The following is a 72,089-nucleotide window of genomic DNA, read 5'->3' on the forward strand; positions in this document are numbered from 1 at the left end:
GATACATTTAAATTAAATTGTAATAATTGTAAATATATAAGGAACTCTCGAGCTCTTATCCTTCTGTTTGTTTTTTTTAATCTGATGTAGTAGTTTTTGTTTTGTCTTACATTTTGTTTTGTTAGTATGCCTTAGAAACCACAATCAGGATATATTATGTCAGAAATATCTATTTTCCATAAGAGGAAAAAGTAAAAAAAGAATGTGCCTAAATAATAAAAAATTGAAGTCAGTAGGTTATTTAACAGCAACAACAACAATAACAGAAAGGGACATGTGTTGAGGCAGTTCTAGTCAAGAAGGTGTTAAAAGGAGAAAATGGGGGTGAATATGATCATATTTCATTATATACATGTATGAAAGTAAAAATAAATTGAAAAATAACAAAGGGGAGAATTCAAATTTGTTGGGCAAAAATTTATCTTAGTTCAATTGAAATCCTGAAATCATAAATGAAACAACGTAGTAAATAAAAACATTAATCATTGTAACACATACGATAAGCATGAAGAACTTCTTGTGCTCATTCACTGATGTCTTTCATGTGTTTTTCCAGGCAACTCCAGCTCAATCTGATTCTTCAATTTCTGTTGTATCACTAGAGATAGAGTCATTCATTATTCATGGTCTTAGGTGACCATGCTGGAACTTGGTCTTGGCCCTTTGTGCCATATCACCTGAAAACACAATTGATGTTGCAAATGTCATCTGTGTGTTTTACTTACTTTGAGGTTGCTTCCTGATCCATTTTTTGGCACCTGATAATTGCTCACCAAGGTCTCTCTATTTTGTATTTTACCATCAAGAGTTTATAGTTGGGGACTAAGGGATTAGCATTCCCTCTCTTGAGATCTCAGGTTCCAGGGACTGGGATACAATTGGGAAAAACAATACTCACTGGTTATTTTATGCTTACAAAAATGTTAGCTTTCTACAGGAGAAAGATTATTTCATTGGGGACTTCAATTTTTAAACCAGTGCTTTGTTAGATAACAGACATCCCACCTGCCTTGTTATGAACAAGACTGTAAATATTTTCATGTCCCCAAATCTGTGTTTGTGTCTCCTTCATGCTTATGCTTGTCACCATATCACCAATAAGCACAGCTCTCTTTTAAAAAATCCATGTTTCACCTAAGTTTATTAATGTATAATTTCTGGTGGGAAATTTAAGATCCTACTGGTTTACTTATTTTACATTGTCACAGTGACTATCTTAGCTGTTCTCTTAAAGAAGAAAACTTTTGACATTATTCTTCCATCTTCCTGAAAGAATTATGTATTTTAAAAATTATCTCCCAGAAAGACATCCTTTATTCCAGTTGCCCTTCAAAGTAACAGAGTCTTTAGGTAAAATTTGTGATTTAGAGACTTGAAATTATGCTTATCTAGAAATTTACTAACATTGAAACTTTAATGAATCCAGAAGAGTGTGCATTAGTTAACTCTCTGCTGCTGTGATAAAATACTTTGACAAAGACACTAAAGGAAACGGAGGCTTACTGCATGTAGTACGAGATGCAGCTTTTCAAGCTTCGCTACTCAGTTCCTATTTCTATGACCACAGAGTACTTGCCACTGCCACTTCTTCAGGTCCAATCACTTCTCTGCACTAGAAACCACTGTGCTGGACTAGAGATTATTGTTCCTACTCTTATGAGAGGGCTCGTCTAGATTCCCGATCCTTTATTTGTTTTCGTTTGTCCATTTATTTATTCAACACAGGTCTGCTCAGACAGGGTCCAGCATGCTGGGATCCTCAAGGCCCCAGCAGGTGAGAAGAAAGCCAGCCTGGCGCATGGCATGTGAGCCCCATCATTTTAAGGAGCTATGAGGCAGAGAAATGGGAGAGATAGAGAAGTGGAGTGGCCCCAGGATACCCCAGAGGAACTCTGGCGAGGATCCAGTGAGGAGGGTGTAATAAAACCAGAGGCCTTGATCCAGTCAAGCTGATGGGACAAAGGAGTATGCTGTATGATATCCAATGCCACCAGGACGGATGGAGAGGCGGGAGAGAAGAAGCAGAGATTTTTTTTGTTCTTGGTGTGATTTTTTGGTTTATTGGGGACTTTTGTTCTTGTTTTCGATTGCTTGCTTATCTTGTTTTGTTTTATTTTGTGGGGAAGCACAGCATGGATTGGGGGAGGGATATGTGGCACTGGGAGGCGAACAGAATTGGGATGCAGGATGTGAAACCCCCCAAGGTTCAGTAAAGAAGTTAAAAAAAAGAATGTGCAAAATGTTTTCCTTGCCTTTCTATGTGTGTGTTCGTGGGAATGTCCATGTCTCCTGGTGATAATGATGAATCACACCATCATTAAGGAGTCAGTAAAGGAGGAAATTGACCATTAACTAGAGAGGATGTTACAGCATTTGCTGTATAATTAGGCATCTTCTCAGCGATGTATCCACCTCTTTATGTAGGGTGTGTCCCTTCTATGCTTGATGTGGTGAAGTCAGAGGCACAGATTGAAACAGTGTTTTCCTGTGAGCACTTTTTTTCTGTTGCAGGACTTGTTCCTCCTGTGGTTTCTGTATTCTAAGACATTACCAATTGAATGAGGAATTAATTGGTTTGAGGGGCAAACATGTACCTTATTTTAGAAACATTAAATTTTGGTAGAACAAATGTACTGGATGCTTTGGCATATTGAATTGTATGTAACTCCTTGGTCCAATCTAGAAGAGCTTTTACTCTGCCATCTTTATTTTTTTATTTACCCCCTTGTTTCTCAAGTTATGGATGAAGGCATTCAATATAGCAATGAAAATGTAATAATATTAGCCCAATTGTCATCAGAAAGGCATTGTCTAGCAACTGATAGGAGTAGATGCTGAGACCGATAGCCAAACACTAGGTAAAGCCAGAGGAACCCCCAAGAAGAGGGAGAAGAAGAATTCTAAGAAGGGTCAAGGATACTATGAGAACATGACACACAGAATCAACTAAATAGGGCTCACAGGGACTCATAGAGACTGAAGCGACAAACATGACCCAAGTATAAGTCTGAGCTATGTCCTTTACAGTATGTTATGGCTATGTAGGTTGGTGTTTTTGTGGGACGCCTAGCAGGCAGAGTTGCTGGTATCTTTGACTCTTTTGCCTGTACCTTTTCCTCCTAATGGGTCACCTTGTCCACTCTTGATATGAAGGTTTGTGCCTACTCTTATTGTACCTTGTTATGCTATGTCCGATTGATATCTCTAGGAGTCTCTAAGAGGGCTGCTATTTTTCTTTTTTCTTTTTTTGAAGGGAGAGGGGCACTGGGAGGAATGGAGGTAGGGGAAACTACAATCAGGATGCAATGTATGTAAAGAATTAAAAAAAGATGCAAATAATAAATGGAGATGACATCATACTTTCTTCAGAATGGTCAGAATGAAGCTGTATGTACACATAAGCAATTGTTCCATGAAAAATGGTGGCTGCTGTCAGGAGGCACATGTGGAGAAATTTTCTTCTTCCTGATGGTAGAGAACATCCTTTGGATGTTAGCCATGATGTAGGAGAAAATAATCGCAAGCATCAGTGAACAGCAGGTTAAACACCACAAATATAATTAATGTCAACATTGGAACAAGGTAAGGTGAGAACTGGGAGAAAATTACAGTAGAAATGATTGAAAATGTTGTACTTATTGTTAGGGCCCATAAAATGGCTCTGCTTCATCTTTGTTTAAGGTCAGAGAGTTCAAAACTATCCTTTCTTCAAGATTAAAGTCATAAAACCTAAAGATCTAAGGCATGGCTAGTGTAGGATGTTTGGTCTTGGTTGTGGATATCTTATCTAAATAACAAAAGTCTTGGTCTGAGGTGTGGTTACTCTTTTTTTCTCAATATATGTTTTTATTTAAATTAGAAACCTGAATGTTTCACATGTCAGTCCCAGCTCCTTCTCCCATCCCTCCTCCCGTGTCCCTCCACCAGCCCTCCAGCCCCCCCCACCCAATTCCCACATCATTCCCCAGGAAGGGTGAGGCCCTCCTTGGGGGGGACCTCTAAAGTCTGTCATTTCATCCTGGGCAGGACCTAGGCCCTTCCCCATGTGTCCAGGCTGAGAGAGCATCTCTCTATTTGGAATGGGCTCCAAAAGCTCATTCATAAATCATAGTAAACACTGATCTACTACCCAAGGCCCCAGTGATTTCTATGGCCTCCTCCCTGGCACTAGATTCATGGAGTCTGGATCAGTCCCCTGTTGGCCTTTCAGTCATCAGTCTGGGATTCAAGAGCTCCCCCTTATCTGGTCAGCTGTCTTTGTGGTTTCATCATCATGGTCTTGACATCTTTGCTCATCACTCCTCCATCTCTGTCACTAGGTTCCAGGAGTTCAGTTGTGGCTATCTGTCTCTGCTTCCATCAGTCCCTGGATGGATGAAGGTTCTAGGATGGCATATAGGGTAGTCATCAACCCTATCATCAAGGAGGGGCTATTAGTGTAGTCTCTCCACTATTGTTTAGTTTGTCAGTTGGTGTTATCCTTGTAGATCTCTGGAGATCTCACACCCTCAAGGACAGATAGAGATTTAGTCTAAGGCGTGGTTACCAAATGTTTGGAAAATCAAGAAAGAAAGTCTTTCTTCCTTGTTTCATGATAAAGAAGTCTTTTGCCATTTCCCCCTTTTTGGTTGCAGTATATAAGAATGTTGAAGAATAAACTTGGCACATTCAGTATTTACTGGATTGCCCTCATGATTCTACCCCATGTATCTGTCTTTTCCTTGGCATCTTTACCTGCCATTTCTCAATCCAGTCCCTCTCTCAGGCAAGTTAGCTGGATCCAACTGAAGCCCCACAAAGATGGGTTACTACAACTTATAGAAGTAATGGAAATGTGTGGTGTCTGTAAATAGAAGGGTTTATTGATCACACAAAATATGAACCAGGTACTAAATTGATGCATATTGTCATGTTATGATTGTAAAGTGTTGGCAAGGCTTATGGATGCCACCTAACAATCCACTGTCATAGCTGCCATGGAGAAACAATCATTGGTTTCTAATGTTGCAAAAACCAAGAGTTTCATCATACATCATTCAAATGATAATGAATTTTCTGCTACTGTGAAGTTCCACAGCATCTTGGGAGTGATGGCAGATATGTAACATCTCAACAGAAGCCAGATGTTGTAAAAAAATGCACAGGAGTCTGAAGTCTGGAATCTGTGTCGATGAGGATGATCATCCCAGTGTTAACTACCATGGACATCACCTAGAAGACAAGAAGCAACATGAAGAGGATGCCTGAGTATCAGCCTGGGCATCAAATCCCAAGGAAAGGAATCAGTGACTTCAGCTGTATTTTATTCAGCCATGACTACCAAGTGACTAGAGAGGATCAGAAAAGCACCCAAAAGGGAAGTTTTAATGACCTTATATATTACCTGAAAAATCTCCCCTTTCTTTCTAAAACTATGGCAATCTTTCTGGTATACTGTTATTTAATACATAAGCTGCATTTGTTATACACAACATAAAGTGTTCTAAAAAGCAGAAATACATTAGCATATGCATACATCATATGTGTGCATGCACAATCCCACTGCCAGAGAGTCTGGGAAACAGGAAGGACCCTAAGAGAGGTATGCATGGTACCCCAGAGAAGGTGGAATGAGGCAAGATCTTCTGTGCAGATTGGGAGCATGGGGGGGGGGAAAGGGAGAGGGAGCCAGGAAAAAGAGAGGTTGATAAGAGGAGGAGAGAGGAAGACATAGGGGAGCAGGAAGTTTGAGTTGGGGGAAGAAGAGAGCAGGAGAGGGTGGCTTCTGTGTTCTACAGTACTGGTTCCCATGTTAAACTCCCTTATCTACATCCTAAGAAATCACGATGTAATAGAAGCCCAGAGGCACATAGGAAGCAAATGTGTCTCATGGAAAACTTGATCTCAATGTCAACATTACTCAACAGGCAAGACGATAGGACTCTGTCCTTGGTCAGCATGGGGAGATGCGAGCAATGTTCTTATAAACACAAAGGAATTCCTTGATTATCAACAGCATCTGAAAGAGTAGAAAAAGTCATTAAACTGTTAAATAAATAAGCTTACTTTCTCAGTGCTGAGAACTAAACCCAAGATCTCTTACATTCTAATTAGGTAGCCCACCAATCCCAATAAATAAAATTCTAATTTATATATTTCTGAAAGAGAATCAATCTGGATAGCTTGTATTTCTTTTGTACATGTTTGAGCCTCTGAAAATATGTGTAATAAAAATCAGTCTTAAGGAAAATGGTAATGCTTTGTCAGTACCTTAAACTATGAAGCTTCCCTGGTAGAGTTTTTCGGGTCACTTATGTAAACTATCATGTCATCTGCAAATAGTGAAAGTTTGACCTCTTCCTTTCCAATTTGTATCCCCTTGATCACTTTTTGTTGTCTTATTGCTCTGGCTAGAACTGCAAGTACAATATTAAAGAGGTACGGAGAAAGTAGACAGCTTTGTCTTGTTCCTGATTTTAGAGGAATTGCTTTGAGTTTCCCTCCATTTAGTTTGATGTTGGCTGGGTCTAACTTGGTGAATCCTGTTGAAGAGAGTGGTTTCTTTCTCTCTACAGTATAGGACATCTTTAGAATGGTGTCCATGGTGTATATTTAGAGAAGGTAATGACTAACACAGTGAATTTCATGTCAGCTTTCAAAGAAAACAAAAAAACCTGAGGTTGGTATTAAAGCTGGAACATAAAAATGCACCAAATGGAGGAAGTTCACAGAGAGAAACTAGTGGCAGACTTACAGCATGATTGAAAAATGTAAGGATTTGTGTGCACAGAGGAATTCGTTTATCCATTGAAGTAGGAAGCAGCTACTATCTGGATATAGACTTTTTAGGGACATGACTGTGGGTTGTTAAAGTGGATTGTAGATGGTTACATAATGGACTACTGCCAGAGCTTCCAGGAGGTAACAGTCACTTTTTGCAAATGTGCTATATGCCAACAAATACATTGCAATACTTTATATGATATGTATCCATCTTCTACCACAAACTTTTACAACATTGTGGGAGTGATGTCAATGTATAATAGATATCAACAAAGGCCAGATGTTGTAAGAAGATGTTGGAATCTGAAGTCTATAATTTGTGTTGATGAAAAGGATCATTCCATTCTGACCCACCATGGAAGACATGTACATAACAAAAAACACAATGAAGAAGATACAGCAAATATCACATTGGACCCTAAATCCCGTAAGATAAAGTCAGTGACTCAGTGACATTTCCCAAAGTCATACCCCCTAGATAGAACTAGATAAGTAGTGATACAAGAAAGAAATCTTTGTGATGACTTTTGATATAAGATGGTCTTAACTTTCACAATATTTTGGAACTTAAAGTTTTCTGACAAGCATCTTCTAGGAGGTTTTATGTTTTCTAAAGAGATTTTAAATATTTTTCATGGGACATGATCATATAAACAGTGCACTTGAAATGAATCCATTTGAAAATGAAGGACTCTTTATAGATGAATATTAATGTTTAATGAATGTTTCAAAAACAGATTCATATTATTTTCTAATATATTAAGTGTGTGGTTATATTTACATAGGATAATATTTAAATATGATTTTAAACAGCCTCCAGCATTTTTAGTCATTTATTATTTTTATGTTTTATTCCTGGATTTGAGAAAGGTAGTGAACACTATCTTGTTATTATTTCCACTAACTGTCCCTTACCATTTAATTGACTAATTGACTGATATGTGGAAAAAGAATCACAAAAATGGGCTTTCCCTTTTTGTATATATTGTCTGTTCTCCAGATTGGTGGGATTAAAGGTGTTTACCATCATTCTAGATTCTTATAGAAGGTTTAAAAAATTTAATTACAAAATTGATAATATCATATTTGTATACAATGCATATGATTCCATTAACCAATAAGATGGGGGAGAAATACCATAATTTAATTTTTTTATTAGTACTATTTCAAAAGAGGCTTATAAAACATACAAAGCAATATCAATACTTTATTCAGATACCTGGATGATCCTCACTAGTAGAGTACTTAACTGGAATGCGAGATTTACTTCTCAGCACTAAAGCAACAAGTTTACATGTTTGATAGTTAGTTTTTTATAGTCATTTAGATGTCATTGACAATCAAGGAATGTCTCCATGTGACATGAACATTTGCCACATCTCCCCATGCTGATCAAGGACAGAGTCCGGTTGCCTTGCCTGTTGAGCCATGTTGACATAGAGACCAGGTTTTCTACTAGAAACATTTATTTCCTATGTGCCTCAGGGCTTCTATTACATCCTGGTTTCTTAGGCTGTAGATGAGAGGGTTTAACATGGGAATCATAATACCATAGAACACAGAAGCCACCTTCTCCTGTTCTTGAGATTTGTTGGTCCCATGAAGTACATACATGTATGAGAGTGTTCCATAGAATATGGTGACAGCAGTCATATGGGATGCACATGTGGAGAAGGCTTTTCTTCTCCCTGAAGCAGAAGACATCCTTAGAATGGCAGCCAAGATAAATGTATAGGAAAAAATGACAACAGACACAGTGAATGTCAAGTTAAATCCCACAAAGATTGTCAATACCATGATGTTGAGGTCAATACTGGAGCAAGAAAGGGCAAGGATTGGTGGTACATCACAGAAAAAGTGATTAATGGCATTGGATTTGCAAAAGTTTGATAAGAAAGTAAAAATTGTATTTACAGAGGCATTCAGGCAGCCCATAGTGTATGAACCAAGAAGCAGTAGAATGCATAATCTCTGGGACATGATGACAGGATAGCGTAGTGGGTTACAGATAGCTACATAGCGGTCCACAGCCATAGCAGCCAGGATGAAGCAGTCACTAGTTACAAAGGTACCATAGACCAGTAATTGAACTATACATCCAGTAAAGGAGATGGATGGTTTTGTGCTCACAAAATTCTGCAGTGTCTTGGGAGTAATGGCAGAGGAATAACAGAGGTCAACAAAAGCCAAGTGCTGCAGGAAAAAGTACATGGGAGTGTGCAGGGAAGAATGAAGTTTGATGAGCAGGATCATGCCAATGTTGCCCACTAAGGTGGCTGCATAAATCACTAGGAATACCACGAAGAGGATGTACCAAAACTCGTTTTGCTTAGCAAATCCCAGGAGAATAAATTCAGTCACTTTTGTGTCATTACTCTGTTCCATGGTTATTAGAAATTCACTGATAGTGTCAGCTGAAAATCAGAAAAGGAAAAAATAGAGAAAATAAGCCCATTTTGATTTGTCTTTAGAAATGTTAAAATGTTTGGTTTTGTAATGATTTCAAAGAATGGTTTCCTTTATGTGTGATGTATGTGTATTGGGCAATGGGTGTATAGGTGCATTTACATACAAGTGTATATGTTTATTTGAAGGCCAAAGGTCAATGCTGGGTGACATTCACCAGGTATGTACATCTTGGTTTTATAAAAGAGTATCTCACTCTTTTTGGAACTGGATGTCTCAGTTGAATTGGCTAGCACTGAATATCAGCGACCTTGTCTCTTTCCCCCTAGTACTAGGTTTACAATTTACGCCATCATGACTGAACTTTGTTTTACGTGATTTCTGGTGATTAAGTCCATGCTTGTATATGAGTACTTTACTGGCTATAACGTTTTCTTTGCCCCTCAAAGGATATATTTTCTATGACATATTGATGGTATTTAAAGATTGAACCTCTGTATTTAGACTACTTTCATCCATATTTTTCAGAAGCTGCTTTTGAACAATCTGTATTCTCAGCTACTGATTGTTATTTTATTAATGTATCATATACCAAAATGAAAAATATGTTTGTTTCATTTCTAATTGTTCCTTATGCTCTGTATTTTAATGCAAATACCTTCATTAATAATTGTGCCTGAAAATTTCAGCTAACCTTATAGTTGTATATAATCTTTCTCCAAGTTAATCCCATGTCTCATTTTGACCTTCTCCTCTTCTTACCACTCTAGTTTACCCATAATGGACCTCTAGCATGTAGAGTTCAGTAGCTATTTTCATCATAGTATGTGGAAATATTACTTTCTTTGTAAAATTTCAAAATTTTATGAAAACAAAGAAAACATGTCTGCTTTGTCAAAAGTTTTAAGTAATATTCAGTAATCAAGGTTACTTCTTGCACCTTCCTCATTACAGATGGTTTTGGCTGCATGTGACAGTCCAATGTCTGTGCCTCATACTGCTCACCACTCACCGTTCACCTGTGTCCTTGGCTACGGTCATGTAGACTGGCTATAGCTCCCCTCTGCTACAAATAGTTCTTTGTGACAATTTCTCCATGAGACATTTCTAGGAACAAAATTACTGAATTTGAGTATAAGCAGTGAACTTTACGTGATGGGTGCACTAGTGTTTAGTGCTATTGATATATATTCATGTTCCCATACCACCCATTTTATTATTATTGTATTATCCATATTGTTTCCTACTTACTCATGAAATTGGTGTTGCCTTGCATGTTTGGTTTAGGAAAATGTTTCTAATTTTGATTTTTTAACAGAAAAATTAATGTTCTTATATCTTGACATATGCCTTTTCAGTAAATTGGTTGCCTTTGGCACCACCACTGTCTCTTTCTCTTGAGTTGATTTGTGGATGATTTTTGGTTTCTCCAATTTTTTTAAATTTTATTCAGTTGCCAATCAAGAGTTTTTCATATTCTGTCCTCTGTTAACTTTGTCTATTTTGTCTTTTTTGGAGCATAAATAATCAAATCTAAAATAAGAATTATTTTTTTTACCTTATGTCCTTATGAAAAGCTTAATACTTGATCATTCTGTGCTCATATTGTGTTCTGTTGAAGAAAGTTATTGTAGCCCACTACATTCTCAAGCTTCTTTTTTGGCAGAGCCAAATGCTGAAATAAAATGACTTTCTCTTTACCTCGCCATACAGTGGGTAATGTACGTTGAATCATGCTACTTTGTATTATGTTTTTATTTTTTCTATAACTATAACTATTTTTATGCAGTATTGACTAAGTTGACTAAGCAACTGTATGCAAATGTGCGCAAATGTATGTATGGGCATTTTTATGTGTTCTTTAGAAAGATTAAAATATTTTAAAGCTTTAATTAATTTTTATCTAATATTTTATAATAAAACACTTGATTCACTTATACCACATGTAAAATATAGCATGCATTTATGGAGAAACTAACTTTAATTTTAGTGAATATTGGTTTTCATTCTTTGAGAACTTCATACATGTGTTTAATGATAATTGACTATATTTATCTCATTTTTCTTCAGAACTCACCCTATATTCTCCTAACATATTCTCCTCCCAACTTCATGTCCACTTCCTTAAAAAAACAAACAAACCAAAATTGAGTCCAGTTAGTCTCACTGATATGTTCATAGGAGTTGTGCCACCTGTGGGGAAACAGAATCCAACCATTATACACACTTTCTAAAGGAATTAGTTTCTCTCCATGTGGGAGGCCAGGGCAGTCTATGGGACCCCTAACTGTGGAGCCAGTGTTTATCTTTAGAGCATAAATGGACTTTCGGAGCCCATTCCCTATACAGATATGGGAAGGAGGGTCTGGGCCCTCCCCCAAATGATGTGACAGACTTTGATGGTCCCCCATGAAGGGAGGATAGGAGGGTGAGGGAATTAGGGGATTGATATGTAAATAAGAGTGCTTCTAAAATAAAAAAAATTTAAAAAGCAGGTATCAATTGATAATCGTTCCTCAGCAAGGGGTGGTTCTTATGAGAATTCCCCCCTTATTAAAGGATTATTAAAAAGAATATTACCAACTCATTTCATGAGTCTAAGATAACATAAATACCAGAACAAGTTCAATATGAGGAAAGCAATGAAAAACTTCACTAATTTGGAACTACAGATGCAAACATCTTAAATCCAGCCATGATTATGGAGATCAAAGATCAAAGCAGATATTAATAAATGTCTATTCCTATCCTTTCTAGTTTTTCACTTAACTGATAAATTAAAAACAAAATGTTATGGGCAAAATACTATCACTTGTAGACACTGGAGGAAGACCTAAAACAAGTAGATTGGCTTATAGATCCAATAAGTTTTGGCAACAGATGGAGGTCATGTTTGAGGTACTGTAGGAGGGTGGATCATGGGTTTCAATAGGTTAGGTGTTCCTTAGATGCCAGGATGTTTTCAGATTCACAAACCAAATGTGCTATTTCTCTTGTCTAAGGATATTGTAAATAAAATGAAGAGAAGGAAGCCTCCCATAAGTTGTATTTGCAAGAAAAATCATCAAGGGAAAAAATCAATTTTTGTCTAAGCAACCAATACCAAGTTACATTGATCCAAGGGATGATAGCATATTTTACACTAGAAAGTTAGTTGCTACAATTTTCTTCATCTATATAGGAAGGACAGAAACCATATCATTTTAGAAGACACCAAGAATTATTTGAGAACGGTTGATAATTTTGAGAAACATTAGGGAACATGAATGGGGAAGAATGATGTTACCCTGGTAAGTGGTTTCACAAAATTTCTGTAGTGAGCATCATCATTACCAAAGAGTCATGAGAAGCAGTGCCTATAAATGAAAGAATAATACAAGATTCCTAAAGTGATCATATATAATATATATATATATATACATATATGCATATATGCACACATATATGTATATTTAGACACATGTATTTGTATGTATTATATGTTATAATATATTCAATGATTTTGAGGTCCAAGTTAGGGAAATGATATGAAAAGAAATTAAACATAATATAAGAGAAGGACCATAATGATTACTATTTTTAGGTAATCTAATTATCCTGAGGGAGTAATCTAATAAATTATTAGTGGGGCTAGTAAAGTCATTTAATGTTAGGCTAATATATAAAAGTCTATTTCCTCAAAAAGAAAGAATGTTAAAAAGAGATCTGCACTATAAATCAACTCTGGACTCTGTGTGCTATAATATCAACTTGTTAGTCAAACTATGTCTACTGGCTAAATAGTGGCATGACTGTTCCAGAGGAAACCAACAACTTCGTGGTTGGATTTGAGCCTGCATTAAGGAAGCGAATACATATGTGTTACTGTAAATCAGGTCAAAAGCCTATGGCTAGGAGAGTTATTATCCTTATAGAATAATCTACTACTGACATTTTACTAAATAAACATCTAGTCAAACTGTATTAGAAATGCTTATGTTTATACCCACAGACTTCTGTAGCACTGAGCCTTGGTTAGGAAAGCCCCTTTTAGCAGTGGGTGGTGGTCAAAGCAGAGGCTCTTTACTCATTAAAGTGCTGAAAGTAATGGACTTTCTGGTGCTCATCTCTAAATGGGACATCTATATTTTCTCATTCTGAGCCCCAGGGAACATTGTGTAAGAGTGAGTGGAAAGACTGTAAGAGCCAGAGGATGGGAAGGAGTACTACAAAATGCTGTTTTCTGGATGTAATGAGGCTGTTGCAACTATGAACACACAATAGTTATGACCACTTGCAGAAGACCCTTGTTGTACACAAAATACAGGGAGGCAAGAGGATGATAAGATGGGAAAAAGAATTTCAGCAGGAGTGGGAGGGATTGACAGAAGGTAATGAAGGGAAGGTATGATCACAATATTTTATGCATTAGAAACTATAAACCCCCAGAAACAGCTGACCTGACAAAGGTTAACTCTTGAATCCCAGGCATCAGCCTGGGAATCTAGCATGGGACTGATCAAGACCCCCTGAATGTGAGTGTCAGTGAGGAGGCCTAGGTAATCTATTGAGCCTTGGGCAGCAGATCAGTACCCATCCCGAGTATACACATGGACTTTGGACTCCCATCCAACAATGTGAGGTGCACTCTCACCCTGAACTCTTGGGGAAGGGTCTAGGCCTTACCCTATATGAAATGACAGACTATGGACACCCCCATGGAGGGCCTCACCCTCCCTGGGGAAATGAGGGGATAATGGGGGGTTGGGGGGAGGGCATAGGAGGAGGGGAGGGAAAGGGACAGGGACCTGGAACTGACTTGTGAAGCAACCTTGTTTCTTACCTAAATTTAAACTGAAAAATAAATTTAAAAAGAAACTATAAACCTCAACCAAACCAAGCTAAACAAAAGCAAAACAACACACCTAAAACAAAACGAATATTTTATCCAGATTTAAAAATCTAACTGTTGGTTACTGCCAAAATATTCATGCCACTATGGCACCCTTAGAGTTATTGTGTCATGCTGCTCATTGAAGTGGTTTATAGACATTATGGCTGGGTAGGATTGTTGGTTGCCTCCTTGATTTGGAAGCTTGCATTGTTTGTTTTACTCAGAACAGAGCATGTTTCTATTATTTATTAAGGAAATAACTTTGGCTAAAGGCTTGAAGATATAAACACACTGAGTTTTTGGATGAAAATGCAGAATTGTACCATTATACTTTGATAATATTAATCTATAAATTCTCTGTAGTTCCAGTTACATATTTGAGAAAATTTTATGTTCAACTTAACAATTCTATGTGGAAATTGAAAAGAAAATAAGTTGAGGGAACATCTTGCTCTGCCAGACAGCAGAAGTTATTATGAAATAGTAGTTATGAAGATAGCATGGAACTAGCTTGGGAGTAGAAAAGTACACCAGTGAAGCTGAGTAAAACAAACCATGCAAGCTTCCAAAGCAAGGAGGCATCCAACAATCCTACCCAGCCATAATGTCTATAAACCACATCAGTGAGAAGCATGACACAATAACTCTAAGGGTGCCATAGTGGCATGTGTATTTTGGCAGTAACCAACAGCTCTATAATTGAACTTATGACCCACTCAACAAGAGAGAAACCTTGCCTGGTACTGGAAACCTAGCTAACTACTCAGTGCTAGTGAGGAGGAGAATCTAGAACCACCACTTACTAAACCAACATCATCTCTAACAAAAATCTTAACATTTTTGTCCTTATATTCACAGGTAAGTGCAGTTTTCACTCCCAATCACAGAAACTTCTGTTTGCAACAGATGAAGACCACTACAGAGAAACACAACCAATAAAAACACAGAGCTGTGGAGCCCAGTCCTAGTAGCTACATCTATAAAAATATGCCTTTATTTAAGGCTCGGGGAACGTTGTAGAAGACAGGGTGGAAAGATTATAAAAGTCAGAGGATCAGGGAGTTTTCTGTGAGATTGTGTCTCCTAGCTATATCAATAAAGTCTCACAAGCATGATTTTCTAAACATGAGTGGAACAAGAATGAAACCAATAGGCATGCCAAAGTAGACAGGGGAAAGCCCATAAAGCCTCAAGCCTAAAGAGGAAGGGAGTTGGTCATGGGGGAACAGGAAGGTTGAGTGGGAGGTAGAATAGGGGGAAGAGGGAATCATAGGATCGAAGACAGATCAGGCACCAGAGTGACCTCGAGTGATCTAAAGGTATAACATCAATTGGCAAGCTAAGCAATAGTGGAGGGACCACCTCGAATGCCCATTCCTGATAATGAACTTGATGTCTATAACCATCCGGGAGCCTTCATCCTGTGACTGATGGAAGCAGAGGCAAACACACAACTAAGCACTGAACTGAACCCAAGGAACCCAGTGACAGAGAGAGAGGAGTGATGAGCAAATTGGCAAAGAATGGGCTGGCAAAACCAGCAGAGACAGCTGATCTGAACAGGGGAGTGCTCTTGGACCCCAGACCGACAGTGGGGAGGCCAGCATGGGACTGATCTGGACCCCCCCAAATGTGAGTGTCAGCGAGAAGGCCTGGGCAACCTATGGGGCCCTGAGCTGTGGATCAGTGTCTATCCCTGGTATACACACTGTCTTCATGTGCCTATAGCACAAAGAGAGATGCTCTCTCAGCCTGGACTCTTAGGGGAGTGCCTTGACCCTACCAAGAGTAAAATGACAGACTCTAGATATCCCCTATGTGGAAGGATTTGGCAATAGGGTGGGAGGGAGGGGGGAAGGGGAGTGCGGGAAGAGGGGAGGGAGAGGGAACTGGGATTGACATGTAAAACAAGCTATTTAAAATTAAAATAAAAAATGATAAAAAAAAAGCCTCAAGCCTACTCAAGGAACAATAGTCAACCGAGAAATGCTGATACTGGGAGATATCATCTTCTTCATGGAAGAACACATCAGCAGCAATGGTCACTCTTGTAAGTTACAGTATACAGACTGAACAGGTTATATTTAGTAATGTATATGTATATGTAATATACATATGTAATAACAACTAAAGGAAAAAGAGGCCATAGATTTGAAAGAGAGCAAGGAAGGTTATATGGAAGGGTTTGGAGGGAGGAAAGGAAATTTAGAGCCACGAGAGATGTAAATATATATATATATATACACATATATATATATATATGAATATATCAAAAATACTGTGGTGCTATGAAGGCTTATGAATATGAAGAAATAATATTGAATTCCAATTTTATGCTTTACAAAAGTTGTTTCCTAGTGTATTATGGATTTAAACACCTACATTTTTGAGGAAACAATGCTGACTACTTGTGACTTAGAAATACAGAAAATGTTTAGGTAAATCATAACACAAAAGTCATGAATATAGAAAATTATGAGGTCAGAGCGAGGGTTCATGGGGTAAGAGCACTTGCTGTACAGTTACCAAGTTTAGATCCCAATATTCATGCAAAAAGTTGGACATGGTTGCACAGGTATCTGTAGTCTAAATAGACTAAATAGAGACATAAGGATTGCTGGGGCTTGTTGGCCACTAGCCTAGATCTAGGTTAAATTAGAGATCTCTCTTCAAAGGAATAAGGAGCAAGACAGCCAGCATCTTCCTCTGGTGCACATACAGACCCACTCAGACATACACCACTCACATACAGACCTCTACCCTCTACATACAAAATTTAAAAAATGTACCCCTATTAAAACACTCGACAGTACCAAAAGAAAAAGATTGGAATTCAGTTAAGCAAATTTGTTTTCAGCAACATAAATATTAAAGGTTCCAATATATATAATTTTTATAAATTCATCTAATAGAAAATTTTATGAAAGATATGAACAATCAGTTGTAGAAGAAGCAAAAATTAAATGTTCAACTAGTTAGGTAGTTACATATGAAAACTTCATTAATGTTTAATTTAATGTACATCAATTTAAAGTACAATGTTTTGGTGAGAATTGTAAATACATAGGAATGCATATTTTTTATTAGAAAAGTAAATTAGTTGTTATTTTGAAGATATTTTGGAAACAGTTCAAATAAACCTATGTTTCTACTGGCCAAATCTCCAGTATAAGGCAAATATTATAAATACATTTATGACCACATTGAATGACCATACTCATATACATTTACATACATGTTTGTCCACAGATGTATACAAGCCTAAGAATGTCTATAATCACATTTGTTAGAGAAAGAGATGATTGAAGAAAAATCAGCAAGTGAATTGTTACATCTGTGAATTTTCCCAGTAACCCTGAATTAATCATGTTTCAGAAATTCTCCTGTGCTTGGCTGTCAGGAATGGCAGGCAGAACTATAGGCAGCTCCATAGGTTCTATGGTGAGTTTTGTATAAGAACATGTCTGTAGTGGTAGGCATATAGCACACTGAGTTTGCTGCTACTATGGGCTTCTCTACTCTTTGAAATACCATGAGACAAACACAGCAGAGTACATTCGTGAAAAAAATATAACCAGGGATAGCAGAATCCTTTTGACTTAAAAATATATAAGGTTTTGGGTAACAGTTTTCTAGAGCTCAGGGAATAAGGCACATGAACACACACACACACACACACACACACACACACACACACACAGCTCAATGAGGGTATTTGCTAATCAAATGAATTCTGGAAAGAGAATTGGGAAGAGAATACCTGAGTCTTCTGAGCGAGTTAACCTTCTGATGAGTCCATACACTTGCAAATCTTCATTTAAAGTCACAATTGCTCAGGTGTCCAGGGACAGATGGACCTGTGCATGATTCTCACCCACAGCTTCATAAGTGATAGAAGACTTCAGTCTCTCTGATTCAGGTTTGACTCCTGTAAGGTGTCATGTTTTCTCTAGTGACTAATGAAAGCAAATATGAGGAAAAAAGGTTAGTGAAACTGCAGTAGCCTCAACTTACAGACTGATATGTGAACTCTCAAATTAAGATGAATATAGAATATATACACTTATGGAAATGTGCCTACATCATATTGCACAGTGAGAAAAGGGTCTTGGCAGTTTGATATGGACTGTGGAACATTCAAAATGTGTTTTATACAAGTTTAATTTTCTAATTTCTCTTCCTCTATCTTTTGTTACATTTTTATCAGACAGCTTTGATTGTATTCCTTCCCCACTTCCCTACCCTCCCAACTTCATGCTCTTTCTTCTCTCTCAAAACAAAACAATAAAAAAGAAAATCAAGCAAAAAACCCCAGTAAAGTAAAAAATCTAAGCAAAACAACACACACACACACACACACACACACACACACACACACACACACACACACACACACACAAAGAATCCATGGGTCTATTTTGTATTGGGCAACTATTCCTGGCCATCTGGCCATGGATCCTGCCCTGGAGTGTGGTTGATATACCCAGTGACACTCCATTGGAGAAAACTGACTTTCCCTTTCCCAGCAGTTATTAATTACAAATAGCCTCTTGGTTAGGAGTGGGACTTTGTGTCTATTTCCTCCTTTCAGTGCTGGAATATTTTCTGGTTTGAACTTGTGGAAGTCTTGTTTACTGTCACACAGTCTTTGTGTTTGTATGTGTCTAGAAGATGCTGTATGCATTTATGAAAGATAAAATTTTCCACTCAGTTCTTCATCATTTTCATGATTGAAAGAAACTCACCTGCCACAGGGTACTAAACAGGCACTCAATACTGTTATACACATGTAAATAAAACATGGAGGGAGCTGAGATTGATTCTGTCATTTAGTTATTTGATCCTTCCCTGGACAACTCAGTGCAATGCAGTTTCCTCACTCTATTTCCATGATGGCACCACGGAGTAAGTGGAACATTCTGGAACTTAAGCTGATTTTCAATTCATTTCACTACTTGCTGCAATGATGCGTAGAAAATGCAGAAACCTCATTGGTTTTTGCTTTCTTTAAATTGCTTCCATAATCTCTATGCTGCAGGCACAGGCTGATTGCCCATCACCAAGGCCTCTCTGAATGATTCCTACCCAAGAGGGAGTTCCTAGTTGGGGGATAAGGAATCAATATTCATTCCCTTGAGAACCCGAAGTTCTAGCAGCTGAGGTGGAATTGGACAAACATTGTTCTGTAGTTATATATTACTGACTAAATTGAAAAGTTTTAGAGAGATCAGTTTTTCTGTTGTTTCATATTATGAACAATTAGCTTCTTTTTTGTTGTTGTGTTGCCTTATTATTTAACAATTATTTATTTCTTGTTACAAATAAGGTTGAACTTTTTTTCAAACATTGATCTAAGGAATTGTACTTAGCTTTAGATATAAAGATTTGCTACTGAACTCATAAAAATCTGGGCAATATGACCCAAATTTAAGGGCATTAGAATTACAGCCTTTAGGAGAGATAACCTCACATTGGCCATAATTTATTTTCTTAAAATATTAGCCTGTGTTTGTTTCTTTCATTATTTGCCAGAAATTTATATTCTAAAGACACCTTACATGAAGAGAATGCTACATTTTACAGAAAATATTTTAACTAGAAACCTTAGGGATAAGAAACTGAATTGCTTTTGTTTATAGTGCTGTCATTAAATCCAAGTTAATTGGCCTTCAAGGAATAAACTAACTCTACTGAGCCTGTAGCTTGTAGTTTACCTAGCAGTTCCAAAGGGAGTTGCCAAATATGCTGCCTGGTTAGCCTCTACAAAATGTCTTCTATACTCAAGCTATCCCATGTTCTTTCAAATTAAGAGTAAGAAAATAATAGTAACGTGGGATAGCCACTATCTAGATGTACTTTAACACAAAAGCAAAAGCTGTCTGCTATTAGAAATTCTGTACTTAAAAGATGTTGACTAGACCTTTGAATATGGAGGTGGGGTAGAATTCATTTCTCACACTGAACTTGATTTGGTGCATGTGAAATAGAAAGATTTTTTTCTGGTTCTAAAATTGGTCCTTATTCCATGGCATATCTCAACTTCTTGCCCAGAAACATCTCTTAAGTCACAGAAGATGACTTACCAGAGTGAGCATATATATATTTGGATGGTAACAAGTCTTCAGGCCCTGGGATGGAGGTAGAACAAATATCTCAATTCTTTGTCTTGCAGAACAACATTTCTGAGGAACATTCTATACTGTCCATTAATGACCTGGTAGAACTGAATTTCAATTTCACAATTTGTAACCAAGACAACTAATTCACTCATGCTTGTGTTGTCCCTATCTATGCCTCACTCTCCTTGTAGTTACTATCTATAGCTGCAAACATTGGGGCCCATATGACCACTCTCAGATACCAAATGTCATACAACTCTTTTGAGCTAACTGTTGAAACCTCAGTTCTCCACTTACCTGGACCAGCAGGTCATTCTTCAGTAACATTTTTGATATGATCATGATTAGATCATATCCTAGGCCACACAAATGAGATTTATACCCGTCTTTCACAGAAGGCATTGTTTCCCTTCTCCATTTTGAGTTGTAGTCAGATACAATGGCACCAAGAAGAGAATCTTCACCAGGCCCAATTGTGTTGGGTACCCTTAAGCCAGACTTCTGGCATCAAGGTCTGTGAGACATGAATTTCTTTTGTTTGTGGGCTGGAGAGATAGCTCATCATTTAACAGCATGGGGTGCTCCTCTAGAGGACTTGGGTTCAGTTTCCAGCACTGTCATAGAGACTCTCTTAGTGAGGGTTTCTGTTACAACAAAACACCATGACCAGAAAGCAAGTTGAGGAGGAAAGGGTTTATTTGGCTTACACTTTCATATTGCTGTTTGTCATTAAGGAAGTCAGGACAGGAACCCAAACAGGGCAGCAACCTGAGGCAGGAGCTTATGCAGAGATCATGGAGAGGTGCTGTTTACTGGCTTGCTCACTCTGGATTGCTCTGTCTGCTTTATTATAGAACCCAGTGCCACCATCCCAGGGATGGACCCACACATAATGGGTTGGCTCTTCTCCCATCAATCACTAATTAAGAAAACACCTTAAGGTACCCCATAGATAAGGTGTGGCAGAATTGTAGGAGCCAGAGGGGTTGATTACACCAGGAGAACATGGCCCACAGAATCAACTAAGCAGGCCTCATAGGGATTCAAAGAGACTGAAACTGCAATCATGGAACCTACATGGATATGTGCTAGGTCCTCTACTTATATGCTATGGTTGTTTTGGTATTTTTGTGGGGCTCATAACAGAAGGAATGGAGATGTCTCTAACTCTTTTGCCTGTTTTTAGAATCCTTTTCCTCTTATTGGGTTGCCTTACCCAGGCCTGATAGGAGAGGGATTGTACATAGTATTATTGTAACTTGTTATGCCATGTTTAGCTAATATACCTGGGAGGCCTGCTCTTTTTTGAAGAGGAACAGACTGAGCAGTAGACCTGAGGGTTGTGTTGGGGGGAGCAAGGAGAGTGGAGGGAGGGAAAACTGCAGTATTCTATATATATATATATATATATATATATATATATATATATATATATGAGAGAGAGAGAGAGAGAGAGAGAGAGAATGCCTTGCAGCTGGATCTTATGGAGGCATCTTCTCAACTGAGGTTCCCTCATTTCAGATAACTCTAGCTTGTGTGACAGACTGACATAAGACCAGTCAACACAGAGGTCCACAATTGTCTGTAATTCCATTTCCTAGGAAACCAGTGTCCTCTTCCAGCCTCCTTATGCACACATGGTATGCCAATACATGGAGGCAAAATACTCATACACATAAAATAACAATAAGTAATTTTTTTGGTTTTTGAAGGCAGGGTTTCTCTGTATTGTTTTGGAGGCTGTCCTGGAACTCTCTCTGTAGACAAGGCTGGCCTCGAACTCACAGAGATCCATCTGCCTCTGCCTCCCGAGTGCTGGGATTAAAGGCGTGCCACACCAACACCTGGCTCAATAAGTAAATTTTAAAAGAACGTTCTTTTGTTTAAAGAGAAAATTAACTAAGCGGTCAGGATAGCATTATACATACAAATAAGATTTTATTATAGCAAAATGATAAACCAGCAAAGGGTTAGCAAGTGGGGTGTTAGTACAAAAACTGGAGGAAACCAATTGTAGTAATTCCATTCTTATTGGGGAAATGTTCTTCTCTCTGGTAGGGCAGTAGGGATGGAGTAGTCTCGATCTAGGAAGCTCACATCAGTCTCTGTGTCAAAATTGCACTGCAGCTTGAAAACAGAGATCATCAAGAGAGCCAGAAAATACTTTTAGTCTCTAGCCTGAACTTAGAGTTTCCAAACTCCTCTAAAAATTCACTCTGTTGAACTATACACAGGATGCTGGTTTACTGATATCAGTTTACTGATAGTGTACTTTATCTCTTACTGGGACATAAGCAATGCTGTCTGTGCATTCTTTGTATAATTATTTAAAAACTTAAAAATACCTTTAATGAACATCTAACAAATTCATGTGAGCTATTCTATACAAGGTATAAATGAATGTCTTTCTTGTATTAACACAGACTCAAAATCAGTGTTTTTTTTTTTATTGATCTTTTTGTGTTAGTGTTTATTTCAATGAGTCATTCATTGGTCTGGTTTGAGGACTCTGGCTTCTGCTACAGTAAGGATACTGAGCCCTCATTGGGACTCCTCTTTTATATTCTGCAAAATCAGTGTTTTTAACATGTATATGTAGAACAAAATGAATCATCTGGAGAGGTGTCAGCAGAGTGAACACAGAGTTTATGCAGAAAAATGCCACCCATTAATCACTGATGGTCAGGATTGTATTGGAGCTTGATAATGAATAATCAATAGGGAAAGCAGTGGGATTTCAATGGATGCTAAGAGTATTTTTTTGAGTGAGGAAGAGACCTTTCAGCAGAGAGGATTGAGTGCCAGGGTGGTACTTCACACATCTATGGTGTAATGGATATAGTGAAGTAACTGAAGCTATTTTACTGGCCCATTACAAAGCAGCAGTATTCTAAAGCTGTTGTCTGAACAAAGTGATCTGTATGTCTGTTGTAAATGAATGAACAAGCATAAATTTTAGGTGCCATTTTTTTCTAGATTATCTCACTTGGGATAGAAATAGAAAATGTTTGTAGTGTTACAGTTCGAAGGGAAGATTAGTGTAGATTGAAAGTAAAAAAAAAAAAGAGACAAAGTGCCATGGGATGTTAACAATAATGGGAGCATGGGATGGAAGGGATCTTTTGAAAGGCAAAACAGTTTAAAATGAATACATTTATTTCATGTTCAGATTTTTGAAATAATTTGATAGAACTTACAAAAGATCTCATTGTAGGCAATTTATGAAACTCAGATAAAGTTGAAGAAAATAATAAAATTCAAAGTTAATATTTATTATGTACAGATAAAGTTTTCCTGGCCATTGATTTTTTCTTTATTGAAAATAGATTCTTTTCTCATGCAATACATCCTGGCCACAGTTTCCCCTTCCTCTACTCCTCCTATTCCACTTCCTTTCCTCCAAAATCCACTCCTCTCTGTTTCCCTTCAAAAAAGAGATAACAGTCAATAGGCAAAAACAAGATACAATAAGACACAGCAAAAGCCCACATATTGAGGATAAACAAGGCTACCCAATAGGAGGAAAACAGTTTTAAGAGTAGACAAGAGAGTCAGAGACATACTTACTCCCATTGTTTGGAGTCCAACAAAAATGCCAAGCTATCAGCTATAAAATAATATGCAGAAGATATAGTTCAGATGCACGCAGACTTCCTGCTTACTGCTTCAGTCTCTGTGAGACCATGTGAGCCTTGCTTAGTCGACTTAGTGGGCCATGTTCTCTTTGTGTCCTCCATCCCCTCTGATTCCTACAGTCTTTCCTTATCCTCTTCCATAGGGTTCTCCGATCTCCAAGAGATGGGACCCAATGGAGACCTCCAATTTAAAATCTTTCCCCATAATGTTTAGCGGTGAGTCTCTGCTCCTTCTTCCATCTGCTGCTAAATGAAGCCTTTTTGATGATGATGACCAGACACGGCACCAATCTATGAATATAGCAGAATATCATTATGAATAATTTCACTGATTTATTTTACAGTAGTGTTTGGTTCTACCATAGGTCTATTGGCCACCCAGTCTCTAGTTCCTGGCCATTCAGGCAGTGTAGGGCATGGGCTCCCTCTCATAGTGTGAACTTCAAGTTAAACCAGATATTGGTTGGCCACTTCCACAAGTTCTGTGCCATAGTTGCTCCAACCCACCTTGCATGCAGGACAGATTGTAGGTGGAGGGTTTTATGGCTGGGTTTGTGTCCAGGTTTTTCTTTCTGCAGTTTGTAGAGTACCTATTGCACCAGAGAGACTAGAACGTAGGGGTAAAGGCTCTGTGCAGGCAGCAGATCGACCAGTCTACATTCAGTGAGCTGTGTGCGGATGTTTTCCTCTGCAATACACCCTCCCCACACTCAGTTTTTGGAGAGTGACCCTCTGTTCTAGCATGAGCCTGTGTTGTTTGGAGATCTCCATGGGATCCCCTTGGCCAACAGTTTGACCAAATACAACCCTGACCCACCACAGGAAACATTTAAGTATTTAAAAATATTTGCAAGAGTATTTCATGAAGTTTTTAAAAATATTTGTCTATATCTATAATAATGTCCATAAAGTCCTCTCCAAGTTAATTCAAAGCAAAAATTTTAAACTATGAGTTTTAAATATGTTTCAGAAGAAGTTACTGAATATACCTTTTATTATAAGATCAGATTCATTAATGGGGGCAGTCATTATTTAAGAACTCACTGCTTCAAATTTCATAATAATTAAATATTATTCTGAGTCCTTGATACAGTGAAATTTTATTGTTGTGTATCAAATCTAAAGAACTTTTTCATTGTTAATTTTATAGCACCTTTTACTTCCTTGTTTCTTAAGCTATAGATCAGAGGGTTCAATATAGGAATCATAATGCCTAAAACACAGAGCCACTTTCATATTTTCCTCAGAATTGTCAGAATGAGGTTGTAGACACATGTAAGCAAGGGTTCCATAAAAATGGTGACTGCTGTCAGGTGGGAGGCACATGTGGAGAAGGTTTCTTCCTTCCTGTTGTGGAGGACATCTTTAAGATGACAGCCATAACATATGTGGGAAAAGATAACAACCAACACAGTGAATATCAGGTTAAATACAACAAAGATAACAAGAATCCTGATGTTGGTGTCAATGTTGGAACATAAAAGACTGATAATTGGAAGAACATCACAATAAAAGTGATTGATGTGATTTAATTTACAGTATGACAATGAAATTGTAAATCCTATGTGTACTGAGGAGTTTATTGATTCAATGAGATAGGAACCAGCTACCATCTGAATGCAAACTTTTTGGGATATGACTATGGGATAATGAAGTGGATTACAGATGGCAGCATAGTGGTTTACTGCTATAGCTGCCAGGAGATAGCAGTCACAAGTTGCAAAGATTACATAGATCAGTAATTGCACTACACACCCTCCAAATGATAGGAATCTGTCTTCTACTACAAAGATTTGTAGCACCTTGGGAGTGATGGCAGATGTGTAGCAGATATCAACAAATGCCAGATGTTGAAGAAAATGGGGTCTGAAGTCTGGAGTCAGTGTTGATGAGGAGGATCATCTCAGTGTTTCCCACCAGGGACATTATATAGATCAAAAGAAGCACAACAAAGAGGACATACTGAGTATCATGCTGGACCCCAAATACCAGAAGATAGAAGTCATTGATGTCAGTCTCATTTTCTTGTGTCATTGTCACTGAAAATATAAGAAGATCAAGGTGAGGAATAAAGGAGAAAATCTAAGTGATTTCTTTATATTAACAGTTTGTTTTGTTTTGATTTATTTTATTTGAGTTGTTTCTTTCTGACAAGCACTCATAATATTTATCAATTTCTAAATAAATTTTCTATATTTGTGATAATAATCCACTTTATAAATTAGTGTGTTGTTTGGATCATGATTCATTTTAAAATGGAGAACGCTTCTTAGAAAAAAGTCAAATTATCCCCATTTGCAGACATGTTCTATATTCAGAAGACCAGACAGACTTTACTAGAAAACTCTTAGATTTAGTAAACACTTTTGGTAAAGTTGCAGGAAACAAAATCAACATACAAAAATCATTAGTTTTTTAATATTTGCAAACAATGAAGTTATTAAGGGAGAACTTAGGAAAAAGAATAATTCACAATAATTAAAAATGTATCTAGGAGTAAATCTAAGCACTGAAATGATATACCTCTATAGTGAAAACTAAGATCATGTAGGAAGGAATTGAAGAACATGCTAGATATAGAATGATCTTCCATACTCCTGGATTGATAGAATTAATTTGTGAAAAGTCCTAATTACCAAAAGCTATCTACAGATTCAATGTAATTACCATCAAAATTCTAATTGCATCCTTTATAGAACTAGGTGAAACAAAATTCATGTGAAAAGACAAAGACCAACTGTCATCAAAGCAATCCTTAGCAGTAAGGACTTACCTGGTAATATTATCACACATGACTTCACTGTAGAACTATAATGATAAAGAACCTGGTACCAGCACAAAAGCTTTTCTGAAAAATCAAATATAAAAAGCATCGTTGGTGGCTCACGCCTTTAATCCCAACACTCGGGAGGCAGAGGCAGGCGGATCTCTGTGAGTTCAAGGCCAGCCTGGTCTACAGAGTGAGTTCCAGGACAGCCTCCAAAACAATACAGAGAAACCCTGTCTCGAAAAACAAAAAAACAAAAAACAAAAACAAAACAAACAAACAAAAAAAAGGGCTGGAGAGACGGCTCAGCGATTAAGAGCACTGACTGTTCTTTCAGAGGTCCTGAGTTCAATTCCCGGCAACCACATGGTGGCTCACAACCACCTTGAATGAGACCTGGTGCCCTCCGCTGGCATGCAGGCAGAAGACTGTGTACACAATAAATAAAATATTTGAAAAAAAAGCATTCCTATGCAGAGTCATTTATTCTACTTGTACTTTATTAGTTAGTATATTTTATGTAACTATCTATGGAATGAAACTGTGAGTTTCATTTGTCTTGAACTTTGCTGTGATTAAATCTTTAACTTAATGGCTACAGACAAAGCTTGCCTCAGTGACCTGTGGTTTTTTGAATAGTTGGTGACTGAATGAAGTGAAAAATGGCTGATGAATTGACATTGATAGCTACAATCCCAATCAATTGCTCATAGATGTTGACTTGAATGCAGAGATTTATTTTTCTTCATAAACAGATGTTTGAGAGTCAAGATTAGTATGTTTGTGATTTCTATAGTGTTTCTAATATGCTGGTTGTCTCACAATACAATGTGTCTTCTGTAGCTCTGGACATCACTTTACCCATAATAACTTGATAAAAGCGAGAATAGAGTGACAGACACATCTGTAACCTGACCCAAGAAACAAAATTTACTATTCTTCCCCTGACTCGATCTTGCTGCTCTCTGATGTCTTTCTTTCCCCTCTTCTTCTCCCCTTCTCTTTCTTCTAACTTCCTCTCCCCTCCCCCATCCTCCCAATTAGCTCAGAAGATTTTGTCCCTTTCCCCTTCTCTGGGAGAGCATAAATGTCTCTCTTAGGACACACCTTGTTTCCTAGCTTCTCTGACGGTGAGATTGTAGGCTGGCAATCCCCTGCTCCATGTCTAAAATCTGTATATGAGTGAGTATAAACCATGTTTATCTTTTTGTGACTGGGTTACCTCACTCAGGATGGTTTCTTCTAGTGCCATCCATTTGCCTATGAATTTCAAGATTCCATTGTTTTTTTTCCACTGAGTAGTACTCCATTGTGTAAATGTACCACATATTCTTTATCCATTCTTCAGTTGAGGGGCATCTAGGTGGCTTCCAGGTTCTGACTATTACAATTAATGCTGCTATGAACATGGTTGAACAGATGTCCTTGTTGTATGAGTGTGCATTTTGGGGGTATATGGCTAAGACTAGAATTGCTGGATCTTGAGGTAGACTAATCTCCTATTTCCTGTGGAACCACCATGCTGATTTTCAAAGTGGATGAAAGAGCTGGCACTCCCACCAGCAGTGGAATAGTGTTTCCCTTTCTCCATATCCTCTCCAGCATAAGCTGTCATTGGTGTTTTTTATTTTAGCCATTCTGACAGGAGTAAGAAGGTATTTCAGAGTTGTTTTGATTTGCATTTCCCTAATGGCTAAGGATATTGACCACTTTCTTATGTGTCTTTCAACCATTTTAGACTCCTCTATTGAGAATTCTCTATAGAGGAGAGCAAGAAAAGAGATACCATAATAGGCTTAAAGAGAAATCTGGCACTAGAGAAATGTCCAGAGATCTACAAAGTTGACTCCAAATAACAATCTAAGCAATAGTCAAGAGTCTACCTTAAATGCCCTTCTCTAATAACGAGATTGATGACTACTTTATATGTTATCCTAGAACCTTATTTCAGTAGCTGATGGAAGCAGAAGCAGACATCCACAGCTAAACATTGAGCTGAACTCTGGAATCCAGTTGCAGAGACAAAGGAGTGATGAACAAAGGGGTCAACACTAGGCTGGAGAAACCCACAGAAAAAGCTGACCTGAACAAGGGGGAGCTCATTGACTCCAGACTTATAGGTGGGAAACCAACATAGGACTTTCTAGACCCCCTGAATGAGGATGTCAGTTTGGAGGTCTGGTTAATCTATGAGGCCTCTGGTAGTGAATCAGTATTTATCCCTAGTACACGAATGGACTGTGGGAGTCCATTCCACATAGAGGGATACTCTCTCAGCCTAGACACATGGGGAAGGGTCTAGGCCCTGCTCCAAATGATATGACAGACTTTGAAGATGTGCCATGGAAGGCCTCACTCTCCCTGGGGAGCAGAAATGGGATGGGATAGGGGGCCAGTGGGGGGCTGAGGAGGAAGGGAGGGAAAGGGAACTGTGATTGACATGTAAAAGAAGTTAGATTATAATTTAAATTTAAAAAGGAAAAATATTTATAAAAAAGAAATGAAATTTTCCATATCATTCAACAGTGTTGCACTTTGGGCTATTGAGTAAGTCTGCATAAGACAGCAACAAAATCAATCTCTGTCTTGTTTCACATCCCATCAACACTGTGTTTTAGAATATTTGTAGTTGTTAATTTTGTTTATCCCTCTATATGTCTGCATCTTATGGTATTTTCCTTCTAGCATTATGAGTTTTTTGTCTCTTAAGCTATGGAAGAGTAATCATCATATATATATATACATATATATATATATATATATATATATATATACACAAACTGTCATCCAATGGAAGAGGAGAGTTGATTGAATATTTTGTCTAAATGAGACTCAATGTATATGCCTCATTGTTTACCAGAATTCCTTGTAGAATTCATCATAACCCAAGTAAGAATTTTCTCCTTTTGTATATTTTTGTTTATTGCCTAGCTAGGAAAATCACTTTAAAGAGATAAATAAAATTACATATTATGAAGAAACAATTTCCACAGAAGCCATTTGTCTTCATACATCACCCCAAAGGCAGTGGCTTCAATAAACAAAACTTAAGAATCTTTTTATTGATTATTTGTGAATTTCATATCATGCACCATAATCCTACTCATTTCCTTGTCCCTCCATACCGTCCTTCTGTCCTTGAAACTCCCCTCACAAATAAAACAAAATAAATTGATTAAAAAACACAAAATAATCTATACATGGAATCTGTGCTGTGTTGTTCAGTCTGTCCTTTTGTCCAAACAGCTTTACTTACAAATGTTCATCACAATGAGTCACTGGTCAGTCTTAATGCCTCTAGCTTCTGCTACACTATCAATACTGGATCCTCATCAGTACACCTCTCAGATATCCTGTTATTGCCCCGTGTCATGGAGATCCTACGGCTTTGGTTCTGCAGGACCAGTCCCTTCACATGATCCAGAAGTTCTTAGATGTGGTAGATGTTGTGGTGAACCAACTCAAAGCCCTGGATCTGGACCTGGGTGGTGGCTGAGTTGGTCCATGCACCATCTGTCCTGTGACCATGCCAGCAGTGCCAGCTCTCCTTGCTTTTCCCAGGTGAGGAGCAGAGCTAGCTCTACTGCCTGTCATTTCTCAAGCCATCAGAACCAGCTGTCCTGCACTCACAACAGGGTCAGCTCTTACAGGGATTCCAAGTTCATTTGAAATGTTTCAATATTGCTCTTAAAGAATAGTTCACTGAACTATCTCAGAGAATTTTGGTGTTATGGACCAAATATTTACTCACCTCAGTACACATGCTGACATGGAATATTGACATGGATTGTGCCAGTATTAGAAAGTGGAATTGGCCGGGCGGTGGTGGTGCACGCCTTTAATCCCAGCACTCGGGAGGCAGAGGCAGGCGGATCTCTGTGAGTTCGAGGCTGGGCTGGACCGATAGCCTCCAAAACAATACAGAGAAACCCTGCCTCGTAAAAACCAAAAAAAAAAAAGTGGAATTGTTGGGTGTACCTGAGGTCATAAGGCTGGGACTCTAATGAATGAGAGTTGTGTCTCCAAGTTTACCAAGAAAGCTATATTCCTCTCTCTTCTCTCCTTCTTCTGTTGAAGTTAACATTGGAAATTGTCAGTGTGCAAGTCAGAAGTGAACTCTCACCAGAGCCTGATCAGGTTGCTGTCCTAATTCCAGGCTTTTACTCTCCAAATCTTTGAGGAATAAATTTCTGTTGCTTAGAAACAAACTAGGCTATAGTAACTTGTTATAGCAGCCCAGACTCTCTGAGACTGAAATTTTTACACAGAGCTAAGGGCATCTGTTTCAAGTGCTTAAAAATAGGAAAGCCATTTTGGATGTAGGTAGTGAGTAGACGCTGGAGGAATTTTGAGGTGCTGCAGAAAAAGTAAAATGATTCACACCAGGACTGATGAGAGAGAGATGGAGAAATTTTTATTTGTTCTTGGAGCTTAATTAAGAAACCATGTATAATATATTTGTAGAAACATGATGGGTATGGTGCTCATGAGGAAGTCTCAATGTGAGTTTGAAAGGCAGAGTTTTCTCCCCTTTAACTCTTCAGAGGGTAGTATATGGGGCCAAAAGAGGTTATTCCCCAGCCTCAGAACTCACTTCCAAGACTCAAGACTTTCTGAGGGTTCATTACCCCTTTCTTATTTTTTTTTGTAGTAGGAATGTCTTTCTTATCATTGTGTGTGTGTGTGTATGTGTGTGTGTGTGCGTGTGTGTGTGTGTGTGTGTGTTTCTATTTCTGTGTAAACAAATGGCTTTTGGAGGTTGTTAACTGGAATATGGGTGAGGGATTCCCTACAAGAGCAGAGACTGATCAAAGGCAGCTGCATCACCAAAAAACCTGGATGACAACTCAAGAAAGCTACATCGCTACAGCTATCTGCATAACTTCTATGCAGCTTACTAGATCAAGGAGTTTCTTCTGGGTAGCTTGGATGGTCTAAGAGCCTCCTCCAGGCAGTTCTTCCTCCTCTCCTCTCCCCAGCAATTGTCATTTTTGAGAGCACATACTTGCTGGTTTCTCAGATTTAGGCCAAAAAAGATTTTCTTAGAATAAATAACGTCATGAAACTCACCTATATTTTATGTAGATGGTATTTGGATTTTAGACTTCTGAAATTGATATGTAGCAAATACATTGGGATTGTTATAATGAAAAATGACATTTTATATGTGAGATGGATATGAATTGTGAGGGACAAGGGGCACAATGCTGTGAACATGTGACTCCCCAAATTTCACTATTCCATAGTGTCACCATTTTTGAAAAGTAAGTACGCAGTGAACATGAAGTTCACCGGAATGGATGTGGAGAGCTCAACAGCTTTCCTTTTGACCAAATGAGGACAAAGTGAGATGTGAATATGATCACGAAGAATTTCCTTACCAAAATCACCTCTGGTGATTCCAGCTGTTGGAACCATGAGAAAGAAAATACTGTTGTTTTTAATCCACCCAGTCAATAATATTTTGTTATAGATTGTAAAGTAAAACCTTGGGAAACAGTATATATATATATACGTGTGTGTGTGTGTGTGTGTGTGTGTGTGTGTGTGTATGTATGTATGTATGTATATATACACATTTTTTATTTTGGTTTTTTGAGACAAGGTTTCTCTGTATTGTTTTGGAGGCTGTCCCGGAACTCACTGTGTCGACCAGGCTGGCCTCGAACTCACAGAGATCCTCCTGCCTCTGCCTCCCAAGTGCTGGGATTAAAGGCATGTGCCACCACCGCCTGGACTCACATTTTATTATAACAAAAAGGATAAAGTTGTGAACCAGATACAGATGAAGGAAGAGATGCCTGGAGCAATGCCTGATATCTGTTCAAATATAAAACTTCCTAGTAGCCAGGAGATGGTGGTGCATGCCTTTAATCCTGGCATTTCGGAGGCAGAGGCAGGTGAATCTCCGTGAGTTCGAGGCCAGCCTGGCCTACAGAGCGAGTGCCAGGAGAGGCTCGGAAGCTACACAGAGAAATCCTGTTTTGAAAAACCAAACCAAAACCAAACCAAAACAAAACAAAACAAAAAACTTCCTTGTACTTTATGAATTACTCTGTTGAAACCAAATAGGGATATATACACAATATTGTCAATTTAGGGAATTCAGCTGTGGTTTTGGCTGAATATTTATTGGGGCTGGATAGCGTGCAGGCAACACGAAATTATCTTTGCATACAAGTTGTACAGTTAATACCTCCACTCTCCACTTCCTCTGGAGTTTTAAATTGCTATAGAGTATCTCAAGTATTCAAAGTCCAAATCCTCTAAGCAAACAACCCACTCTTGCTAGGCAGGAGGCTGAATCAATTTAGAGATCACCTCCTAGTTGCTGATGGTACGTGCCATACATTTTAAATAGTAAGCTTAATTCTTTATGACACCTCCTCAAGACATCTAACCTGACCAGAGAATCAAGACTATGTCTCAAGTATGAAAACTCAGACACACAACAGCTGCTTGAGGTGTGATCTTTTCCTGCCACATTACTCTGCCCTCAAAATCATAGATGTTTCTCATGGAGAAACAGGGAACACAAAGCACAGACACTAACTGTATTTTGCTATAGCAGTGATCACACACATGGAATAATAAACACATTATCTTTCTGCCTGTGTAGCTATTCTTTTCTTCATCATTCCTATTCTAGGGTACTTGGTCCATGACACCATATTTATTCTCTCAGGGTTTAGACTTTGAAATTTTTTGTTTGTTTTTTGAGACAGTGTCTCAAAACACTTCCTCTGTAGTTTCGGCTGTCCTGGAACCGACTATGTAGACACGTCTGGCCTCAAACCCACAAAGATCTGCCTTCCTGTGCCTCCTGAGTGCTAGGACTAAAAGTATGCACCACCACTGCCTTGCTAGATTTATAATTTTTATGAGGTTAGTTATAATTGCCAATGACTCCCTTCAATCCCTCTCCGTGTGTGTGTGTGTGTGTGTGTGTGTGTGTGTGTGTGTGTGTGTGTGTGTGTGTGTGTGTGTAAGCAATCACAAGGGCATGGTGTTTTTCCTTGTTTTTGAGACAGGGTCTCTCATTGATCTGCACTTGACTGAAGATTTAGGCTGGCTGGCATAAAGTGCCAGAGATCCATTTTCTTGACTTTCCTAGTACTGAGATTATAAAAACATTACACTACTCCCATTTTTTCATGTGAGTTCTGTAATTAAAACTCAGTTTCTTTTGCTTGCAACACATGCATTTTATTGAATGATCACTCAAGCCCTCCTTACCAATTCTGAATGAAGACTTGTTGAACCTCATAAACCATGAGCTGCCATTATGAGTTTGTTGTAGGAGAGGTGTAGACACTGCATATTTTCTTTCAGGGGGCATATTCAATTCATTTGTAGGCCTGCTTTGTTTATTAATTTAAAAGAAGCTATATAAGAGGGCTGAAAATAAAGCTCAATACATTGGAGCACCGGCTGCCCTTCCAGAGGACCTGGGTTTTATTCTCAGCACTGACATAACAGTTCACAACCATCTACAACTTCATCTATTTCCAGGGCATCTGCAGCTCTCTTCTGGTTCCAGATAATGCAAAATACACAGGCATACATTTAGGCAAATATACTCATACACATAAAAAATTAAAAACTATAATAATGAACAGCTAGTAAATTCCTGAAATTTAATAAATATGGAGGGTATTTTAATGAATATTTTGTTTTATCAAGTGGCTAGATTTTGTATATGCATCTATGGTGGGTGTATCATAAAGCCTGATCAATTTGTCCTCTGAAAAATAATTTACTCTGAGTGGCAACCTACTGTTCTACAATGGGTCTTTCTTACATTATTTCAGATCATTGAGTGAATTATAATATAATACTACAACTTCCCTGATAACAGCTCTTTTTTTGACTTGAAGTGTTCCTTAGTTCCACTGGAATTCCTCTGAAGTTTCTATAGCTAAACAAAAGATTCATATATTTTATAAAAATGGATAAGTTGGATATGTTTTTAGATTAACTCTTTTAAAATGATCTTTATTGGAGACAGAAGTAGACTATACTCCCAGTAGTCCCCTTTTCCAGAGTTGGAGATAATTATATTGAGTTTGACTGATGACATAAGTTCTTTAAAATATGAGGGAAGGTAACAAATGTGTAAATATTGAGTAGAGATGATAGTTTGGGTGAAAAGATATTTTGTAAATAGGAAAATTTATTTAAAATCCAGGTTATTTGCAATAATTTCAACAGAATTAGCATTGGACTCAACTGTAGATAATCTAGAGGACTGTTTAAATGATAGGAATATAATGACTTAACTTTGAAATTTTGATAATAGTGTACAAGTAGAGATTTTTATGTACTTAAATTATATTTGAAATAGCATTTTTTCCAGGTATGTATTTACTTTTTAGTGTTTGAATAATCTCCATGAATTTTTCTCATCAGAAGTTGAGATGTTTTCAAATGTTGTTCTAGGGATCAAAGAGTCTCTGGGTATGATTTAGAAGGTCACTGTTTTCAGTTTCAGAATTACTAAATGAGTTACAGTGATGGTTTGTGGATATTATAGATTAATTTCAAATGCAGAAACATGCCTTAACTATGTAATATGATGTACTGAATTTTAATAATTTAAATCCAATTTAAAGAACCTTTTTCTGGTGGCTTTTATAGCATCTTTGACCTCCTTGTTTCTCAAGCTATAGATCAGAGGGTTCAACATGGGAATCACAATGCCATAAAACACAGAGGCCACTTTCATATTCTCCTCAGAATTGTCAGAATGAGGCTGTAAGTACATGTAAGCAAGGGTCCCATAAAAAATGGTGACTGCTGTCAGGTGGGAGGCACACGTGGAGAAGGTTTTCTTCCTCCCTGCAGTGGAAGACATCTTTAGGATGGCAGCCATGATATATATGTAGGAGAAGATGATGACCAACACAGTGAATGTCAGGTTAAATCCCACAAACACCATAAGTAGCATGATATTAAGGTCAATCTTGGAGCATGCAAGAGTGATGACTGGGGGAATGTCACAGAAAAAGTGATTAATGTTTTTGGAATTGCAATAAGACAATGAAAATGTAAATCCTGTGTGTACTGATGAATTTATTGATCCCATAAGATAAGAAAGAGCTACCAACTGAATGCAGCTTTGTCGAGACATGATTATAGGGTAGCGAAGGGGCTTACAGATTGCCACGTAGCGGTCCACTGCCATAACAGCGAGGAGGTAACAGTCACTGGTTGCAAATATTGCATAAATAAATAATTGTATTAAACATCCCTTAAAAGTTATTGATTTGTTGTCTACTATGAAGTTCTGAAGCATCTTGGGAGTGATGGCAGATGTGTAACAGATATCAACAAAAGCCAGATGTTGTAAGAAGAAGTACATGGGAGTCTGAAGTCTGGAGTTATTGTTGATGAGGAGAATCATCCCAGTGTTACCCACCATGGATATCACATAGATGATGAGAAACACAACGAAGAGGACACACTGAGTATCATGCTGGATCCCAAATCCTAGCAGATAGAAGTCAGAGGCTTTCGTGTCATTTCCTTGTGTCATAGCTATCAAGAGTCTGTAAGTGATCAAGAAAAGGATCAAAACAAGAAAGAAAATATTTCATCAGATTTAAGAAAATCCTTATTTTTTCACTCCATTCTTTTATACCCATAGTAAAGACTCACAAGTGGGTTTTTGCTTTGCATGCATATTTTTATTTAAAGGTAAACAATACTCATTAAAAAAATCAACTGTGAATACACAATCCTAAGCATCGCAAATCTCATACTTTTCCATTCTATTATACATGAATTTATATTTGCATAAGGCAATATACAATTATAATTTTGCCTTTTAAAAAGCCTCTATCATTCTTACTCATTTATCTTTTTAGTCACCTAATTATACTTCACACTCTTGAAATTACTAATGAAAATTTGAGACATTTGTAAGGTCTACACAATTTTGTTGACTTTATGATGCTTTTGTAGCTGTTCTAAGAGAATCCTCTCATTTTATATATGTAAGAGGCTGATGGCTGATTTGTATTTCATATGGCATTGAGTGATTTTCTTTTTAGCTATTACCAAGGTTAACGGAAAACCACATACTAACTCTTCAATCTATGTAAATGAGTAAATTATATATATGTATGTATATAAAATCTATCTATCTATCATATATATATACATATATATGGACAGATTATTTTAAAATCACATGTATTTTTTTAAGTTACAGATTCTTGTGCCTTTTTGGGTATAGAGTCAAGGTGCATTCATATGTGGTCTTTCATATAGTGTGAAACTTTCAACTCCATCATATAGTGTGTTTATAGTTACTCCCTTCCAGATTACAAAGCACTATTCAAGGAGGAATAGTCTATCATCACCCCCAGTCTTGCAGAAATTGGTTTCTGCCCCATTGATATACCTGTCCTTTCTTCAGCGAACAAGAATAAGTTGCAGTTCCAATCACACTTGTACACTGAGATGATTTCAAAGTCCATAGACATGCTACTAGACTCTGTCCAATGGGACACTAAGAAATTAATGCATGTGACATCTAAGGCTCACCTAGGACTCTTGTGAACACTCCTATGGAGACTGAAATTATACAAATATCCACTTTTTGAAATTCCTCATCTGCTACATGGATCAACATTTAAGAAAGTTTTGTAAGAAATATATTAAGGTGGCTGTGTACCAGGAAGGACATCAGGTTAAAAATATGAATTTTGCCAAATAACATGACTTTAATCATAATGGGCCTTGAGATTTTTTAATGGACACTTTAATGTTATTTACTCTTTATATGAATAAATTTTCAAATTCTATTCAGCATCATGCATTTTTATTTATGAAGTCTGATATCCTGCTTCTGTTGCTTATTAAGGCCTATTTCAGTTGTGTAATAGATATTAAGAAAAGACAGATGTAGCCGGGCATTGGTGGCACATGCCTTTAATCCCAGCACTCGGGAGGCAGAGACAGGCAGATCACTGTGAGTTCGAGACCAGCCTGGTCTACCGAGTGAGTTCCAGGACAGGCTCCAAAACAATACAAAGAAACCCTGTCTCGAAAAACCAAAAAAAAAAAAAACAACAACAACAAAAAAAAAACAGATGTAGAGAAAAGTACATGAAGTCTAAAGTCTGTGTGGATAGGGATGATCACCACAGTGTTATCTGACGTGGAATGAATTTGTAGAGCAGGCACCCTCTCTTAGTATGTGTTGTGTTACTATAGCATTTGTTAATTTATAAAGAAACTTCACAATAGACGTGCTTAGGTCATAGTTCTGGTGGCAGGTGAGTTCAAGAAGAGAGGCTATATCAGGTTAGGGTCTTCATTTGCATTGTTCCATGGCAGAAGGTACATGAGCAAGAGATGATGAGAACAGGGGAGGACTAAATTTCTAGCATGACAAATCTATTTTACATGATGATAGATGACTTTGTTCTACAGAAAAGCCATTAACTCAGTTATAGGCATAGAGCCTTCACCGTCTAATCACCTTCCCTTAGGAAATAAGCCAACACTGTTATCTTGTGAGATGTTTCTAGAGGTGCCAAATCCCAAGGGTTGATTGCTAAAGACTGCCAAGTTGTGACTATATAGGTTAGAGGCCCTTAGAGTAGAATCTACTAGTATTATTTTGCAGAATTGAAATAGCATTAAAGCAATTCCCAATGACTTACCATGATGCCCTTAGATTAATGCATCTCTCAATTCTTATCAGAGAAGCCTCTTTATGTAGTAGATGGCTCTGAACACAGAGACCCACAACTTGTCAAGGTCAGAGAATGAGACCGAAGAATTCTCATCCTTAAGTAGCACAACTATACCACACTCTGTCCTCCTATGGCTCAGGGATCATTAAGGGAAAGAGTGCATAAAGAGAGTTAAGAGCCAGAAGCAGTAGATAACAATAAAGGAAACTGTTTTCTGGGTACAGCATGACAGTCGCATATGTAAACTAACAGCACTTGAGATAACCTGCACAAGACCTATGCAAGCTCAAGCCAGACATAATCCCAGCGTGGGGAGAGGAGGTGAGCATGAAGTTAACTCTTAGTTGAAGAGCTATTGGTAACTGGTAGCTGTTGAGAGAGGGGCAGTCAGTTTTCTTTATGGGTGTGGCTCCTGATAAGCTGACCACGCTTCAGTGATGACCTCATATCTAAAAGTATTAGTGTAATAAAAATAGGACTTAATGAGTTTAAAAAGGTGTGCATGTGGGGGGGCATGGCGTTGGGTTTGTAAGAAAGAGGGTATGGATTTTGGAGAAGTTGGGGGATGAATATGCTAAAAATACATTGCATGAAATTCTCAAAGAATTAATATAAAATGAAGAATGAAGTGCATGCCGCATTCCACTTGCTTCCAGGATGTTTTGTGCCACTATGCTAGTGAGCATTCAAACACTGGAGGGACAGGCACACGGGGGAGCACATCTGGGTTCCCAAGAGTAAACTACACACAGGAGCTTCCATTAGCTTTGGATGAAATGCAAAATGATCCAAAAAAGGAAAATTTAAAAATTGGTAAAACATTTGAAAAGACTATTTCACCGGATGGGTATATGTATAAATATATCAAACCTGTCAGGCTTCTTAGCCATTAGGAAGATGTGAATTATCAACAGGCTAGGATATCATCACACTAAGCATTCTGAGCTATTGCTGCACAACCATCATCATTGCTAACTAAAAACACTGACAAAACTCAACACTGGCAAAGACTCAGAGCTCTGGGTCCTTTATAGATTGTTGTGAACATGGAAAATGGCATAATCGTTCTGCAAACATAATTTGGTAGTATTTAAGGAATCCAAACATACAGTCCAGTTTGTACTCATAGTCAATTTTGTTTACACAAAACCTATGCTCATGTCAAAATGTGGAAAAGTTTTTAAAAAGCTTCATTGGCAATAATTTAAAAGTGTCAACAGCTAAAAGATTCTTTAGAAAATTGTTGGTTAAGCAAATCACATTACTACACTGAAATGGCACTTAGAATCTGTGAGAAAGAAACATGGACAAATGGTGGCTCTCCTAATTTGCGAAGTTCATATAGTGTATGATTTTGCCTATAACATTATCAAGATGGTAAGATTTTTTAAGATAAAAAGTGACTGATTAGTGTCTGACATATTAGAACTTGTAGATGATTGGGGTGGTGCGTCTATAAGGGTCAAATGTGTGAAGGTTTGTGTGGAATAAGATCTCTGATGCATGTTTGATATCTTGACAATCATGGTGGCCTTGGAAATCTTCTAAAGACGTGAGAAAATGCCATCTAACTACATGGACACCGTACCAATAACAAAGCTCTGGTTTTGGTGTCTAGAGTTATTATGCAAGATAAAACCATGGAGGGAGGATCTTCCAAAGGTGTAGGTGGGATTTTGTGCAATATCTTTCAAATTATTTAAAACCTGAAGATAGAGTTAGTACAAAGACTGTCTGCAGTGCAGTGATGAAAGCATCAAATGAGCAAATTATGCAAACTTCTCAGCATAGGAACAGACACTGAGTTGAGCTCAACCAAATGGCTGTGATAACACATGACAGCCGATGATTAGTTGGCTCTTTGAATTATTTGTCATTACCTTCTTTCACAGGAAGCACTCAATCAGAAGAAAACAACCCCCTTGTCCCACTGTTAGCTCACTCATGGTGGTGTGAATCCTCTGGGCCTTAGGTGAGACATTCTGGGACTCTGCCTCTGACCCTTCTGCTCTGCTGTTTCCTGTTCACACTGCGGTTTTGATCACAGCTGATGTTGAAACACGACATTTGTTTTGTTCTACTTACATGGGAGTTGCTTCCAGGTTTTCTTTCTGCACTTGGTTGAGGAGATTGTCAACTAAGTCTCTGTTTTTTCCTCATTAGAGAGTTTATACCCTGAGCCTAAGGGATTTATACTCTCTCGACAATCTGTGGTCTCCAGGGCTGACTTGGAATTGGATAAACAATAATTGTTAGTGATTTTAAATATTATATCAATCATAATAAAGGATTTCATGATGATAATTTTACAAGAACATATAATGTATTTTGATTATATTTGTTTCCTATTAACCTTTCTTACTCCTTCTAATCTTTTTGCTCCTTATCTTCTACAGCTATTCATTTTAATTTTATTTATTCATGCGTTTGTGAATGTATGCACATCTGTGTGTGTGTGTGTGTGTGTGAAGGCTCAGGTACTTGTGGGTGGCTAGAGGCCAGAATGAGGCATCAGATACTTTGCAGCTGGAGTTACAGGTGGTGTGGGATTCACACCTTGTTATGAAAATCCTAGGACCTGAACTCTGGTCCTTATGAGCAAGTGCACTTAACTGCCAGAACTCTCCAGTCCTCTCTTGCCCCTAGCTAGTCATTTTTGACTAATTAATTTAAAATTTCTGCATAAGGCTTTTAATTTAATGTTACTTCCTTTCAAGAAAGGACACTTCTGTCTCAAGCTTATTATCTCCTGTTATTAATCAAGTTTAGCATTTTTCCTATTGTTCAGGGACCTATATTCATAAAAATATTGGTGTAGAGAACACTGTATGTGAATATACTCAGTGAAAAAAAATCAGTATCTAAACCAAATGTAAGGGTATTTTGTCCCCAGTGTGGCAATGAGGAAAAGTTCTTTGTAACATTCCATTGACTAACACTATTTTATTTTGGTTTTTACGAGACAGGGTTTCTCTGTATTGTTTCGGAGGGCTATCGGTCCAGCCTGGCCTCGAACTCACAGAGATCTGCCTGCCTCTGCCTCCCGAGTGCTGGGATTAAAGGCGTGCGCCACCACTGCCAGGCTAACACTATTTATTTTAAAAATTGCATTTCTTTTTTTTTCTTTTCTTTTTCTTTTTATTAATATTTTTTTCCATTTTAAATTTAGATAAGAAACAAGGTTGCTTCACAAGTCAGTACGAGGTCCCTCTCCCTTTCCCTCCCCTCCTCCCGTGCCCTCCCCCCATCCCCCCCCGCTATCCCCTCATTCCCCCAGGGAGGGTGAGGCCCTCCATGGGGGTGTCCATAGTCTGTCATTTCATATAGGGCAGGGCCTAGACCCTTCCCCAAGAATTCAGGGTGAGAGTGCACCTCACATTGTTCTATGGGAGTCCAGAGACCGTGTGTATACTTGGGATGGGTACTGATCTGCTGTCCAAGGCTCAATAGATTACCTAGGCCTCCTCACTGACACCCAGATTCGGGGGGTCTTGATCAGTCCCATGCTGGATTCCCAGGCTGATGCCTGGGATTCAAGAGTTAACCTTTGTCTGGTCAGCTGTTTCTGGGGGTTCAACCAGCCCAGTCTTAATCCCTTTGATCATCAGTCCTCCCTCTCTGATACTGGCTTTCTTGAGTTCAGCTCAGTACTTAACCAGCCAGTAAATGAAGTTACTGTTTCCCAGACTCTCTGGCCATAGGATTGTAGGCTGGCACTCCCCAGATCTATGACTAAAATCCATATATGAGAGAGTACATGCCATGTTTCTCTTTTTGTGACTGGGTTACCTCACTCAGGATGGTTTCTTCTAGTGTCATCCATTTGCCTGCGAATCTCATGATTCCATTATTTTTTGCTGCTGAATAGTACTCCATTGTGTAGATGTACCACATTTTCTCTATCCACTCTTCGGGTGAGGGACATCTAGGTTGCTTCCAAGTTCTGGCTATTACAAATAAAGCTGCTATGAACATAGTTGAACAGACATCTTTGTTATATGAATGGGCATCTTTTGGATATATGCCTAAGAGTGCAGTTGCTGGGTCTTGTGGTAGGTTTATTCCCATTTTTCTGAGGAATCTCCATACTGCTTTCCAAAGTGGCTGAACCAGTTGGCACTCCCACCAGCAATGGAGGAGTGTCCCCCTTTCACCGCATCCTCTCCAGCATAAATTGTCATTGGTGTTTTTGATTTTAGCCATTCTGACAGGAGTGAGATGGTATCTCAGAGTTGCTTTGATTTGCATTTCCCGGATGGCTAAGGATGTTGAGCACTTTCTCAAGTGCCTCTCAGCCATTTTAGACTCCTCTATTGAAAACTCTCTATTTAGTTCTGCAGCCCACTTCTTAATTGGGTCCTTTGCTGTTTTGGAGACTTGCTTCTTGAGTTCTTTGTAAATTTTGGAGATCAACCCTCTGTCAGATGTGGGATTAGTGAATATTTTTTCCCATTCTGTGGGCTGCCTTTTTGTCTTGCTGACTGTGTCCTTTGCCTTACAGAAGCTTCTCAGTTTCAGTAGGTCCCATTTATTAATTGTTGATCTCACTGTCTGTGCTACTGGTGTTATGTTCAGGAAGCTGTCTCCTGTACCAATTCGTTCAAGGGTACCACCCACTTTCTCTTCTAAGAGGTTCAGTGTGGCTGGATTTATGTTGAGGTCTTTGATCCATTTGGACTTAAGTTTTGTGCATGGCGATAAACATGGATCGATCCGCATTCTTCCACATGCCAGTCTCCAGTTATGCCAGCACCATTTGTTGAAGATGCTTTCTTTATTCCATTGTATATTTTTAGCTTCCTTGTCAAAGATCAGATGTTCGTACGTGTGTGGGTTAATACCCGGATTTTCAATTCGATTCCATTGGTCTACCTGTCTATTTTTGTGCCAATACCAAGCTGTTTTCAGGACTATAGCTCTATAATAGAGCTTGAGGTCAGGGATAGTGATGCCTCCAGACGTTGCCTTGTTGAACAGGGTTGTTTTGGCTATCCTGGGTCTTTTGTTTTTCCATACAAAATTGATTATTGTTCTTTCAAGGTCTGTGAAGAATTGTGCTGGGATTTTAATGGGGATAGCATTGAATCTGTAGATTGCTTTTGGCAGGATTGCCATTTTTACTACATTGATCCTGCCTATCCAAGAGCATGGGAGATCTTTCCATTTTCTGAGGGCTTCTTTAATTTCTTTCTTTAAAGATTCAAAGTTCTTACGATACAGGTCTTTCACTTGTTTGGTTAGCGTTACCCCAAGGTATTTTATGTTGTTTGTGGCAATTGTAAAGGGTGATGTTTCTCTGATTTCTCTTTCAGCCCTTTTATCATCTGTATATAGTAGGGCTACTGACTTTCTTGAGTTGATCTTGTAACCTGCCACTTTGCTGAAGGTGTTAATCAGCTGTAAGAGTTCCCTGGTAGAGTTCTTTGGGTCATTGATGTAAACTATCATATCGTCTGCAAACAGTGAAAGTTTGACTTCTTCCTTCCCAATTTGTATCCCCTTGATCCCCCTTTGTTGTCATATGGCAATAGCTAGAACTTCAAGTACCATGTTGAAAAGGTATGGAGAGAGTGGACAGCCTTGTTTTGTTCCTGATTTTAGAGGAATTGCGTTGAGTTTCTGTCCATTTAGTTTGATGTGGGCTGTTGGTTTACTGTATATGGCTTTTATTAAGTTTAAGTATGTCCCTGTTATCCCAGATCTCTCCAAGACCTTTATCATGAAGGGGTGTTGGATTTTGTCAAAGGCTTTTTCAGCATCTAGTGAGATGATCATGTGATTTTTGTTTTTCAGCTTGTTTATATGGTGGATTACGTTGATGGATTTTCGTATGTTGAACCATCCCTGCATCCCTGGGATGAAACCTACTTGATCGTGGTGAATGATTGTTTTGATGTGTTCTTGGATCCGATTTGCCAGTATTTTATTGAGTATTTTTGCATCAATGTTCATGAGGGATATTGGTGTGAAGTTCTCTTTCTTAGTTGTGTCTTTGTGTGGCTTGGGGATCAAGGTTATTGAAGCCTCATAGAAAGAGTTTGGCAAAGACCCTTCTGCTTCTATTGTGTGGAACACTTTGAGAAGAATTGGTATAAGCTGTTCTTTGAATTTGTGGTAGAATTCTGCACTGAGGCCATCTGGACCTGGACTTTTTTTGGTTGGGAGATTTTGATGACTCCTTCTATTTCCATAGGGGTTATAGGTCTATTTAAATTGCTTATCTGTTCTTGATTTAGTTTTGGCAAATGATAGCTGTCCAGGAAGTCATCCATTTCCTTTAAATTTTCGAATTTTGTGGAGTACAGGTTTTCAATGTATGACCTAATGATTCTCTGGATTTCCTCAGAGTCTGTTGTTATGTCCCCCTTTTCATTTCTGATTTTGTTAATTTGCGTGTTCACTCTCTGCTGTTTGGTAAGTTTGGACAAAGGTTTGTCTATCTTGTTGATTTTCTCAAAGAACCAACTCTTCGTTGCATTGATTCTTTGTATTGTTTTCCTGGTTTCTACTTTGTTGATTTCAGCCCTCAATTTGATTATTTCCTGGCGTCTACTCCTCCTGGGGAAGTTTGCTTCTTTGTGTTCTAGAGCTTTTAGCTGTGATATTAATTCTCTGGTATAACTGTTTTCCTGTTTCTTCATGTGAGCACTTAGTGCTATGAACTTCCCCCGTAGCACTGCTTTCAAAGTGTCCCATAGGTTTGGGTATGTTGTGTCTTCATTCTCATTGAATTCGAGGAAGTCTTTAATTTCTTTTTTTATTTCCTCTTTGACCCAGGGATGGTGCAGTTGAGCATTATTCAATTTCCATGAGTTTGTAGGCTTTCTGCAATTTGTGTTGTTGTTGAATTCTAATTTTAAGGCATGGTGGTCTGATAAGATGCATGGAGTTATTCCAATTTTTTTGTAGCTGCTGAGGTTTGATATGTTGCCAAGTATGTGGTCGATTTTTGAGAAGGTTCCATGTGGTGGTGAGAAGAAGGTATATTCTTTTTTATGTGGATGAAATGTTCTATAGATATCTGTTAATCCCAGTTGGGTCATTACTTCTATTAGACCCTTTGCTTCTTTGTTGAGTTTCTGTCTGGTATTCCTGTCTAGTGGTGAGAGTGGTGTGTTGAAATCTCCCACTATAACTGTGTGGGGCTTTAGATGAGATTTAAGTTCTAATAATGTTTCTTTAACGAATGTGGATGCCTTTGTATTGGGGGCATAGATGTTCAGGATAGACACTTCATCTTGGTGGGTTTCACCTGTGATGAGTATGTAATGACCTCCTTCATCTCTTTTGATTGATTTTATTTTAAAGTCTAGTTTGTTAGATATTAGGATTGCTACCCCTGCTTGTTTCTTGGGTCCATTTGATTGAAAAATTTTTTCCCAACCTTTAACTCTCAAGTAATGTCTGTCTTTGAGGGTGAGGTGTGTTTCTTGTATGCAGCAGAAGGAAGGGTTCTGTCTTCGAATCCATTCTGCTAGTCTGTGTCTTTTTATGGGTGAGTTAAGGCCGTTAATATTGAGGGATATTAATGACCATTGATTGCTCATCCTTCTTCGATTTGCGATGGTTGTTGTTGGTGGAATTATGTGTGGAATTTCACCCCTTTGTTCTTTTGGCTGTTGGTAGAGAGGGATTCTCTAATGCTTATGTTTTTCTGGTTGTAGTTAGCTTCCTTGGGTTGGAGTTTTCCTTCCAAAATTTTCTGTAGGGCTGGGTTAGTGGACACATATTGGTTGAATCTAGTTTTGTCATGGAATATCTTGTTTTCTCCGTCTATAGTGATTGAGAGCTTTGCCGGGTATAGTAGTCTGGGCTGGCATCCATGGTCTCTTAGTGTAGGTAGAATATCTATCCAGGACCTTCTGGCTTTCAGAGTTTCCATGGAGAAATCAGGTGTAATTCGGATAGGTCTGCCTTTATATGTTACTTGACCTTTTTCCTTAGCTGCTCTTAATATTCTTTCTTTATTCTGTATGTTTGGGGTCTTGATTATTATGTGGCGAGGGGATTTTTTTGTGGTCCACTCTATTTGGTGTTCTGTAGGCTTCTTGTACCTTCATTGGCATGTCTTTCTTAAGGTTGGGGAAGTTTTCTTCTATGATTTTGTTGAATATGCCTTCTGCCCCTTTGAGGTGGATTTCTTCTCCTTCTTCTATACCTATTATTCTTAGGTTTGGTCTTTTCATGGTGTCCCATAATTCCTGGATGTTTTCTGTTAAGGATTTGTTGGATTTAAGGTTTTCTTTGGTTGATAAATCCATTTCTCCTAATGTATCTTCAACACTTGAGATTCTCTCTTCCATCTCTTCTATTCTGTTGGTAATGCTTGTATTGGTAGTGCCTGACTGTTTGTCCAGCTTTTCTATTTTCTGCCTTTCTTCAGATTGTGTTTTTTTTAGTGTCTCTATTTCAGTTTTCAACCCTTGCAGCGTTTGCATTGCTTCTTGCAATTTTCTGTTTATCTGTTCGTCCGTTTGTTGCCTTTTATGAATTTTTTGGTTTGTTCTTTCTTCCATTTCTTGCATTTTTTGGTTTGCTTTTTGTTCCATTTCTTGGATTTTGTGCTTTGTTTCTTCTTCCATTTCCTGCCTTTTTTGGTTTGTTTCTTCCTCCATTTTTTTCATTTTTTTGCTTTGTTTTTTCTACCATTTCTTGCATTTTTTGCTTTGTTTCTTCTTCCATTTCCTGCCTTTTTTGGTATGTTTCTTCTTCTAATTCTTGCATTTTTTGCTTTGCTTTTTCTTCCATTTCTTGCATTTTTTGCTTCATTTCTTCTTCCATTTCGTGCCTTTTTTGGTTTGTTTTTTCTTCCAATTCTTGCATTTTTTGGTTTGTTTTTTCTTCCATTTCTTGCATTTTTTGGTTTGTTTTTTCTTCCATTTCTTTGAGGGATTTTCCAATATCCTCTTTTAGGGCCTCTATCATTTTCATGAAAGTGCTTTTAAGGTCGTTCTCTTCTGCTTCCTTCGCGTTGGAATATTGGGGTCTTGCTGGTGTGGAGTCTCTAGAATCTGGCGGTGTCATATTTGTTTTTCTGTTGCTGACTGTGTTTTTGTATTGTCTCTTTCCCATCTCTTCTTCTAGTGGGTGCAGAAAGAGCCCCTTCCTGGTCTGGGGACCAGAGTTCCCTTTTGGTGGGTGCTAGTAAGTCCAGTAATCTGGTGGTTCTTCTATATCTTGTCCAAATGCTGGTCCGTGGGTAGAGAAGAAGAACAGGAATCTGGGGCACTTAGCCTCCTACCTGGTCCCCTGGACCCTATGCTGGGTCCTGTTGTACCTGATCCAGAACAGCTACTCCCCTGGTCTCCCTGGCTCCTGTAGTTTCCTGGTCTCTTTGGTGGGAGAGAAGATCTGGAGTCTGGGGTGCTTGGCTCCCGCCGGGACTGGGAGCTCTGTGCAGTTCCCAGGCGATCTGCAGGCTCTGGAACACAGGCCGGAAAGCCGGCCTGTTTACCTGATGATGCCAGAGGGACAGCTCCTTCCCTGTACTCCCAGCCTCCTCTCGTTTCCTAGTCTCGTTGGTGGGAGAGAAGATCTGGAGTCTGGGGTGCTTGGCTCCCGCCGGGATTGGGAGCTCTGTGCAGTTCCCAGGCGATCTGCAGGCTCTGGAACACAGGCCGGGAAGCTGGCCTGTTTACCTGATGCTCCCACTGGGATTGGGAGCTCTGTGCAGTTCCCAGGCGATCTGCAGGCTCTGGAACACAGGCCGGGAAGCCGGCCTGTTTACCTGATGCTGCCGGAGGGACAGCTACTTCCAAAAATTGCATTTCTTTCTTCTTTCATTTCACCCTAAAAAATTCTGTGTTCCTTTAATTCAGCCCTAGGCAAAGACATGTTTTCCACCTGAACTTTATAAAAATACTTCTTTTGTGATTACAATGTCATAATTTTCTATTTCCTTTTGCTCCTTCAAAATCCTCTCATGTACTCTCACTGAGTTTCTGTAGCTCTTACTCATGCAAACAAGCATTATTTATATGTTCTTCATAAACACATTGTAGTTTTAGACATCTGCTTCTAAATGCAGTTTATATACAGTAGTAGAAAATACTTTAAGGAGTTCTTCCTTGGACTGGAAAAAGATGTAGTAAGAATAACGAGGGCACTTCATGACAGAAGTAATTGCTCTGAAGTGCTAAGAATGTAAGATATGTGAGATGAATTTAGTAGGAAATCATATTTGAACCATAAGATAATATTAAAATGATATATGTATTTATGCGTAGATTTGTGTACCAATTAGAACCAAATTCACAATATTAATATTGATTATATGGAATTTGTAGCACGAATAATAAAAAACAGAAACAGATATTGGGGTTCAAGCTGAAGATCAGAGAAGCAAAGCAGCCAGTCACTAACTGTTACATCTACCAAGGCTGAAATGGATATCCTCTCTTACCTGTGACTGGAAACTAAATCTCACATGAGACCCTTTGCTTCTTCCTTATATACATTTTTAGTGCTGGGATTAAAGCTCTGTTATTCTTTTAGCTTCACTATTATGTAGTCCTGGGTGATCTTGGACTCACAGAGATCCATCTGCCTCTTACTCCTGAGTCCTGGAATTAAAGGCCGGGGCCATTATTGTCCAGATTCTATAGCTAACTAGTATGGCTGGCTTTGCATTCTGATCCCCAGGCAAGCTTTATTAAATCATAAACAATATATCACCACAAGAATTGGATGATTTTTCTGTCCATTAAAATATTTGAAGCAATCTTTTTAAAGCTTTATGAATGTTTCTTAAATTTTCAAATAATACCTACTATGACTTCATCTTGGGAAATGTAACATGCTTTCTAAGTGACATTACATAAAAAGTCAGTTTTAGGAGCAGGCCTTAGAATATTTTTCACAATCTAAGATATTGCATATTTATATATGTAGCACTGCCTCGTAGCTGAACATGTTTTCAGATTCAGAATCATTAAGTTGTGCTAATAATTAAGTGTCAGGCAGACACTTTGATGTTCCCATTTCAAGGCTTTGCATCCAATCTAAAGACCTTTCTGATCATTGCTTTAAAACCTTCTTTGACCTCCTTGTTTCTCAAGCTATAGATCAGAGGGTTCAACATGGGAATCACAATGCCATAAAACACAGAGGCCACTTTCATATTCTCCTCAGAATTGTCAGAATGAGGCTGTAAGTACATGTAAGCAAGGGTCCCATAAAAAATGGTGACTGCTGTCAGGTGGGAGGCACACGTGGAGAAGGTTTTCTTCCTCCCTGCAGTGGAAGACATCTTTAGGATGGCAGCCATGATATATATATAGGAGAAGATGATGACCAACACAGTGAATGTCAGGTTAAATCCCACAAACACCATAAGTAGCATGATATTAAGGTCAATCTTGGAGCATGCAAGAGTGATGATTGGGGGAACGTCACAGAAAAAGTGATTAATGTTTTTGGAATTGCAATAAGACAATGAAAATGTAAATCCTGTGTGTACTGATGAATTTATTGATCCCATAAGATAAGAAAGAGCTACCAACTGAATGCAGCTTTGTCGAGACATGATTATAGGGTAGCGAAGGGGCTTACAGATTGCCACGTAGCGGTCCACTGCCATAACAGCGAGGAGGTAACAGTCACTGGTTGCAAATATTGCATAAATAAATAATTGTATTAAACATCCCTTAAAAGTTATTGATTTGTTGTCTACTATGAAGTTCTGAAGCATCTTGGGAGTGATGGCAGATGTGTAACAGATATCAACAAAAGCCAGATGTTGTAAGAAGAAGTACATGGGAGTCTGAAGTCTGGAGTTATTGTTGATGAGGAGAATCATCCCAGTGTTACCCACCATGGATATCACATAGATGATGAGAAACACAACGAAGAGGACACACTGAGTATCATGCTGGATCCCAAATCCTAGCAGATAGAAGTCAGAGACTTTGGTGTCATTTCCTTGAGTCATAGCTGTTAAAGAGTCTGAAGGGGACCTAGACAAGAAGGAAAAATAGGACTTATTGAATGAACAGATTCCTATATTTTATATTATTTTAATAATTAATTAATTAATTTTACATCCCAATCGCAGTTTCCTCTGTCTCATCTCCTTCCATTCCCTCTCCCACCTCCCTTTTGTCAACCTCTCCCCAGTTCCAATCCACACTTCTATTTCTGTTCAGAAAAGGGTAGGCCTTCCATGGATATCAACAAAACATGGCATATCAAGTTGCAGTAAGGCTAAGGACCTACCCTTGTATTAAGGCTGGACAAAGCATCCCAGTATGAGGAATAGGGTCCCAAAAACTAGCAAAAGAGTTAGAGACAGTCCTTTCTCCCAGTGTTAGAAGTTCCACAAAAAGAAAACATTATCCAATTGTCCCATATATGCAAAGGGCCTAGGTCAGTCCCAGGCAGTCTCCCTACTTGTCAGCTCAGACTCAGTGACCTCCTTTCTGTGTTAGTTGGTTCTGTGGCTCCTACAATCCTTCTTACCTCTTTAGGATTCCTTGAGCTCGGGGTAATGTTTGGCTGTGGGTCTCTGTATCTGTTTCCATTAGTTGCTGAATGAAGCCTCTCTGCTGACAATTGGGCTAGGTACCAATAGTTCAGCATGAGACCCATGTCACATTGTTTTTGAAAAAGCTTTATTTATTTATATTTTCTGTGTATGAGTGTTTGCCTACATGTATGCATGTATACCATAAACATGTAGTGTTCACAGAGACCAGAAGTGGGTCCTAGAATTATCAGAACTGGAGTTGTAGATGGTTGTGAGGAAATTTGTGCATGCTGAGAACCTAACCCAGGTCCCCTGCAAGAGTAGCAGGGGAACACTTGCTGAGGAACTTTTTTACTGTGTCACTCAATAGTTGAAAGACAAGAGGGGTGAGAAGAAAAAGGAGAAGACCAACCCTCTCCCTTCATAACTTGAATATGAGAGCAGAGATCTCACAGGCCTCTAATAAAGATTTTTTTCTTTAACATGAAGGACTCCATAACAATGGTACAGCTTTCAGCCTAGAACTATGATTCATTACTGATATATCAAACACAAGTAGATAAAATACTGAGCCAGCAACAGGGAAAGCTTAGAGCATCAGCTAGATTTACACTGCTGAATCCTCCAGTCATGGTAAGAGTGTCTAAAAGAATAAGGATTGGTTCATGTCCTTCGGGAATAGCTTCTTGGCATTTTTGGTAAAAACCAATGCAGAACCTTTCAAAACACAACACAGAGCTTATAACTTTTGGTTATAACTGACAGGCCAATAACTTCATTTGATATATAAAGAATGAAGAAAGATGCAAAGCCTATGAAGGAAGTAGAAACTTGCAGGGAAAGGACCGTTTTTGAAACTCTCAAGCAACCCACCAAACACACACACTCACACACACACAGACACACACACACACACACACAGACACACACACACACACACACACACACACAAACTACTGCTGTTGATTTTAAATGGGAATTAATTATTGAAGGGTGTATGAGGTTATTAAAAAAGACCTTTGGCATTGTGGTGTGTTGAACTCAAGGCTATATATACTAGGCAACCACTTTAACCTTGAGTAATATTCACAGCCCCAGGGTATTAAAAACTAGCTATTGAATTATAAAATGGCTAAACATGTGATTGAACTTTTGCTTCACTATTTTGTTCATTTTTGTATATGTAATGTGTTATGTCACGAAGTAACAAAATATGCCTCACATCCCCAGCACACCAACAGAACACTCCATTCCTCTTCTCTCGGTAACTCAGCAGTGTTATGTTGTCACAGAGAAACTTGTCAGGAACAATTTGTTTTTAGTGATGGAATATGGAAAACTATGTCAGCATTCATGTTGGTTTCTCTGGTACTTTCAATTCCTAGAGAAGTAAGCACCATAGGGCATACATAATTAACAAGAAAGACACTGCTGCCTTCAGCTTCAGTTTAATGAGGGCTGAGAAACAGTAAATTCTGGGAAAATTGTTTTGTTATTTAAATCTACCAGAAAATAGGCAAAATGGAGTCCTTCAAAAGGGCAGACTCTACCTTGAGAGGATAAGCAGTTAGCAGATAGATCTAGACTAGGTCCACTCCAGATGGGAGGGGAGGTAGGAAGAAATTGAGAATTGTAGAGGGAGAGAAAACCATAGTAAGAATACAGTGTATGAAAAAAATCTATTTTCAATAAAAAGATTTAAACATAACGTACTATCTAGATAGGGTGATGCTGTTTACCACTTTGGTTTTAGCCATTGTATACCCAATAAAAAGATATGAAGTTACAAAGACCCATTTTTAGGAGCCAAGGCAAGCCTTCCCATCATTTCACAGGCAAAACATATAGATAAAGGATGTGAAGACTCAATATGAATTGCTTCTTTTTGGCATGTGATGGAGTAATTTTCCAATAGAACATGATAAGAAAATGGGCCATTACTAGAATATTTTAAATAAACTCAATCTACACCTACTTTCAGTGCTTAAATGTATATATATAAGAACATCTTCATAGTTTTGGTATGCTGAAAATAGAAAAAAACAGTGAAGAAACTATAACAACTAAATATATAAAAAAGTCACACTTGCAGGTTAAGAACTCAATAAAACAAAACATCATATTACGACAAAAGCACAACATAAATTCCGCCAAGCCTTGAAAGATTCATTTTGAGGCATAGACCAGGCTATTTAAAAATACATATAGGATGTGACAGACTTTGATAATCCTCCATAGGAGGCCACACCCTCACTGAGGAATGGATGGAGAGTGGGATGAGGGGATGGTGGGGGGAAGAGGAGGATGGGAAGGAGAGGGAACTGGGATTAGTATGTAAAAATAAGACTGTTTTTAACTTAAATAAAAATTGACTTAAAAATGCTATCTCAAAAATAACAATAGCAAAAAGTGCATTGGAAGTCTTAATGCAGTAAAACAAGGAAAGTACATAAAAGTCATATATATATATACATATATATGTGCAAGAAATAAAACTATGTGTACAAGTAAAAATGCGTATGGAGACAGGAAAGACATCAGCCCTTCCAAGACCCCAACCCCAGCGAGTCCAGCTTCAAGTGAGATTGGGTCTCCGGCGGGGACCGCCTGCCCAACACCCATCCCCTTGATCTTCCGGGGCCGCTCCTGGCATCCAGAAGACCTGCCTACACAGGAAAGACATCAGCCCTTCCAAGACCCCAACCCCAGTGAGTACAGCTTCAGGAGACCCGCCCACACAGCAAAGACGTCAGCAATTCCAAGACCCCAACCCCAGCGAGTCCAGCTTCAGGAAAGACATCAGCCCTTCCAGGCCCCAAACTCCGTGTCAGCATCCCCAGCTTCAGCTACAGGAAGGAAGGAGACCAGTGGAGACGGAAAGACCCCCCCAGCACCCACTGGAAGAAGAGATGGGAAGAAGACAGAATAAGAGCTCACTCAGCAATAGAAACACCAACATGACCCCAACAGAATCTAGGGATCCAACACCAGCAAGACCCGAAAAGCACTACATAGATGAAGAAGAGGAGACAGACCTTAAAAATTATTTCATGAAGATGATGAAGACCCTCAAAGAAGAAACGAGGAAATCCCTTAAAGAAATAGAAGAAAAAACAAACAAACAAAAAACCATGAAATGGGGGAAAAATTCAAGAAATAAACAAATCTCTCCAAGAATCTAAAGAGCACCAAGAAAAAAAAAAACAAAAAAATAAGGAAACAACTCAAACAGTTGAAGGATTGAAAGCTGAAATATAAACGATAAAGAAAACACAGAATGAAGGGATGCTGGAAATAGAAAAGCTGGGTAAATGATCAGGAACTACAGATACAAGTATCACCAATAGAATACAAGAGATAGAAGAGAGAATCTCAGGTGTTGAAGACTCATTAGAGGATATAGAGACGTCAACCAAAGAAAATCTCAAAACCAACAAATCCTTAACACAAAATATCCAGGAAATATGGGACACCGTGAAGAAGCCAAACCTGAGAATAATAGGTATAGAAGAAGGCGAAGAAATACAACTCAAAGGTACAGAAAACATATTCAACAAAATCATAGAAGAAAACTTCCGTAACCAAAAGAAAGATATGCCTATGAAAATACAAGAATCTTACAGAACACCAAATAGGCTCTACCAGAAAAAGAAGTCACCTCGCCATATAATAATCAAAACATCAAACCTACAGAGTAAAGAGAAAATATTAAGAGCAGCTAAAGAGAAAGGCCAAGTAACATACAAAAGCAGACCTATCCGAATTACACCTGACTTCTCAATGGAAACGATGAAAGCCAGAAGATCCTGGACAGATGTCCTACAAATGCTAAGGGAACAAGGATGCCAGCCCAGACTACTATATCCAGCAAAGCTCTCTATTACCATAGATGGAGAAAACAAAATATTCCATGACAAAGCCAGATTTAAACAATACGTATCCATGAATCCAGCTCTACAGAAAATGCTAGAAGGAAAACCTAGATCCAAGGAAGATAACTACATTCACAAAGATACAGGCAATATATAATCCCACTGTACAAAACACCAAAAGAAAAAGGGAGGAGAAACTACACAAAATAACTTCACTAACAATAAATCAAGCACAAACAAGGATCATCAATCAATGGTCATTCATATCCCTCAATGTCAACGGCCTCAACTTGCCTATAAATAGACACAGACTAGCAGAATGGATACGGAGATAGAACCCTTCCTTCTGCTGCATACAAGAAACACATCTCAACATCAAAGACAGACGTTATCTCAGAGTAAAGGGCTGGGAAAAGATCTTCCAATCAAACGGTCCCAAGAAACAAGCGGGTGTAGCAATCCTAATATCTAACAAATTAGACTTCAAATTAAAATCAATCAAAAGAGATGAAGAAGGACACTTCATATTCATCAAAGGAAAAATACATCATGATGAAGTCTCAATTTTAAACATCTACGCCCCAAATACACATTCATGAAAGAAACATTACTAAAGCTCAAAATGCACATAAAATCTCACACACTAATAGTAGGAGACTTCAACACTCCACTCTCACCGCTAGACAGGACCTCCAGACAGAAACTTAACAAAGAAACAAAAGAACTAATAGAAGTTATGACCCAACTGGGTTTAACAGACATCTATAGAACATTCCACCCAAATACAAAGGGATATACCTTCTTCTCGGCACCACATGGAACCTTCTCTAAAATTGACCACATAATAGGAAACATAGCAAATCTCCACAGATACAAAAAAATTGGAATAACCCCCTGCATCTTATCAGACCACCATGCATTAACATTAGAATTCAACAATAACACACATCGCAGAAACCCTACAAACTCATGGAGATTGAACAATGCACAATTGCACCATCCCTGGGTAAAGGAACAAATAAAAAAAGAAATTAAAGACTTCCTTGATTTCAATGAGAATGAAGACACAACATACACAAACTTATGGGACACTTTGAAAGCAGTGCTGAGAGGAAAGTTTATAGCACTAAGTGCCCACGTGAAAAAACTGGAAAACAGTCATACTAGAGAATTAATAGCACAGCTGAATGTTCTAGAACAAAAAGAAGCAAACTCTCCCAGGAGTAGCAGACACCAGGAAATAATCAAATTGAGGGAGGAAATCAATCAAGTAGAAACCAGGAAAACACTGAGAAGAATCAATGAAACAAAGAGTTGGTTCTTTGAGAAAATCAACAAAATAGATAAACCTCTGTCCAAACTAACCAAAAGACAGAGAGAGAGCATGCTAATTAACAAAATCAGGGATGAAAAAGGGGACATAACAATGGACTCTGAGGAAATCCAGAGAATCATCAGGGCATACTTTGAAAATCTGTACTCCACAAAATTTGAAAATTTAAAGGAAATGGACAATTTCCTGGATAGATATCACTTGCCAAAACTAAATCAAGAACAGATAAACAATCTAAACAGACCTATAACCCCTAATGAAATAGAAGCAGTCATCAAAAGTCTCCCAAACAAAAAAAGCCCAGGCCCAGATGGCTTCAGTGAAGAATTCTACCAGAAATTCAAAGAAGAGCTAATTCCAATACTCCTCAAAGTATTCCACAAAATAGAAGCAGGAGGCTCACTGCCAAACTCTTTCTACGAGGCTACAATTACCTTGATACCCAAGCCACACAAAGACACAACTAAGAAAGAGAACTATAGACCAATTTCCCTCATGAACATTGATGCAAAAATACTCAATAAAATATTCACAAACCGGATTCAAGAACACATCAGAAAAATCATCCACCATGATCAAGTAGGCTTCATCCCAGGAATGCAGGGATGGTTCAACATTAGAAAATCTATCAATGTAATCCACCATATTAACAAACTGCGAAAAAAAAAAACCACATTATCATCTCACTAGATGCTGAAAAAGCCTTTGAGAAAATCCAGCACCCCTTCATGATAAAGGTCCTAGAGAGATCAGGGATAAAAGGAACGTACTTGAATATAATAAAAGCAATATACAGTAAACCAATAGCTAACATCAAACTAAATTGAGAGAAACTCAAAGCAATTCCTCTAAAATCAGGAACAAGACAAGGCTGTCCACTCTCTCCATATCTCTTCAATATTGTACTTGAAGTTCTAGCTACAGCAATAAAACAACAAAAGGAGATAAAGGGGATACAAATAGGAAAAGAAGAAGTCAAACTTTCACTGTTTGCAGATGATATGATAGTTTACATAAGTGACCCAAAAAACTCCGCAAGGCTACTCCTAGAACTGATAAACACCTTCAGCAATGTGGCAGGATACAAGGTAAACTCAAAAAAATCAGTGGCCCTATTATATACAGATGATGAAGTGACTGAGAAAGAAATCAGAGAAACATCACCCTTTACAATAGCCAAAAACAGCATCAAATATCTTGGGATAATGTTAACCAAGGAAGTGAAAGACCTGTATATCAAGAACTTTGTGTCTTTAAAGAAAGAAATCAAAGAAGATACCAGAAAATGGAAAGATCTCCCATGCTCTTGGATCAGTAGGATCAACATAATAAAAATGGCAATCTTGCCAAAAGCAGTCTACAGATTCAATGCAATCCCTATCAAAATTCCATCACAATTCTTCAAGGACCTGGAAAGAACATTAATCAACTTTATATGGAAAAATAAAAGGCCCAGGACAGCCAAAACAACCCTATACAATAAAGGAACTTCAGAAGGCATCACCATACCTGACTTCAAGCTCTATTATAGAGCTATAGTCCTGAAAACAGCTTGGTATTGGCACAAAAATAGGCATGTAGACCAATGGAATCGAATTGAAAGCCCTAATTTTACCCACACACCTATGAACACTTGATTTTTGACAAAGAAGCTAAACTGTACAATGGAAAAAAGAAAGCATCTTCAACAAATGGTGCTGGCATAACTGGGTAGTGGTATGCAGAAGACTGCAGATAGATCCATGTTTATCACCTTGTACAAAACTTAAGTCCAAATGGATAAAAGATCTCAACATAAATCCAGCCATACTGAAACTTTTAGAAGAGAGAGTGGGAGATACTCTTCAACGAGTTGGTACAGGAGACTGTTTCCTAAACATAACACCAGTGGCACAGGCACTGAGATCGACAATTAACAAATGGGACCTTCTGAAACTAAAAAGCTTCTGTAAGGCAAAGGACACAGTCAAAAAGACAAAAAGGCAGGCCACAGAATGGGAAAAGATATTCACTATCCCTACATCTGACAGAGGGCTAATCTCCAAAATTTACAAAGAACTCAAGAAACAAGTCTCCAAAACACCAAAGGATCCAATTAAAAGGTGGGGTACAGAACTAAATAGAGAATTCTCAACAGAGGAGGCTAAAATGGCCAAGAGACACTTAAGAAAGTGCTCAACATCCTTAGCCATCAGGGAAATGCAAATCAAAACAACTCTGAGATACCATCTCTCTCCTGTCAGAATGGCTAAAATCAAAAACACCGAAGACAATTTATGCTGGAGAGGATGTGGAGAGAGGGGAACACTCCTGCACTGCTGGTGGAAGTGCCGACTCATACAGCCTCTTTGGAAATCAGTATGGAGATTCCTCAGGAAAATGGGAATTAATCTACCATTAGACCCAGCAATTCCACTCTTAGGCATATATCCAAATGTGGCAAATTCATACAACAAGGGCATCTGCTCCACTATGTTCATAGCAGCATTATTTGTAATAGCCAGAACCTGGAAGCAACCTAGATGCCCCTCAACTGAAGAGTGGATAGAGAAAATGTGGTACATTTACACAATGGAGTATTACTCAGCAGAAAAAAACAATGGAATCTTGAAATTCGCAGGGAAATGGATAGCACTGGAAGAAACCATCCTGAGTGAGGTAACCCAGTCGCAAAAAGACAAACATGGTATGTACTCACTCATATATGGATTTTAGACATGGATCAGGATAGTGCCAGTCTGCACTTCCACTGATAGAGAGTCTGGGAAACAGGAAAGAACCTAAAAGATATGCATATATGCATAGTACCCAAGAGAAGAGGATTGAGACAAGATCCTCTGAATGGATGGGGAACACGGCGAGGGGTGGGGGGGGAGTGGGAGCTGGGAAGAAGAGAGGGGGTGAAGAGGAAGAGAGTTGGTCATGGGGGAACAGGAAGTTGAGTGGGTGGGGAGTAGAATAGGGGGAAGAGGGAATCATAGAAGACAGATCAGGCACCAGAGTGACCTCGAGTGATCTAAAGGGATAACACCAATTGGCAAGCTAAGCAATAGTGGAGAGACCACCTCGAATGCCCATTCCTGATAATGAACTTGATGTCTATAACCATCTGGGAGCCTTCATCCTGTGACTGATGGAAGCAGAGGCAAACACACAATCACTGAACTGAACCCAAGGAACCCAGTGACAGAGAGAGAGGAGTGATGAGCAAATTGGCAAAGAATGGGCTGGCAAAACCAGCAGAGACAGCTGATCTGAACAGGGGAGAGCTCTTGGACCCCAGACCGACAGTGGGGAGGCCAGCATGGGACTGATCTGGACCCCCCCCAAATGTGAGTGTCAGCGAGAAGGCCTGGGCAACCTATGGGGCCCTGAGCTGTGGATCAGTGTCTATCCCTGGAATACAAACAGTCATCGTGTGCCTATAGCACAAAGAGGGATGCTCTCTCAGCCTTTACTCTTAGGGGAGTACCTGGACCCTACCCAGAGTGAAATGACAGACTCTAGATATCCCCTATGTGGAAGGATTTGGCAATAGGGTGGGAGGGTGGGGGGGGGGGGGAAGGGGAGTGCGGGAGGAGGGGAGGGAAAGGGAACTGGGATTGACATGTAAAACAAGCTATTTAAAATCAAAATAAAAATGATAAAAATGCGTATGGAAAGGAACAGTTGTTAGAATGTGCAAAGTAATTCTGGAAAGGTAAAGATCAACCTACTTGATATGATAGTCTCTCTTCTAGCTATAGTGATGAATGCTAATGTTGGTGGAAAGATAGACACATATAGAGCAGATAGAGAACTCTAGAATAGATATTTACAGCTTCAGTCTGCCAACTTGAAGAAAGCTACAGAAGCCAATGAGAGATAATAGTAGTGTTTGATTTAAGACATCACTCATGGTCATCCACAGGTAAAGTGAACTCAATGCAAACTTTACACTGTATACAAGTATTTACCCCCAAAGGCACACATATGTAAATGCAGCATATAAAACCACAAGACTTCTAGAAGTGACCAGAGGGTATAGTCTGTGTCCCAATGCTCAGTGAAGAGTTCTGTTAGACATGACACTAAAATCAAAATTTGTTAAAATGGACAAATAAATCAAACCTTACAAAAATCCACACTTTTGCTCAAAGACCTGGTTAAGATAAGGAAAAGGCATGCTACAATCCGAGGAAATTTTTTAAGGCACATATGCATTTCTAGACTTTGTATGGAGTTTTAAGGAATTCTCAAACTGAAAATTTTAAAATGTCAAGTTAGAAAATTAGTAAGAAACATGAACAATATGAAGTATTTCCAACGTTATTGCCTATTGAGGACACTCAAATTATGATGATAGTATGGAATACACATTATGATTGCTGAAGAGAAAATAAAGACAATACCAAATACCAAACAAGACACACAATTGCTGAATCTCTCAACACTGTTGTGAGACTGTAAGATGGTACAATTACCTGAACAAAAGTTTAGCAGTTTCTAAATTCTAGAATTCTAAACATGTGTTCACCATGTGGCACTTTATTTGTTCTTTCGGTTTGTTTTGCACAAGGCTTACCCCCACAGAAGCACACGTAACCAAATTGTTAGAACATTCACTTCTAATGGCTTCCACCAACCAAAATGCTCAATATTAGATTATTGGTGAAGCAAATGTTGAACAACCATAGTGTGAACTAGTCCTTAAAAAATATAAAGATACACTATTGGTAAATGTGACAATTTATATGAACCTCTATAAAATTTTGCTGATTCAATGAAAAATCTTATTTCCAATATTTATATATTGCATAACTTCCAACTGATAACATTTTGAAAAAGGCAAAACCATGTGGGGAACAAATTAGTGATTAGTAGGGCTTAGAGGTATAGATGAAGGGAGTTGGTGTGTCTATACATGGTAACAAGCTAATAGTTTGTATGGAATATAAGATCTGTGATGGAATTCCCTGTATATTGATTTGTATAGGATTAATATATGAATTCACTAAAGTGAGAACTGGGTAGAGTCATACACATGTACACTGTAGTAACATCAAAATCTTGACTCTGGTGTCACAGTGTAATATACAAGATGTTAAGTATTAGAGGGTTGTGTGCTGTATCTTTGCAACTTCCTGTGAATCTACGCATTTTCAAAATAAAAATAAAATAAGAAGAAGGAAAGATAGATTAGGCTTTACTGTGATGTGAAGTTCTTTTGAGCAGCATCTGAAGTTTCTGAAACAGGAGTCCACACCAAATGAATGCTTACCAAACGGCCATGCTAGCACGCAAGCACCACTTTATGCTCTTCACTATTGTTTGATTATTGACCTGGAAGTTTCACTCTCTTATTTACTCATTCACTTTCTTTCCCAAACAACACTCAGACAATCAAACCTCTCAGTCCATTTCATTACATCACCAGAGGTGAGTAGTAGCCCCCTGGTCTTAGGAGAGTCATGCTGGACTCTGTTTCTGGCTCATTTGCTTTGCAGTTTCTTGTTCACTGAAGAGCAGTGCAGTTATGCTAGTGACAGGCTTTGCCTTGTTTGACTTACCCTGAGGTTGCCTCCAGAGTCTTTTTCTGTGCTGCAGCTGGCTAAGGTAATTGCCCACCTAAGCCTTTCTGTGCCTTTTTTCCCATCAGGAAGTAAATAGCTTGGGCCTAAGGGATTAGTACTCAGAGAACCCTAGGCTCCTGGGCCTGAGATGGAATTAATAAATAACATTCATGTGTTATTCCCTGCTGGAAACCATAACTTTCTCGAGGGTGCAAAATTTGTTTCTGTGTCACTTTCATTAGTATCTGTTTACTAGACTTTTGAAATATTTCAATTTATTTCCTCCCTCCCTTGCTCCCTTTGTCCATCCCTTCTCCCTCCTCCCTCTCTTCCTTAGTCACTCCTCTTCCTTTTTATTTCTAACTCTTCCATGTTCTCATTTTTTCTCTTCTTTCCTCCTTTTCTCCTGGAACTCTTCCTAAATTCCTTCCAGTTTGGTCACTCTTGCATTTCTCCTTCATTCTCTCTGAATAATGAGTCACTGTATGATAATCATCTTGAGATACAGACATACATAGGATAAAAAACCACATCCTTCTTCTTGGTGATCACCACTGCCCTGACATCTTGTTACTTGGCAAGTACAAGTTATGCATTGCGTTTGAAACATACTAATATTTATACTCCTTATGCCGGTGCCCACATATGACAGTGGTTTTCATGGTACTCTGCAGCTCACTTCATTTTCTGTCTGATCTAAGTATGTCTGTACAGATAGAGACCACTCTTTTGTGGTTCCACTATATTTTACCGAAAGCTGAATTTCTGCATCTGTTTAATTTGTCCTTTATGCATTGTCAGACACGTACAGCATCACTAACACTTTTTACTAATACTGGTGATGATGAATATCAGAATGCTTGCACAATTTTGATATTTAGTTTTATATGTCATGTTTTCAGTCCCTAATTTCTGTTATTACTTCTTTTAAAAACATATGTTATGCTGTATGGTGGTGGCTCATGCCTTTAATCCCAGCACTCAGGAGGCAGAGGCAGGTAGATCTCTGTGAGTTTGAGACCAGCTTGATCTACACAGTGAGTTTCAGGACAGCCAGGGCTACACAGAGAAACAAAAACAACAACAACAAAGCAAAATAAAATAACTTAGCAACAACATATAAAATCACATGTTGCTTTTGTATCTCAGCATTCAATTATCTTATTTTCACACAATTGATAGTTTAAGTGTATAACAATCTAGTGAGAATTCAATTTAAATTATTCTTGACTTTATTTACTCTACTCCTAACCAAATTCCTCCTTTATTTTTACTCTAAATGTATATGTTTCATAGGACTATGGATCAACCCTAGGATCTTTTACATGCTAAGCAAACATGCTATCACAGAGCTACAGCTCAGCATTTCCCCAAACATCCTTGCTAAGGTACACACAATTGATAAACAGAAATGTGCACCTTTCATAAATATGACTAATGTTTTAGAGGCATACTACATTTTAAAGTCTTAGTTACAATAAGTCATAAATACATTCATCAACTCTAAAAGTTGTTCAGTATTCCCTGTATATGTGTAGTAAGAAAACAAGTTTTGTCTTATTAACATTTTAAAAACCTATTTTTTGATTTAAGAGATTTCTGTGAGTTCAATCCCACATAACTTAATGATGATGAATGAATCATGAGGTGATTTCACTGTTGGACAAACACCAGAGTGTAGGCACACTCCCATAACTGGTATAGTTTGCCCCATACCTGAGCTACATGGCATAGCCTACTGCTATTAGGCTACAAAACTATGTTGCTGAACTAAGTACTTTAGGGAATTATAATACAATGTATTTGTACGGATAAACATATAAATATATCAAAAGTACATTAAAATACAATATACAAATCAAGCACGATAGCTTGCTGTGATGGCTAATATTGGGTTTTTAACAAGATAGAATTTGGAGGAAGGAACAACACTTGAAAACATTGTCTCTGTCAGATTGGTTTGTGGGCATTCTCTTGATTGCTAATCTTTGTACGAGGATTCAGTCCATGGTGGTGGGCCTGGGTTATATAAAATGGTCAGTGAAAGTGATCCAGGGGGAAAATCCAATAAATATTGCTCTTCTATTTTCTGTGTTTCAGTTTTGCTTGAAGTTTCTGCTTTGGTATCTGCCAAGGGTAGATTGTGAGCTGGAGGTGCAAGGTGAAATAAACACTTTCCATTGAAGTTGATTTGGTTGTAGTAGTTATTACAGCAACAGAAACCAAACTTTATAATCTGAGCAGGATATTTACCATGAATAGTGCTTTTAGGACTGGAAGTTGCTTTGAGTGAGTCAATGATTAATAGGTGGGTGTCTGAAAGCCCTGAATGTAGCTCAGACTTCCCAAGCATTGTACATTTTAGGTCACATGTGTTTTATTATACATGTTAGTAATAATTAATGATAAATTAACCTTAGTGTACTGTAAATTTTACTTTATAAACTTTAAATCTTTTGACTCCTGTAATAGCACAGACATGTTATAGCCACAAGAAAATGTTTCAGATTTTTTTGTTTGTTTTTTCGACACAGGGTTTCTCTGCAACTTTGGAGGCTGCCCTATCTTGTAGACCAGGCTGGTCTCAAAATCACAGAGATCCACCTGCCTCTGCCTCCTGAGTGCTAGGATTAAAGGTGCAAGCCACCACCACCAGGTTTTCTAAATTTTAATTAGAAACGAGCTTGTTTTACATGCCGTTCCTAGTTCCCCCTCCCTTCCCTCCTCCGCTTCTCCTCACTAACTCCCTATCCCATTTCTTTTCTGCTCCCCAGAGAGGGTGAGGCCTTTCATGGGGGAATCTTCAAAGTCTGTCTTATCATTTGGAGCAGGGCCTAGACATCCCCTCCATCCATCCCCAGTGTGTCTAGGCTGAGAGAGTATCTCTCTATGTGGAATGGGCTCCCAAAGTGCATTCCTATACTAGGACTAAATACTGATCCACTGCCAGATGCCCCAGATATTTCCCAGGCCTCCTAATTGACACTCACTATCAGGGGCTCTGGGTCAGTCCTATGCTAGTTTTCCATCTATCAATCTAGGGTCCATGAACTCCCCCCTTGTTCAGGTCAGCTGTTTCTGTGGGTTTCACCAGCCTTGATCCCTTTGTTCATCACTCCTCACCCTCTTCAACTGGATTCCAGGAGTTCAGTTCAGTGTTAAGCTGTGGGTGTCTGCTTCTGCTTCCATCAGCTACTGGATGAAGGCTCTAGGATGGCTCATAAGGTAGTCACCAATCTCATTACCATGGAAGGGTATTGAGGGTAGCTTCTCATTTCTTGGATTGTTAGTTGGTGTCATCCTTGTAGAACTGTAGACATTTCCCTAGTGCCAAATTTCTTTTTAGACCTATAATGGCTCTCTTGCTGTCCTCTAGTCTTCCCTTACTCAACCTTCCTGCTCCTCCTATTCTCCCATTCTCTTTCTCCTAACACCCTCTTCCATCCTATTCTCCCATTCTCTTTCTCCTAACACCCTCTTCCCTCCCCCATTTTCCCAATTTTCTCAGGAAATCTTGTCCCTTTCCCCTTTTCCATGGGACCATGTATGTCTCTCTTAGGGTCCTTCTTGTTTCCTAGCTTCTCTGGAGGTGTGGACTGTAGGCTGGTAATTCTTTGCTCTATGTCTAAAATCCATATATGAGTGAGTACATACCATGTTTTTCTTTTGTGACTGGGTTACCTTGCTCAGGATGGTTTCTTCTAGTGCCATCATCCATTTACCTGAAAATTTCAAAATTCTAATGTTTTTGTTTTCAGCTGAGTAGTACTTCATTGTGTAAATGTTACATATTTCTCTATACATTCTTTAGTTGAGGGGCATCTAGGATCCTTCCAAGTTCTGGATATTAAAAATAATGTTGTTATGAACATAGTTGAACAAATGTCCTTGTTGTATGATGTTCATCCTTTGGGTATATGCCTAAGAATGGGATTTCTTGATCTTGTGGAAAACATTTTCTTTATAGACTTTTCTTCTATAAGCTTTTTCTTGTACATTTTTGCCCTTTCAAAACTTAGTTAAAAATGAACATATAGATTTTCATCTAATCTCTATAGAAGGTGCAGAAGAGTTAGGAGAATGGAAGATGCCAAATGCCCAAGAGGGTAGAGAGGAGTGCTATGAAACTTTTTTGGGATATGCTGTGACCATTGCAATCATGAACATTCCACAGCTGTGGTTACCTGCAGGAAAAACTGCATGAAAAAATAAGATATGGAAGTGAGCAGGGGACTAGTTGGGAGGGGGAAGAGAATCAGTGTGAGGGAGAGAGAGATTAAAGGATTATGGGGAATTATTATTCTAATGGTCACTATGTGTTATATACCCAAATGAAAAATTTAAAATGTTCTAAAATTGAATACACATGTGTGCACAGATAAACATTCCCCCCAACATGCCTAAGCCTACACAAGATCGAGATTATTAGGATGGCTGTGTTCCACCTCCACAACTTGTTTCATTGAAAGATTTAAATGAGCAAAAACATGGGTGGAGCACCACTGTCACCTTATGTGATGACCACACCCTGTTCTGGAATCCCTCCTGAGAATCTATCATGGATTGCTTTTTCACCTCTATCACATATTTGAACTCTGGACATTTCATTCTATTAGTGAAAACACTTTGCTGTGGGATCTATTTTCTCTACCTCAAGGAGTTTGCTGAATTCTCAAAGAAATATTTGAAGATCTTTCTGTGTGTGTCTTAGGGTTATTTCCTTCTTCTGTGTCCTTTCCTCTTCTTAAGCTGCATGTTCCTGTTTTAGTACCAACAATGCCCCATTAATTCAATCCCTTGGGAACCACACCTAGGAACTCCTCAGCATGGTCCTCACCCAAGATCAGGCTAAAGGTGTTTGCAACCTGAACTATATGATGAGTTTTGGAAGCTCTTTGTTGAAAAATCATTTGATGTCACAAATGAACATTTTTAGTGCCTTTTTCCAGCAGCATTTAACATTACTTTACATTCTGGTTGACATTAGCTTGAGCCCATGCAAGTTTCTTGTTGCAGTCACTGATGTTTCAATCCTTCCAGAGTTGTAGCCTTGTGCTTTCTGTGTTTTTCAGTTGTAGCAATGGGACAAAGGTCATTTCAGACAGTAAGAAGGTTTTCAATTGCTTATAATTCCTTGGCATATTGGCCCATTATATAAACAATGAAATTTGAAGGAATTAAATACTGCTTTGATGTTGGTATGAAAAATCAAAAAGATGAAAATGTACAGAAACATTATGAGCATAAGTTAAAGATGAAAAGGAATATTATTTTCCAAGAAATACTTCTCAGTTTTGTTGGTGTGGAAATTTGGGGAAGTGTTTTTGGAGAATATCTGGGTCATCACTGCTGTCTTACTGTCCTGTGGCACCCTGAAAATGTTTATGGATCTGTAAAAAGACTGAAAGTTCTCATTGCTCCAGATCCCAGAGAATCAGTTTGTAGTCAGCAACAATAGCCACAGACCAAGTGTCATCCTATTTTCAAAGGCTTGGGGCTTCGTATTGCCTGGGTTTCCCTGAAGATGAAAATCCTGTGGGCCATCCATTCCAGCATATGGAGGTCTCACACACACTGAAGGTTTGCTATGCTAAAGATTTCTAATAGCTCTCTAAAGCCTTCAGCTGCTTTCCCAGCAGGCTTGCGGCAATACCCCTCACCTTCACACTGGGCATCACACTGGGCAAAGCACGGTAGTCACTGGACGACTGAAACCATTTAAACTAGTAGTAAACCAGTGCTGTGGACAAGGGCAGCCTTTCCCAACATGCAACAGTTTTGCTTTGGCTATGGCCCTTATGGTGCTAAAAGAGATACACACCTGTGACTGTGTTTTCAAATCAGCTCTTCACAAGTTTCCTTGTATCTGATACCAGGCTTTCTAAAAATTTAACTAGATTTTTGGCCCTGACAAAGCACATCCTTCAATACCTTCTGTTACTTTTTTTATTTCGCCCTTTTATTGATACTTTTCTCATAAAATGTTTCCTGATTATTGTTTCCCCTCCCTTTACTCCTCCTAGCACCTCTGGACATCCCCTCCCATTCAGATCCACTCCTTTTCTGTTTCTCATTAGAAAAGAACAGGCTTCTAAGAGATAACAAAACACAACAAAATAAAATATGATAAGACAGAACAAAAACAATCACATCACTCTTGTGACACTAAATAAATTCTAATAGTAGATTTCCTTTGTTAGTGAGAAATGCATTGGGGTTTTATGGTGACAGTATGGAATTTGTAGCTCACCTTGGGAAATGTGGGGATTTTAACAATGCTCAATATTGTGATTTATAAACAGGTTTTCACTTGGTACTTCTTCCAGGAAGTGGCTTTGCTTTCTTTTGTGTTGTCATGGCCACATATTGAATATATGTATACTGTGTGTTCATTGACATATGTTTAAAATTGTTTTGCATTCTGTAAGATAAAACAGAAGTGTTAAAAATAAAAAATGCAACACTATAATACAGCTGTGTGTATGTGTGTGCACATGTGTGTATGGTGACTAGAGGTTGGTGTTATATTTCTTTTTTGTTGTTGTTATGTTTCTTTATCATCATTTCCCACCCTGTAGTCCCCCGTCCCCCGCTCCTTGAGACAGGGTTTCTCTGTGTAGCTTTGGAGTCTATCCTGGAACTCACTCTGTAGACCAGGTTGGCCTCAAGCTCACAGAGATCTGCTTGCCTCTGCCTTCCAAAAGCCAAGAGACTTGTACCACCACCTGGACAACCTTGTTTTCTTTTTCTTAAAGTGACTTAAAAACCTTTTATTGAATTTGCTCTTTGACAGTTTCATGCGTGTGTGAAGTACATTCTAATTGTGGTTGGAGTTATTGTCAGACTCTAGTCCTTGCTTGTGCCTATATTTCCAGATGTTTCTTCAATGTTCTCTTCTATCAGTTTCAGAGTTTAAGGTTTTATTTATTTTTTCTCATATTTATAGACTTAAAATTATTTATATATTTTACTGTGTTCTTTTCCTCTTCCTTTTTTTAAAATTTAAGTTAGAAACAAGCTTGTTTCACATGTCAAACCTGGCTCCCTCTTCCTCCCCTCCTCCCCTGTCTTCCCCTCCAGTCCCCCAGTCCCCCACCCAACCTCCACTCCGATCCCCAGGGTGGGTAAGGCCCTCTATGGTGGATCTCCAGAGCCTGTCATTTCATCCAGGGTAGGACCTAGGCCCTCCAACAAGGGTCCAGGCTGAGAGAACATCCCTGATTCTGTGAAGGGCACTCAAAGTCTATTTGTACACTAGGGATAAATATTACCCAAGGCCCCATAGATTACTTAGGCCTCCTCACTGACACCCACATTCAGGGGGCCTGGGTCAGTCCCATGCTTTCCACAGAGCCATCAATCTGGGGTCCAAGAGCTCACCCTTGTTCAGGTCAACTGTTTCTGTGGGTTAAACCAGCCCAGTCTCCCTTTTTGTGACTGGATTCCAGGAGCTCAGTTCAGTGTTTAGCTGTGGGTGTCTGCCTCTGCTTCCATCAGTCACTGAATGAAAGTTCTGTTTCCCAGACTCTCTGACAGTGGGATTGTATGCTGGCACTCCCCCTGATTCATGTATAAAATCCATATATGAATGAGTACATACCATGTTTCTCTTTTTGTGAGGGGGTACCTCACTCAGTATGGTTTCTTCTAGTACCATCCATTTGCCTGCAAATTCAAGATCCCATTGTTTTTTTCCGCTGAATAGTACTTCATTGTGTAAATGTACCACATTTTCTCTATTCCCTCTTCAGTTGAGGGGCATCTACGATGCTTCCAGGTTCTGGCTATTACAAATAATGCTGCTATGAACATAGTGGAACAGAAATCCTTGTTGTATGAATGTGCATCTTTTGGGTATATGCCGAAGAGTGGAACTGCTGAATCTTGTGGTAGACTGATTCCCATTTTCCTAAGGAATCTCCACACTGAATTCCAAAGTGGCTGTAAGAGTTGGCACTCCCACTGGCAGTGAAGGAGTGTTCCCCTTTCTCCACATCCTCTCCAGCATAAACTGTCACTAGAGTTTTTGATTTTAGCCCTTCTGACAGGAGTAAGATGGTATCTCAGAGTTGTTTTTATTTGCATTTCCTGGATGACTATGAATGTTGAGCACTTTCTTAAGTGTCTCTCAGCCATTTTAGACTCCTCTACTGAGAATTTTCTATTTAGTTCTGTACCCCACTTTTTGATTGGATTGTTTCTTGAGTTCTTTGTAAATTTTGGAGATCAGCCCTCTGTCAGATGTGGGGTTAGTGAATATCTTTTCCCATTCTGTGGGTTGCCTTTTTGTCTTGCTGACTGTGTCCTTTGCCTTACAGAAGCTTCACAGTTTCAGGAGGTCCCGTTTATTAACTGTCGATCATTGTGTCTGTGCTACTGGAGTTATGTTCAGGATGCAGTCTCCTGTACCAATTCATTCAAGGGTACCTCCTACTTTCTCTTCTAAGAGGTTCAGTGTGGCTGGATTTATGTTGAGGTCTTTGATCCATTTGGATTTAAGTTTTGTGCATGGATCTATCTGCAGTCTTCTACATGTCAGCCTCCAGTTATGCCAGCACCATTTGTTGAAGATGCTTTCTTTTTTCTATTGTATAATTTTAGCTTCTTTGTCAAAGATCAGGTGTTCATATGTGTATGGGTTAATGCCAGGTGTTCAATTCAATTCCATTGGTCTGTCTGTCTATTTTTGTGCCAATACAGAGTTAAAGGTTTTAAATAAAGGGTTTTGATTCATTTGTAATTGATTTCTGCGAAGGGTGAGAAATGGGATCTGATCTCATGATACTTTATGGGCATTCTGTTTCCCATCATCATTTGATGAGCAGATTATCCTTTCTCCAGAGTAAGATTTTGATATTTTTGAAACAAAACAAAACAGTAACAGCAGCAGCAGCAACAATAACAACAATAAAACCCCCTGAAAAACCAGGTACTCTTCCCTGGGAAAGAAAGACTATTTCTCAGCATTCTTTACTTGCCTGTAGTACTTTGTCTGTGACTGAGGTCTTGTGGCCTCTGCCTTCCAGGTTAGCAACATTATAGGAACTGGGCAGGTTTTTGTGTGTGTGTGTGTGTGTGTGTGTGTGTGTGTGTGTGTGTGGTGTGTAAAAACCTGAAAAAAAGAGGCCTTGAATTTTAAATAAAGCAAAGTGGGGGTGTGGTACATGGAAAAGTATGGAGTGTGGAAGGGGAAGGGACAAATGATGTAATTTCATAGAATAATATCAAAAAATCAGGAAGTGCCAGTTCTCTCTCTATTCTATTGCTGTACTTGTTTCTTTTCTGTCACCTCCATAATTTTTGCTACTATGGGTCTGTAGTATGATCTGAGATCAAGAATTTCATTACTTCCAGTATAGTTCCTTTTACTCAGTGTTGCTTTGTCTGTCAGTCTTTAGACTTCCAGATGCATTTTAGGATAACCTTTTTTATTTCTGCAAATAACATAATTGGAATTTTAAGGGGATTGTATTGAATTTCTAGATCACTTTTTTTAATACAACAATTTCCATGACATTGATTATAGTAATCTAGGAATCTGAGAAATCTTCAATTTCTTTCTTCAGTTTCTTTGCTGTTTTACATATTTCTTTCTTAGTAAAGATTTTTCACTTCCTTTAGTTTATTCCAAGGTCTACTTTTCTTTAAATTTTTATTTTATGTGTATGATGTGTCTTTAGAGGCATAACCAGAGTTACAGGTAGTTATGATCTGCCATGTGGGTGCTGGGAATCTTGTTGGAATAGTAGGTAATGCTCTTAATCATGAAGTTGTCTCTCCAGCTCTGTATTTCAGTTTTTAAAAGGCTATTTTGGATGAATTACTCTACTGATTTCTTTCTCAGCATGTTCATTATAGGTGTGTAGGAAAATTACTGCTACTTTGGATGTTGATTTTGTATCCTGCTGCTTTGCTGGAAGTAAGTCTTTAGAATTCCTGGGGTATGAGAACATGATGGGTATACTCTGAGTTTTTACTTTCCTTTTATTTTCTTCTTTTTCTCTAGCTAAGACTTCAAGAATTATATATTGAATAGAATGAAAAGACTAGACACACTTTTCTCAATAAGACTTGTCTCAAGTAGACTTTAGGGAAAGTGTTTTAATTTTCTTCCCTTTGACTTTATTATGTTAAAATGTTTTCATTTTACCCCCAGTTTCTTCTAGGCTTTAAAATAAAGTTCTACTGGACTTTGTCAAAGGTCTGTGCCTACTGAGATTATTATGTTATTTCATTCTCTGAATCCATTTGTAAACTGTATTTCATGTATTGATAGGCACAATGTTGCATCCTAGAATGAAGTTTGCTTGGTTTTGGTGAATGATCTTTTGAATATGGTGCTGAATTCAGTTTGCAAGTATTTTATTGAGAGTTTTTGCATTTGTTTGTTTTTTTTTTTTGGTTTTTACGAGACAGGGTTTCTTCTGTATTGTTTTCGAGGCTGTCGGTCCAGCCCAGCCTCGAACTCACAGAGATCCGCCTGTCTCTGCCTCCCGAGTGCTGGGATTAAAGGCGTGCGCCACCACTGCCCGGCTTAGAATTTTTGCATTTGTTTTAATCACAGAGGTTTGTCTATAATTCAAATTTTGTTGTCTTTGTTGT

The 72,089-nt window shown here is 38.5% G+C and overlaps 3 protein-coding genes and 1 pseudogene across 3 annotated transcripts; all 4 read right to left on the minus strand.

Moving 5' to 3' along the window:
- Positions 1-8,217: 8,217 nt before the first annotated feature.
- Positions 8,218-9,147, minus strand: LOC101840706 (olfactory receptor 5AK2-like). Its single transcript, XM_005065073.2, has one exon. It carries the CDS (start codon positions 9,145-9,147, stop codon positions 8,218-8,220), a length of 930 nt encoding a protein of 309 aa, XP_005065130.1.
- A 15,748-nt stretch (positions 9,148-24,895) lies between these two features.
- LOC101826576 lies at positions 24,896-25,829 on the minus strand (annotated as a pseudogene).
- A 9,320-nt stretch (positions 25,830-35,149) lies between these two features.
- Positions 35,150-36,097, minus strand: LOC101840426 (putative olfactory receptor 5AK3). The gene has a single exon (XM_005065072.3). The coding sequence runs from the start codon at positions 36,095-36,097 to the stop codon at positions 35,150-35,152; it is 948 nt and encodes a 315-aa protein (XP_005065129.1).
- Positions 36,098-49,248: 13,151 nt separating this feature from the next.
- LOC121140192 (putative olfactory receptor 5AK3) lies at positions 49,249-50,196 on the minus strand. The gene has a single exon (XM_040744890.1). It carries the CDS (start codon positions 50,194-50,196, stop codon positions 49,249-49,251), a length of 948 nt encoding a protein of 315 aa, XP_040600824.1.
- Between the last annotated feature and the right edge of the window lie 21,893 nt (positions 50,197-72,089).

The sequence above is a fragment of the Mesocricetus auratus genome, unplaced genomic scaffold (assembly GCF_017639785.1).
Source record: "Mesocricetus auratus isolate SY011 unplaced genomic scaffold, BCM_Maur_2.0 Super-Scaffold_100004, whole genome shotgun sequence".
Lineage (NCBI taxonomy): Eukaryota > Metazoa > Chordata > Mammalia > Rodentia > Cricetidae > Mesocricetus > Mesocricetus auratus.

Coding starts and splice junctions, on each gene's coding strand:
- LOC101840426 (XM_005065072.3), bottom strand. CDS start 36,097: ATGACACAAGGAAATGACACGAAAGCCTCTGACTTCTATCTGCTAGGA.
- LOC121140192 (XM_040744890.1), bottom strand. CDS start 50,196: ATGACTCAAGGAAATGACACCAAAGTCTCTGACTTCTATCTGCTAGGA.
- LOC101840706 (XM_005065073.2), bottom strand. CDS start 9,147: ATGGAACAGAGTAATGACACAAAAGTGACTGAATTTATTCTCCTGGGA.